General features: G+C 46.8%; 2 pseudogenes; one reads left to right on the plus strand and one right to left on the minus strand.

The window, feature by feature from the left end:
- Positions 1–16910: 16910 nt before the first annotated feature.
- Positions 16911–35368, minus strand: LOC100084087 (annotated as a pseudogene).
- ORNANAV1R-PS3126 (vomeronasal 1 receptor ornAnaV1R-ps3126 pseudogene) lies at positions 53572–54509 on the plus strand (annotated as a pseudogene).

The raw sequence follows: 72089 nt of genomic DNA on the forward strand, positions 1-72089 counted from the left end.
AAAAAAACACTTGTTGAAGTCTTGCAGAATTCCACTCTTCCAAATGATGATTTAGTCACAGTTGTGATTTTCAATTGAACAACTAATTTATGCTCAATAATCCAATGGACTTTCAAATTCCTCCTTTGGTTCTGTTTACAGCGAGTCAAGATCAGGTCTCTCTTTTTTCTCTCCACCAGGACCTCAGGGACTCTCTTCAAGAGGGACCTGGACAGAGAGTCTAGAAAACATAGGCTAAAAAAAGTCCCCCCTTGCTCCAGACTCTAATGCTCAACAGACATTCTTGCTGACTAACTCTGCTTTGAGGTAGAACCTAAGAGGCCCAATCACATTACTCTAGACTGTAAACTCCTTAAGGGTAGAGAACATGTCTACCAACTCTGTCGTACTGTGCTCTCCCAAGCGTTTAGTTCAGGGCCCTGCACACAGTAAGGACTCAATAAATACCATTGATTGATGAATTGATTGATTGGACACAATCCAGTCCCCTACCTGGACTCCAGCACTCCATGGAGCCTCTTCTTGCCATTCCTGCTCTGCAGAAGAAGAAAGTAGAAGGCGAGTCCACAAAGAGTTATTAGAGGAATAATTTTGGAATGTAGAAAGGAAATATCCATGTGAATGGATGGTAAGGGTTGGCAACCACCAGTCTTTGTCTCTAATCATCATGTCGTCACTATCAGAGAGATATTTAAACTCAGTGGACCACTCGTTCTTTATGGTCTTAACTGGCCTCACCCTTTCTGGGGTATATCAATGAATATGTGTTAATATGCCTGTAAAGGCAAGTATTTTCCATTTGCCCACTCATACCATATAGAAAAGTTACTCCTTGTACACCCTTTGACTTTTCATTGATCACATTTCTTTGGTTGTCCCCTTCTCTGGGTGATGTGGGTTTTGATTATTCAAAAATTTTATGAATGCTCAATTCACACCCTTCTTGATTTCTTTGGCCTCAGGCTGCATCTATTTAGGTTGTTTGTTCTATTTTTTTCCTCTAAAGGGGTTGCCCCTTCCCCATGCTTCATCTCCTCCAGCTCTACTCTGTTCTTCTTAAAACTCCATGAAACATTCCAGATGAAGGTGAGGGACGTGGTTTAAAATATTTACATAGCTATGCCTTTTGTGCTTTAATCCTCTAGACTGTAAGCTCGTTGTGGGGAATGAGTCTGTTATATTGTTATTTTGTACTCTCCCAAGGGCTAGTATTATGCTCTGCATGCAGTTATGTGCTCAATAAATTCTATTGCCTGAGTGATTGATTGTGGCATTTTTTAAGTGTTTTCTATGTATCAAGAACCGTATTAAGCACTGGAGAAGATACCACATAATCAGTTCACAGTCATAGTCCCAAATGGGACTCACAGTATCAGAAGGTGAGAGAACAGGCAGCTTATCCTCATTTTCAGATTAGGTAACTGAGGCCCAGAGAAGTTATGAGAGTTGCCCAGAGTCACCCAGCAGATGAGTGGCTGAGCCACCATTAGAATACTGATTTCTCTGACTCTCAGTGCCATGCTCTCTCCCCTAGACCATGCTGCTTCTGATCACTTCCTGATGATGCCCAGGGTGTGGGAAGCTATTTTGATTGCTTCTGCTCAACAAATCCTATTTGGTTTGCTCTCCAAATTCTCTCCAGCTGTTATGGATGAGTGAGGAGTGACAATGTGAGCTTGTCTTTAAGTGTTTGAGAGCACATGCGTGTGAGACTGTGTCTTGCCAGGCATATGAGTTTTTTTGTATGAGTGGGTGAAAGACCATATCTGAAAGTATGAGTATGAGAGAGAATATGGGGCTACAGCTGGATGAGCAAATGAGTGATGGTATGTATGACAGAGAGAGAGGGTAAAAGAAATAAATAGTGTACAGCTGAGAAGAGTAGGTGTATACCTCCAAGTATGTGTCTCAATCATCTGCCTCTTTTCTCTGTGCCTCTACCTTTCCTGCCTTTTTACAGTGCTCTAATCTGAGTAGCCCCAGCCATGCCCCAATGAAGCCCTAACCAGTCAATCAGTCAATAATATGTAATGAGTGCTCACTGTGGGCAGAGCAGTGTACTATGCATTTGAGAGAACATAGGGCAAAAAAGTAGGTGTAAATGATCCCTGACCACCAGAATACAAACCAGATGGGGAGATAGGCATTAAAATAAATTTCATATGGATATTTGCATAGATGGTAAATTGGCCTCTTATGGAAGGGCTGCTACTTGGGGTGGAGTGTTGCCTTCCCTCTCCCTGACTACATATTCACCCACACTGTGTGGACAGGAGAACAGATGGTGGCAATGAAGCCAGCAGCACCAGCCCACTCACCCTCCTTCCCATGTTTATTGACTCTCATCCCACTGCTTATGTCCACTGTTTCAGGCATATTACTCTCTTCTCAAAACACCTGTTCTCTTGCCCCTGCTATCTCTTGTTCCTATCGACCTGGCCACATATTTCATTGATAAAATTGAAACCTTCAGACATGATCTCCCTAAGGTAACACCCACTGCTTTCTAGCCCCTTCCTCCTCCTGCCCACCCTTCAACTCTCCCATCTTTCCCAAACCTATCTCAAGAGGAGAGCTCCTGCCTTCTCTCAAAATTTACCCCTTCCACCTGCACCCATACCTCATCCCTTCACACCTTATCAAAACAGACCTAATCACCCCTCTCTTCTCCCTTCGCTGACCATCATCTTCATCCATTCACTTTCCAGTGGCTACTTCCCCACTCCTGCAAACATCTTGCAAAATGCAAACATTTGGGGTTGACTGTGGATGGATTATCAGCTTCCTGTTCTGCAGGATCAGTAGTGGAGTCACTCTGGGTGGATGGGCTCTATTTCATGATTGTCCAATCCACAGTCTCAGGCAGCAGCACTGACCTTCACCCAGATCCAACAACCCTAGGAATTCTCTTCTCCTTAGCCAGAAGAGGGTTTACCCCTAAAAGCCAGGAGAGGGTCATGGCCGGGGTAGAATAGGAATGCCCACGGGTTAGTGGCAGGGTAGGGCCAGGATGACCCCAGGGATCTGGGCCTAGGTGGTACAGGGCATGGCAGGGTGGGAACAGGATGGGTTGGGGCAGGCTGTGGATAAGAAATGGGCAGAGAAGCAGCATGCTCTTGTGGAAAGGGCATAGGCCTGGGAGTTAGAAGACCGTTGTCTAATTCTAGCTCCACCACCTGTCTTCTGGGTGACCTTGGGCAAGTCACTTCACCTCTCTGTGTCTCATTTTCTGCATCTCTAAAGTTAGATTGAATCTTCCTCCTTCCATCTTAGACCGTGAGCCCTATTTGGGACAGGGGCCATATCCAGCCCTAATTAACTTATGCCTACTCCAGCACTTAGAACAGTGCTGATACAGAGCAAACCCTTAAAAAATACTATATAAATAAAAGATCTTTGTCTGAAACAGGGCTTGTCCACAGCTGCCATCCCCTATTCCATCCCAATCAGACTTCTTCCCTCCAGTCTTGGTAGACTGGTAGACCAAAGGCAGGTAGCTGCAAAGGGGACAGGGTTGGGATTCTGTTCCTACTTTGTCCTTCTCCTTCATGCCCACAAATTTCTCCAGCAGTGGGTGCTCTCTCATTTATATTTATATTGGAATCAATCAATGGTATTTACTGAGCACTTACTGTATGTAGAGCACAGTACTAAGTGCTTGGGAGAGTACAATACAACAGATTTGGCAGACAGGTTCCCTGCCATCAGTGAGCGTATAGTTTAGAGGAGAAAACAGGCATTAATATAAATAAATCATTTATAATTTACAATTTAAAGATATGTAAGTGCTATGAAGTGAAGGATGGGGGGAATATCAAATGCCTAGAGGTCATGAAGTCAAGTCCATAGGGCTGTGTATAGAAGATCTTGTATCGTTATCCACAAATTAGGAGCTGAACCATCTGCAAACAATTTCAAAGAAGCAAAAATTGTTCTTTTTGGTAGGGCCCAAAGACGCAGTGGATTCCACAGTGGAGCATTGTGGTCCAGTGGAAAAAGCCTGGGCCTGGGAGTCAGAGGACCTGGAATCTAAGCCGGGCTCGGCTACATGCCTGTCGTGTGATCCGGGGCAAGTTGCTTAACTTCTCTGTGTCTCAGGTGTGGAAAATCTGTAAAAATCTATAAAATCTTACTTAGATGGTGATCTCTGAGAGGGACAGGAACTGTCTGACCTGATTATCTTGTGTCTTCCTCAGAGTTTAGAACAGTTTTTGATGCACAGTAAGCACTTACCATAGTAATACTATAATTATCATTATTGTTATTGGATTTAAAGTCTATCACCTTAACCACTCAGCCACAATTACATATGTAGTAGGTGAGAAATCTGGGATGGCATCTCTATCCTTCTTTTCATTTCCTTACCATCTTTCTAAAAACTGCCTGAGAAATCACTCCACTCCCGCAACCTGCTGCTTTGCTCACACTCAGGTCTTCCCATTAGTATCCAGGCCCAACTCTGTTTCATTTCTCCTCCCCTGTCCCCTGCACCACAGTCCCGTATCCCAGCAACCCAACTTCAGAAGTTCTGACCTCACAAGGAGGGGGGTCTTCTTCCCCACGCTAATGAGAGTTAGCTTCCTCTCAGGCATGGGAGGGCTTCTGCCTGTTGAATTGCACCACCTCTCTTGCAGAAAACCAACTGATTGGCCCAGATTCCTGAGAGGCAGGTAGCAATTATACAAAGAAAGACATGGAAGGTGGGGTATCTGCATCACTTCATGCAGTTTTGGGTCCCAAGGTCGTTGAGAAGGAGGAGATGTGGGCAGTGGGTGCTGGGGAATGGAGCAGTGAGAGTCGGATGAAACATTTTCCTCTGGACTATGGGCCCAGAACACTTCTGCTGTGTTCCCCTGATGTGCTTCATCTTTGCTGATGTGACATCTCTACTTCAAACAGAAACTCCTTACCATCTTCCTTAAAAGCTCTCAATCACCTTTTCCCTTCCAATCTCACCTCTCTATGGTCCTACTACAACCTGGTCAACACCTTTATCTCCTCTAATGCTAACCCTCGCACTATACCTCAATCTCATATATCTCACTGCTGACCTCTTGCCCACATCCTGCCTCTTGCCTGGAATGCCCTTCCTCTTTTCATTCATTCAATAGTATTTATTGAGCGCTTACTATGTGCAGAGCACTGTACTAAGCGCTTGGAATGAACAAGTCGGCAACAGATAGAGTCAGTCCCCGACCTTTGACGGGCTTACAGTCTAATCGGGGGAGACAGACAGACAAGAACAATGGCAATGAATAGAGTCAAGGGGAAGAACATCTCGTAAAAACAATGGCAACTAAATCGAATCGAGGCGATGTACATTTCATTAACAAAATAAATAGGGTAATGAAAATATATACAGTTAAGCGGACAAGTACAGTGCTGAGGGGATGGGAAGGGAGAGGGGGAGGAGCAGAGGGAAATGGGGGAAAAGAGGGTTAAGCTGCGGAGAGGTGAAGGGGGGGTGGTAGAGGGAGTAGAGGGAGAAGAGGAGCTCAGTATGGGAAGGCCTCTTGGAGGAGGTGAGTTTTAAGTAGGGTTTTGAAGAGGGGAAGAGAATCAGTTTGGCGGAGGTGAGGAGGGAGGGCGTTCCAGGACTGCGGGAGGACGTGGCCTGGGGGTCGACGGCGGGATAGGCGAGACCGAGGGACGGTGAGGAGGTGGGCGGCAGAGGAGCGGAGCATGCGGGGTGGGCAGTAGAAAGACAGAAGGGAGGAGAGGTAGGAAGGGGCAAGGTGATGTAGCGCCTTGAAGCCTAGAGTGAGGAGTTTTTGTTTGGAGCGGTGGTTGATAGGCAACCACTGGAGTTGTTTAAGAAGGGGAGTGACATGCCCAGATTGTTTCTGCAGGAAGATGAGCCGGGCAGCGGAGTGAAGAATAGACCGGAGCGGGGCGAGAGAGGAGGAAGGGAGATCAGAGAGAAGGCTGACACAGTAGTCTAGCCGGGATATAACGAGAGCCCCTAGCAGTAAGGTAGCCGTTTGGGTGGAGAGGAAAGGGCAGATCTTGGCGATATTGTAAAGGTGAAACTGGCAGGTCTTGGTAACGGATAGGATGTGTGGGATGAACGAGAGAGACGAGTCAAGGATGACACCGAGATCGCGGGCCTGAGAGACGGGAAGGATGGTCGTGCCATCCACGGTGATAGGGAAGTCTGGTAGAGGACCAGGTTTGGGAGGGAAGATGAGGAGCTCAGTCTTGCTCATGTTGAGTTTTAGGTGGCGGGCCGACATCCAGGTGGAGACATCCTGAAGGCAGGAGGAGATGCGAGCCTGAAGGGAGGGGGAGAGGACAGGGGTGGAGATATAGATCTACGTGTCATATGCGTAGAGATGGTAGTCAAGCCATGAGAGTGAATGAGTTCACCAAGGGAGTGAGTGTAAATGGAGAACAGAAGAGGGCCAAGAAGTGACCCTTGAGGAACTCCAACAGTTAAAGGATGGGAGGGGGAGGAGGCGCCAGCGAAGGAGACCGATTATGACCGGCCAGAGAGGTAAGAGGAGAACCAGGAGAGGACAGAGTCCGTGAAGCCAAGGTGAGATAAGGTATGGAGGAGGAGGGGATGGTCGACTGTGTCAAAGGCAGCAGAGAGGTCAAGGAGGATTAGAATGGAGTAGGAGCCATTGGATTTGGCAAGAAGGAGGTCATGGGTGACCTTAGAGAGAGCAGTCTTGGTAGACTGGAGGGGATGGAAGCCAGATTGGAGGGGGTCCAGGAGAGAATGGGAGCTAAGGAATTCTAAGCAGCGATTGTAGACGACTCGTTCTAGGATTTTGGAAAGGAAGGGTAGTAGGGAGACAATTACTCTCCCCCTCTTCAAAGCCTTACTAAAGGCACATGTCATTCAAGAGGCTCTTCCTGATTAAGCTCTCTTTCCTCTTCTCCCACTCCCTTCTGCATCGCTTTGACCTGCCCCTTTTATTCACCCTCCCTCATAGCCCCACAGTACTTATGTACACATCTATAATTTTATAATGTCTGTCTCCCCTCTACACTATAAGCTCATTGTGGGCAGGGAATGTGTCTATTATAATGTTATATGTACTCTCCCAAGCATTTAGTACAGTGCTCTGCACACAGTAAGCAGTCAATAAATACGATTGACCGACTGACTGAGTGACCATTGCGGCCTGACTCCACACTGCACTGTCTCCATAAACCATAACCCCAGCCCTGCCCAGTCCCACTCCTCCCCACTAATGACTTCATAAACCAGAACCCCACCTTTCTCCCTGACCCCACTCCACCCCGCTACTAATTCCATAAACCATAACCACACCGCTCACCCTGGCCCTACTCCACTCCAACACTGACTCCATAAACCATAATCCTTCCTCCATCCAGCCCCACTCCACCCTGCCACTGACTTCGCAAACAATAAACCCCACCATGCTCACCCAATGCTACCCTGCCACTGACTCCACAATCCATAACCCCCACCACCCACTCAGCTACTCCATCCCACCACTGACTCCACAAACCATAAGTGCCACTGCCCACTCCAGTTATCCTTCCACTTGACTCAGGCTCCTAAGCCCAATCCTGCCTCAGCCCCTGCCTATACTGTCTCAGTTCAGGAGGGGTTTGTCTCAGTTCAGGAGGGGTTTGATGACAAAGTCAGCTCAGAGCTGTGGCTTGAAATCAGATTATGTTGGAGGAATTCACCTGAGAACAGGATCTCTGATCACACAAATTCACTTGCTTTGGTAAACCATCTCCTAACTTTGCCCTGTACCCTTTTCACAAGGACACACAGTAGTATTTGTTGAGTGCCTACTGCATGCCGAGCATGGTCGGAGACCCATTTTGGGCTACCACTCTTCTTTGAGTAATGGCATTGGTTAAGTGCTTACCAAGTTCCGAGCATTAATTGTATACTCTTAGTTATGCACTATACGAAAGGATTAGGTTAGATGTCAGATGCCTGTATGCTTAACTTACTTATTCAGGAGCAACAGCCCAAGTTGAATTTCAGTGCCATTCCTGCTCCTTTTCAGATACATGATTATTATTAACCTCCCCCTTCTGCCCACTCAGACTCAAAGCTCCCAATCTCAGGAAGCCTGTGCATAGTCTGAGATAGAACTGTCAATCTGGGCCCCTGTGTACAGAAGCTCTTAAAGTCTTATCAACCTAATGATCAATAAAATTTATTGAGCATTTACTATGTGTGGAGCACTGTATTGAGCATCTGGGGGAATAGAATACATCAGAGTGGATAGAAACATTCCCTGCCTACAATGAGCTTACAGTCTTCAGTGAGAAATAAAATATATGAATGAATAAATTGTGTATATACAAATAAAAGTTGGTTGTTGTAGGGGATGTTGTGCCACGGCTCTGACCTGCCAGAGTTTCAAGGCCAAGGCCGTGTTTTTGCAAGTATGGTATGCGCCCTGGACATGCACAGGTCTAGCTGGTAAACACCTTATCTAAACTGTTTTGCTTTTGTAGTGATGTCACGCGGCATATAAAGGGTTGGCTCTGGTTAGGCGGGGTGTGGTGTGTCTCCTGTGCCCTGCCGCCACCCAGGGCTGTCCCGTAAGTAACTTCCCCAAATAAACCACTTTTATATAGATCTCACTAAGCCTGACTGGCATAGTCTGCTTCCTTTTCAGGAATCAGGGCAACTCGACGGCATGTGCCGCTACAATTGGCGTAGTCGGCAGGATTCCGAAAAAGGAAGCATGGGGAAAGGGACATTGCCAGGGGGAATCCCGGAATGGTCGGCCACTTCAATGTGGGTGAAGGCAGCCCAACCGATTGATGGTTGGGGCCCCCCACGGGAGGATGGGGAGGGCCCCAAGATCCCCGTTAGGTTAATAAGTCTCCTGATGGAGGGAGCGGGGATGGCGCCAGTGAAGTAATGGTGCCGAGGGGCCGAGACCGTGGCCTGGCTTCTCTTGTGGGCTGTCAGACTAATTGCAGAGGCACAAATGCGGGCGGAGGCCCGCATTACTGCACTAGAAAGTGAAATAGATCAGGGACCAAACGAATTATCCGGGAACCGGATGTGAGTACGGCTACCCCCCTGCTAAACTCCGAGTCACTGGAAAGGTCGGAGGAGCAGGGGAGAAAACTAGGGAATTTAGCATGTAGGCTTGTGCGGGCGGAGGCCCTGATGATTGCACTAGAAAGTGAAATAGGTCGGAAACGAGACGAAGTAGCACGGTAACGGGATGTGAGTACGGCTACCACCCTGCAAACCTCCCAGTCATCGGAAAGGTTGGAGGAGCAGGAGAGAAAACTAAAGAACTTAGCATGTTGGTTTGTGCGGTTAGGAGGCAGCAGGATGCCCCGCCCGTGGGTGCGCATGATTAATGCGCCCCCGGGGTGGGATGCAAAGGCCTGGAAGCCTTGGGAGGGGGACAGTGAGGACACGGACGAAGAAGACAAAATGAGAGTAACTGGGGAGGGTGGCCGACCCTGCCTTGGTCTGTGCCCGCCAAGGGTAAGCCCCATCGTGATGCGGAGGTTTGAGGGACAGCGCGTTGCTGAAGATGGGGGAAGGGATCGGGATGGCACGGAGGAGAATGTAACCGTTTGGGATTACGCCCCGGCAGAGCTGGTAAAAGTTTGCCTCTCCGTTCCAACAGAAGGGACGAGAGACTCTAGCCGCCTGGCTAGTGAGTGCGCCAACGAGACTGTAGGGCGGATCTAGGCGAGGTGGAGTGGACGAGACGTCCACGTGTTGGACCGGCAGGCCCCAGGACCTACCCCAAAGCAGGAGCGAGCGGGGGGGGGCGTGAGGGTCAGCCCTACGCAGAAGTGGAGCGATCTCCTTCATGCGGGAACCTCGCGAGAAAGGATTGATCAACAACCTAATGTAGTCATAGTAAGCTGGTCGAGACGGCTAGGCCCGCCACAGCAGTGTCGACCCTTAGATTAAGATTGATCAACAACCTAATGTAGTCATAGTGAGCTGGGCACAACGGCTAGGTCCACCACAGCAGTGTCGACCCTTAGATTCGGCCCTGCCCCGGCTCCCTCCCCACCTCCCGCGATGGTAGAAGAGGGGGAGGTGGCGGAGGAGGGCTGGTTCTTAGCCCAGCCCCTCCCCTGGGGGTGGAGGCGGAGGAGGGCTGGTTCTTAGCCCAGCCCTTCCCGTATGGGTGGACCCATGTGCAGGCCCTGGTGGGAGACCTGAGCCTCCCATGCAGAGATGATTTACTGGCCCCGCACCACTAAGCAGCGGGTCCTACCCCTGGTGGACACCGGGACAGAATGTACCTTAATCCATGGTAATGTGTTTTGTTTTCCACTGGACCCAGAACAGCCATACCCTTAGACCCTTAGAAGGCAGGACCAGTTTGCCTTCACGTGGGAAGGGTGATAATGGACTTTCCAAGTTCTCTCCCAAGTATATATCCGTAGCCCCACCATTTGCCATAGGTTGGTGGTCAGAGATTTGAAAAGGTTCTCATTCCATAGTGACACACCCTGGGTGCGTTATACTGTTGACATCATGCTAACTGCGGACAGCACTTCTGTGTTTACAGGATGTATCGGCACATCTGCGAACTCGAGGATGGGAGGTAAAACCTGGACCAAATCCAGGGGCCTGGAAAATCGGTCAAGTTTCTGGGGGTTGTCTGGCCGGGTAAGACGCGGGTGATGCCACGGGTTGTCATTGATAAAATACAGCAATATCTGATCCCTACAACTGTCAAAGAGGTAACCCCCCACGTTGGTCAGCTGTAGCCATACAACCCTGCACTGATATCATGTGGTTGGAAGAGGGGGATGGTAAAAGTAGTCGGTAGGCCGAGTTGTGTGCCGCCAGGCTGGTTCTTATCCACGAGCCATTACCCTTATCTCTTTGTACAGATGGCTGGACAGTGTATCGAGGTCTTACTATGTGGATAGAACAGTGAAAGCGTGAGGCCTGTTGGATTGGGAGTAAGCCCTTGTGGGGAGCGGACATGTGGAGGGACATTTGGGCCCAGATAGCCACTGCCACAGGTGATCTCACGGTGTATCATGTCCCGTCACACTGTAATACAACACCCCCTGGTAATCAGGAGGCAGATGCTATTGCCTGAATGCACACTATAGTGCCCTCTAGCCCAACAGAAATGTCAGACTGGGTCCACCATCATAGTGGACATAGAGGAGCCAGAGTGGGATGGCAGATTGTACAGGCCTCAAGTTTACCGTTCACTCTCGGCACTCTGGAAGAAGCGGTTGCGCAATGTCCTGTGTGCTCTAGCCTGAGACCTAGAGCTGTCCCCAGGGGCATGGGCCATATCTACCGTGGTGATACACCTACTCAGGCCTGGCAAGTTGACTACATTGGGCCCCTCCCAATTAGTGAACGGCAGAAATATGCCTTTACTTGTGTGGACACAGCCACTGGACGTCTACAGGCATTCCCTTGTGGGAAAGCTAAACAAAATGCTACCATTCAGAGCCTCTGCTGGGTCACCCCTCACTCAAGGGGTGGACCAAAGTGTTGCCCGAAGCATTGCAGGCCATCAATATGGCCCCTAAGGGGGATAAGTCAGCATATGCCTTGTTGCACCAGTCAACTCCCCCCGTGGACATGGTAATCAAAGCAATTCTCACAGCAAGTCCTGAGAGACGGGGAAGACTGCCCTAGTCGGGTTCCGTCTAACATGTTATCTTTTTGCCTTTAAGCTTAGCACTCCTTGTGGCTTGGCTTGTGCCAGCTACAGGGAATGTCTTCCTTCACTGGGCAAGCACCATGGCCTTTGCGATAAACCAGTCTGATTGCTGGGTGTCTGCCCACCTGCCAGTGTCCAGTGTGTCAGGTATCCCGTGGTGGGTATCCCTTCTGCATGAGACCAACTGGACTGCGATGCAAGCCTGGGACGGAGTGGAGGCCGCCAGCCTGTAGTCACTGGAGAGCCAAGGACCTGGACACAATCGCACCTTCAGCAGCAGGCAAATCCGTTCCGAGGCCCAGCTGCGAGCCCGAGACCTGCTCAACACCACTCGGAATTTGGACACTTACCAACTCTGGATGGGTTGGATCTGTGTGACAGCGGGGTCTGGGCAATTAGCTGTCTCTGCCTCGCTCTGTTGGGAACAGCAGGAGGACCCGGTATGGTACTTAAGTATAGCAGGTCACCCCGTTGCCCCATGCCTCCCTTATGGGTGGGTTGGACCCCCCAGGCGCTGTGCAACTACACCTGGCAGGTGAATGGTGCACATTGGCCCAGCTCCAAGAACATGTCTGAGTCGACTTTGGTCCACTTGGCCCCAAGTGGGACACAGTGGAGCTGCGGACCATATCTGTGGCCATAGCTATCTGCAGGTTGGGTAGACTGATGCACCATAGGATACGTTTTTTTTCCCAAGGGCAGGTACACAGACATCTGCCAGCCGCAGTTTCAAACCTGCCCCTTGTATGGGCTCGTTGGACCAGGGAGGTATTCCACTGGTATAACCACCTCCTAAACGTATTTACTCCCGGGTTAGGTCTAGAATTAGTAATGATGCAAGTAGAAGCTTTGAACGCTTTTACGCAAGTTGCTATAAATGATAGTTACCACAGTCTGTCCCTCCTTAACATCGAGGTGGCACATATGCAAAAGGTAGTGTTACAGAACCGCATGGCCCTCGACATTCTAACTGCGGCCCAAGGGGGATCTTGTGTTATAGTATGTACCATATGCTGTGTATACATCCCAGATGAAGAGGTAATGTGACTCATTATTTAGAGCACATGCGGCAGGAAATAGAGTACCTTTCTGCCCCCCAGGACAGCACTGACAAATGGTTGCAGGCATGGGGAGTGGGCTGGAGGTGTTACATCTTTTATGTCCTCTGCGCGGGAGGTATGCTGCCCCTCACTTGCATGGGTGCATATGGTTGTTGTGGTATGTACCTCCAGTGTGTCAACTTTTGTGGGGTACACACCGCCTCCCTGATGGTGAAGCCCCTTGTGAACCGCTCAGGGACCTCTGCGGAAGACTATCGGGCTAAGATTGTATGAGTGGGTCAGAAGGGGTGGAGTGTAGGGGATGTTGTGCCCCGGCTCTGAGCCGCCAGAGTTTCAAGGCCAAGGCTATGTTTTCGCAAGTATGGTATGAGCCGTGGACATACGCAGATCTAGCTGGTAAACACCCTATCTAAGCTATTTTGCTTTTGTAGTGATGTCACGCGGCATATAAAGGGGTGGCTCTGGTTAGGCGGGGTGTAGTGTGTCTCCTGTGCCCTGCTGCCACCCAGGGCTGTCCCATAAGTAACTTCCCCAAATAAACCACTTTTATATAGATCTCACTAAGCCTGACTGGCGTGGTCTGCTTCCTTTTCCGGAATCAGGGCAACTGGATGGCATGTGCCATTACAGTTGTGTTCTGGATGGGGTAAATAAAGGTTACAAATCAAAATGCCAAGGTGACACAGAAGGGAGTGGGAAAAGAGGAAATGAAGACCTACTCAGGGAAGGCCTCTTGGAGGAGATCTGCTTGTAATAAGATTTGGAAGGTGGGGAGAGTAATAGAATGTTGGTTATAAAGATGGAGGGCATTCCAGACTGGAGGCAGTATGTGGGCAAGGAGGTCAGTGGTGAGATAGATGAGATCAGTGTACATTTAGTAGGTTGGCATTAGAGGAGCAAAACGTGCAAGTTGGGTTGTATTGGGAAATTGGGGAGCTGAGTTAGGAGGAGGCAAGGTGATTGAGTGATTTAAAGTCCATGCCAGAGAGTTTCTGTTTGATGTGGTAATGGATGGGCAAACACAAGAGGTTCTTGAAGAATGGGAAAACATGCCTTAAATGGTTCTGTAGAAAAACTGTTGAGAAGCAGTGTGGCCTAGTAGATATAACACGGGCCTGGAACTCAGAAGGTCCTGAGTTCTAATCCCCACTCCTCCATTTGTCTGATGTGTGTCCTGGGGCAAAGCCATTTAACTTCCCTGTGGTTTAGTTTCCTCAGTTGTAAAATGGAGATGAAGACAGTGAGCCTGCTGTGGGACAAGGACTATGTCCAACCTGATTAGCTTGTATCTACCCCGGTGCCAAGTATAATGCCTGGAACATAGTAAGTGCTTAACAAATACCTTTTTTTAAAAAATGACCTGGGCAGCAAAGTGAAGTTTGGAATGGATTGGAAGAGACAGGAGGCAAGGGGGTCAGTAAATTGGCTGATGCAGTAGTCAAGTTTGGATTGGAAGAGTTCTTTGATCAACATGGTAGAACTTTGGATAACAGAGGAAAGGGTGGATTTTAACGATGTTTTGAAGGTTGAACATATTGTGTATTTGTGAGCCCCACGTGGGACAACCTGATTCCCCTATGTCTACCCCAGCGCTTAGAACAGTGCTCGGCACATAGTAAGTGCTTAACAAATACCAACATTATTATTATAAAGGAATTGTTGACAGATAAAATATGTGAGTTGAATGAGGGAGATGAGTTGAGGATAACACCAAGATTATGGGCTTGTTAGAGAGGAAGGGTAGTGGTGTTATCTACAGTGATGGGGAAGTCATAAGGAGGACAGTGTTTGGGTGGGAAGATGAGGCGTTCTATTTGGTACATTTTAAGCTTCAGGTCCTGGCTAGACATAATAATAATAATACTGATAATAATAATAGCATTTGTTTAGCGCTTACTATGTGCAGGCACTGTATTAAGCGTTGGGGTGGATACAAGCAAATCGAGTTGGAAACAGTCCCTGTCCTCCCTGGGACTCACAGTCTCAATCCCCATTTTACAGATGAGGTAACTGAGGCCCAGAGAAGTTAAATGCCCAAAGTCACACAGCAGACAAGCAGAGAAGCAGCATGGCTCAGTGGAAAGAGCACGGGCTTGGGAGTCAGAGGTCGTGGGTTCTAATCCCAGCTCCACCACTTATCAGCTGTGTGACTTTGGGCAAGTCACTTAACTTCTCCATGCCTCAGTTTCCTCATCTGGAAAATGGGGATTAAGACTGTGTGTACCAAGTGGGACAACCTAATTACCTTGCATCTGCCCAGTGCTTAGAACAGTGCTTGGCACATAGTAAGCGCTTAACAAATACCAAAATTATTATTATTATTAAGTAGTGCAGCCAGGATTAGAACCCATGACCTTCTGATTCCCAGGCCTAGGTGCTAACCACTAAGCCATGCTGCATCCAAGTACAGCTGTCCGGAGGCAGAAGGAAATGTGAGACCGCAGAGAAGGAGAAAGATCAGGGCTGGAGATGCAGGTTCAGGAATCATCCGCATGTTTAATGGCAATTGAAGCCATGGGATTGAATGAGTTCTTCATGAGAGTGGGTGTAGATGGAGACTAGGAGGGGACCTAGAACTGAACCTTGAGGGACTCCCATAGTCAGGGGTTGGGAGGCAGACCAGGGCGCCATGAAAGAAACCGAGAAGGAGCTACCAGGGTGATAAGAGGAGAATCAGGAGAAGACAGTGTCAATGAAGCCGAGTTTGGATAATGTTTCCAAGCAAAGGGGTAGGTTGACAGTGTTGAAGACAGCTGAATTGGTTGACAGTGTTGAAGACAGCTGATAGGTCGAGAAGGATTAGGATGGAGTACAGCTCATTAGATTTGGTGAAGAGGAGATCATTGGTGACCCATAAGAGGGCAGATTCCATGGAGCACCTGGGGCAGAAGCCAGATTGGATGGGGTGAGGGAAAGAATTGGAGGACAGGAAGTGGAGACAATGGGTGTAGACAACTTGCTCAAGCAATTTGGAGAGGAATGGAAAGAGGGTGATAGGTCGATAACTGGAGGGAATCATGGATTCAAGGGTGGGTTTGTTTAGGATAGGGGAGACAGGAGCAGGTTTGAATGAATTAATTAATAAATGGCACAATCAATTGTATTTATTAAATGTATACTGTGCAGAATACCGTACTAAGCATTTGGTACAATGTACAGAGTTGCCTGAAATGTTCGCTGCCCACAAGGCACATACAATCTGGAAGGCTAGACTGTAGACCTCCCGGTTGAAGTATGGTTAGTGCTGGGATGGTGGGGAGTGAGGGAATCAGAATAACCCTAAACTTCAGGCCAGATCAAGAACCCCTCTCCTTCCCAATTTCGCCCCTATGAGTTAGGGGTTTGTCTGGACTGGCCACAGCATCCTCTGCAGGGAATGGGGGATGGGAGTCGCAAAGTTCCCTGCTCAGTAGTTCTCACCAATATTTTCTGACCTTATAACCTTTCCTGGCCTCCTGCCCGATGAAACCCTTGCCAACCCCATCATCACATATGGGACCGACACTGCTGACAAGGAAAACAACTCCCTCCCCCTCCTGCTCAATGACCTCCTGAGGACACAGAGTCAGCGGAGAAGACTGAGGGGAAGATGCAACTCATTTCCAGCCTGTGTTTTGATCGATGTTGCAGGGACACAGGTGTAGAGATCCAGGCAGGAGTGATCCCCAGAGCTCCTCAGCCCTGGCTGAGACCACGTAGCTCAGGCTGGGGCCCAGAAAGACAGGAAGGAAGGAGAGGGAGTGGCTGGGTCCTTCCTCAGCAAGCAACAAAACTTGGGTTAGTTCTGCTCCAAGCTCAAGGGACCAGTCAGAGGAGGGGGGAACCCTTCAGAAGTGTTTCCCTTGTCACCAGGGTATCTCCTGGCTCTCACAGCAAGATCAGCAGGGTGGTATGAGGCTGGAGACTGGAAGATGTGATAAAGTCATAAAGTGTCAGGGTGTGAGAGTGATGCAGCCAGACTCCGTTTTCCTGGTCCCCACAGAAGAGGCCACTGAGGCTTGGGGGGACAGCCTCCTCTGAGAGGAGGTCACTCTCCACAACCGACCTAAGCTGTGAGGTCACCCCACTTCCCATACTGAGTGACCTTATGCCAACATAGACAGTGGCCCAATGTCGCTGCCTGGGAAAGGGCTCCATCTTGCAATTTCTCTCACAGAGCCCAGAATACAACAGGGGAATTAACCTGACCTTTCCTCCAATAAACTGCCCTTCCAAACTGTACCCCTCAGCTCTGGGCTGCCCTGGCTACAAGCATGAACCTAGCAGTATCCTTGGTGACCGCTAGGAACAGGTGAGGCTGGACCAGTGTCAGGAAAGTTGTGGCCTGGGACAGATTTGCTGCTCAGACACAACCGAGGTGCAAGGCCAGAATGGTTCTCAGGCAGAGTTGGATCCTGGTACCCACCTGTGGCCTGCAGGACCGGATTCATCCTTGAGCCCAGCCTGCCTCTCATCCTGGCTAGCCAAGACCCCTCTCTCCCTGACCAAGCAAGTTCCCTCCTCTCTCTGACCCAAAGCCTTTTCCGTATCCCCAGGCAGGGAGAACTTCTGGCGCCCCGAGGGGAGGGGCCTGGGCAGAGGTTTAGAGCATAGTCTCATTGTGAGCCAAGGTGGAGGCTGCCTGAACTCACAAAGCAAACTTGGCTGTGACATGATCTCTGTGCCCCAAGTCCCAGACCATTGACCCATGCGCAAAATGGATAGAATCATGCAGGACAGGATGGATTGTATCATCTGTGGTTTTTCCTCCCCACTCCACCTGGGGTTTAGGTCTTCCTCATTTGGTGCTAAGGGGAGAACTCTGAGGGCGTGGCCATCCAGAGTTGCTCACATTCTTTCTGAGCCCAGTCAGGCTCTGTCTGGTTTCCCATCCTTCCTGATTTCTCGGACAGTAAAATTTCTTGATGACAGGTGCCAGATCTCTAATTGAGAAACAGTGTGGTCTTTGGACAGAATTCATTCATTCAATAGTATTTATTGAGTGCTTACTATGTGCAGAGCACTGTACTAAGCGCTTGGAATGTACAAATCGGCATCAGATAGAGACAGTCCCTGCTCTTTGACGGGCTTACAGTCAGAATACAGGCCTGGCAGTCAGGGGACCTGGATTCTAATCCCATCTCTGTCCCTTGCTTGTGGCCAGACCTTGGACAAATCACTTAACTTCTCCATTCTTCAGATTCCTAAACTGCAAAGCAGGACCGTGGGTCCTGCACCATGCCTACCATCTGTACTGTCCACTTCCTAAAGCTTAGTACTCTGTTTTGCCCAAATTAAGTGCTCAATACATAGCACTGATTGATTGAAGGTAAATTACCTTCTCTCTCCCACTTAGGCCGTGAGCCCCCGTTTGGGATTGGGGCTGTGCCCCACCCAATTATCTTGTATCTACCCCAGTGCTTGCTATCCTTGACACCACTCTCTCATTCACCCCACACATCCAATTCGTCACCAAAACCTGACAGTCTCCCCTTCATAACATCACCAAGATCTGCCCTTTCCTCTCCATCCAAACTGGTACCTTTCTGGTACAATCTCTCATCATATCCCAAGTGGATTACTGCATCAGCATCCTTTCTGATCTCCCATCATCCTGTCTCTCCCCGCTTCAGTCCGTACTTCACTCTGCTGCCCGGATTATTTTACTACAGAAATGCTCTGAGCATGTCACCCCCCTCCTCAAAAATCTCCAGTGGTTGCCTATCAACCATCACATGAAACAAAAACTCGTCACTATTGGCTTCAAAGCTCTCCATCACCTTGCCCCCTCCTACTTCACCTCCTTTCTCTCCTTCTACAGCCCAGCCCGCACACTCCACTCCTCTGCCGCTAACCTCCTCACTGTACCTCGTTCTCTCCTGTCCCACCACAGACCCCTGGCCCACGACTTAACTCTGGCCTGGAATGTTCTCCTTCACATCCACCAAGCTAGCTCTCTTCCCCCCTTCAAAGCTCTACTGAGAGCCCACCTTCTCCGGGAGGCCTTCCCAAACTGAGCCTCCCTTTTCCTCTGCTCCTTCTCCCCTCTCCATTGCCCCTACTTCCTCCCTCTGTTCTACCCCCTTCCCCACCCCACAGCCCTTGTGCATATTTGTACATATTTATTATTCTCGTTATTTTATACATGATGTATATATATCTATAATTCTATTTATCTATTTTGATGCAATTGATGCCTGCCTACTTTTGTTTTGGTGTCTGTCTCCCCATTCTACACTGTAAGCCCGTTGTTGGGTAGGGATTGTCTCTATCTGTTGCCAAATCATACTTTCCAAGCACTTAGTATAGTGATCTGCACATAGTAAGTGCTCAATAATTACGATTGAATAAATGAATGAATGAATCCTTGGCCTATAGTAAGCAATGATCGAATACCATAATTATTATTACTGGTAATCGACTAAGAAGTGCATTAAACCAGGCTCTTGGGAAGTACATAATAATGAAATGACATGCCCCTGTCCCACAAAGGAGCTGCCACTTTATTGGAAAGTAAAGCTAAGAAATATTTACAACCACTACCAGACCCCGGGGACACAGCCTCTTATCCCTCTTGGGCATGCAGAGTAGCACGACCCCACCTTTACCCCAAACCCTTAACCCTGACTGCTTTTCCCTGAAATCTCCAGGCTGAGCCACTTCCAATGCTCTGCTCAATCTGTTGCTATAGTGATGGTGGTTGGTTCCAGGGTGATGGGCAGGAACCGGAATCTCTCAGACTTGGGGGGAGGGTTGTGACTGGTGGAAAGATGGACGCCTGGACACACAGAACTAGCATGACTTCAGGCAAGGAGTTCTCGCCATAGGCAGGGAATAATAATAATAATCGTATTTGGTAAGCGCTTACTATGTGCCAAACACTGTTCTAAGCACTGAGGTAGATACAAGGTATTCAGGTTGTCCCACGTGGGGCTCACAGTCTTAATCACCATTTTATACATGAGGTAACTGAGGTCCAGAGAAGTTACGTGACTTGCCCAGTCACACAGCTGACAAGTCACAGAGGTGAGATTAGAACCCATGACCTCTATTTCTGAATCCCATGCTCTTTCCACTAAACCAAGCTGATTCTCTAGGGAAGCATATTCTAGGGAATATGTCCGTTATATTGTCATTCTGTACTCTCCCAAGTACTTAGTGCAGTGGCCTGCAGATAGTATTTGCTCAATAAATACAACTGATTGATTGATTGAGTTCAAGATTGTGGTTTTTATAGCCTAACATTTTTCTCAACCCCTATTTTACTGCAATGGAGGGAACAAGGGTGAGAGAAATCCTTTCAGAGACATCCAGCAGGGATTTGGTGGCCAACCTGAATCAGAGTCATGACTGGCTGCTCTGATGGATTACTGAGGTGTTTGTCCCATGGCCTCCTGGGCTCTTGCCTCCGCCATGCTGGACTCCTCTAAAGATTGCTGCAGTCACCTGCCTGATTGCCCTGGAGAACACTCTAGGCTGGGGCCAGATGATCCTCAGTTCAGTGAGTGACTGTTCTAGGCTCATGACTCCAAGGGTCTTGGGCAATTTTTTTTTTCAGGGCAGGGTCTGGTGGAGATGACAGAGAAACTCACATAAGTTCCAGAGCTGAACAGATGCTGACATCTGAAGGGAGAGATGCTCCCTAGCTCGGAGTCTAACTTTCATTCGTTCAATCGTATTTATCTAGCAAGTAAGTGGTACTATAAAAGCAGGCAAAGCCTGCTCCCTATTTCCCCCTCTCGGTAGGTGGGCTCCAAAGGAGGCTCCCTCTCCTCCCCTGCCTCTGAGTCAAGGGCACTTGGGAACAGGGCTGGGGCTCTGCTATTTCTCCAGCTGAAGTCCTGGGAGACAGGATCAGAGACTTTCCCAGGCAGCGCAGACTCATGCTCAAGGAGAGAACTGCAGTCTCCCTGCAGAAGGTCACTTGACTTCATTTGATTTTGGTAGTTGCCCTCAATCTTCTGGACTATGCCCTTTCCTGTGATGCTCCTGTTTCCCAGAGTCCTCAGCTGCAAACTGAACTCACCCACATACCCATTGACTGTATGGCCCTTTGCCACTTCAACAGGTTTGTGCACTCAGTGGCACAGCCTGATGAATTCTTTGCAGGATTTTACAGTGGGCCAGAGATTAATCAAACCTGGGGCAGGGGATTGGGGAAGGAGATGCAGGAGATCAAGGTGTCCAGTATGGGAAGTTGGCAAACATCGCAATGGGACAAGACTCCCATAAGGAGAAAGGAGGCCTCACCCCTCATTTCCCTTCCCAGTTCACAGTACTTTCTGTGTCAGCTATGCACTTGAGTCTGCACCCCTTAAGCCCTTTGATGTGGTTGTCCCTCAAGATTCAGTTCTGAATCTTTCTTCTGTCTTCTTTCTTTTTTCTTCTTCAGTCCTTCTTTTCTTCATCTAAACCCATTCCCTTGGAGAACTCATTTTCTTTCATGGCTTCAATTACCACCTCTTGTGGATGATTCCCAAATCTACATCTCCAGCCTGGATCTTGCTCCCTCTATGCGGTCTCACATTTCCTCTTGCCTTCAGAACATCTCTACTTGGATGCCCACCCTTCAGTACTTTCAACAATATATAGGGGTTTGGAGTTGTACTGTGGATGGGTTGCCTAAATCCACCCTGTGCTGGTAGTGGTACCACCTTCATGTCCTGTAGGATAAATAGTGGAGCTGCTCTGGTAGGACAGACTCTTCCTCATGAGTCACCAATCTGGGCCCTCCATCCTGATTATGTGTCAAGCATCAGGAAGCAGCACTGATGTATACCCAGATCCAACTCCAGTAGGATCTTCCTTTTCCCTGGACAGAAGAGGGTCTTCCTTGAGAATCAGGGAACAATCATGTCCAGGGGTAGGTTGGGGCTGTCCTATGGTTAGGGGCAGAATAGGGCCAGGATGACCCTAGTGATGTGGGCCTATTTGGCACTGGACATGACAAAATGTAGGTGGAGACAGGATGAACTGGGGCAGGCTTTGAGCAGAGAGGCAGCTTGGCCTATTGGAAAGAACATGGGCCCGGGAATCAGAGGACCTGTGTTCATTCATTCAATTGTATTTATTGAGCACTGACTATATGCAGGGCACTGTACTAAGCTCTTGGAAAGTACAATTCGGCAATAGATAAAGACAATCCCTACCCAACAACGGGCTCACTGGCTAGAAGGGGGAGACAGACAACAGAACAAAAGTTCTTGGCTCCACTACTTGTCTGCTGTGTGATCTTAGGCAAGTCATTTCACTTCTCTTTGCCTTAGCTTTCACATCTCTGAAGTGGAGATTGACTCCTCCTCCCTCCATTTTAGACTGTAAGCACTATGTGGACCAGGGACTATATCTGACCCTGATTAACTTATATTCATTCAATCGTATTTATTGAGTCCTTACTATGGGCAGAGCAATGTATTATCTACTCCAGGTCTTAGAACATTGCTTGACACATAATAAACCCTTAAGAAATACTATTTACCTGACACTGGGCTTGTCCACAGCTGCCCTCCCGCATTCTATCCCAATCAGTCTTCTTCCCTCTAGTCTTGGTACACCAGAGGCAGGGAGCTGCAAAAGGGACAGGGTTAGGATTCTATTCCTACCATGTCCTTATCTTTGGTGCCCCAGATTTACTCCAGCAGTGGGTGCTCTCTCAGTTCCATTTTCAGAATGGTATCAATCAGTGGTATTTATCGAGCACTTATTGTGTGTAGAGCATTGTTGTAAGCACTTGGGGGAATACAGTGCAACAGAATTGATATACAGTTTCCCTGCCTACGAAGAGTGTATAGTCTAGAGAGGGAAACAGGCAGTAAGTAACATAAATGATTTATAATATATATTTAAAGCCATGTAGATAGTTACTGTGAGGTGGTGGATGGGCTGGAAGTGCAGGGTGCAGGGAGGCTGGAGGGAAGCATCATGGCCTAGTAAATAGAACATGTCCTGGGAGTCAGAAGGACTTGGGGTCTACTCCAGGGTCTGCCACCTGTCTGCTGTATGACCTTGGGCAAGTCACCCAACTTCTCTGGGCCTAAGCCATCTCATCTGCCAAGTGGGGATTAAGATTGTGAGTTCCATGTAGGAAAGGGACTGTGTTTAAGCTGATTAACCTTTACCCAGGACAGTGCCGGGCCCACAGCAAGCCCCTAAAACCACACTTATCATTATTATCATTAAGTGGTGGAGCTGAGATTAGGACCCAAATCCTTCTGACTTCCAAGCCCGTACTCTATCCACAAGGTCATACTGCTTGTGAATTGACTGGGGTCCAAGCAACTCTACATCAAACCTAAGCTATTTAACAGAGCTAAAACACAAACCAAACCAAGAAAACATCAATCAAGCAATTACATTTACTAAACACGTATTCCTTGCTGAGCTCAGTATTCATTCATTCATTCATTCATTCATTCACATTTATTAAGCATTTACTGTAGGCAGAGCACTGTACTAAGTACTTGGGAAAGTACAATACAGTAATAAAGAGTGACATTCCCTGCCCACAACGAGCTCACAGTCTAAGGTGGGGAGACAGACATCAGTACAAATGAACAGACATCAATAGTAAGCACTACATCATCCCTGCCCTCAAGGTTTCTACAAGACAGACACTGAAATGGATTGTAGCTGGGGAGAAGCAACTGAGTTTAAAGATATGTACATTAAGTGCTGGAGGGATGGTATAGGGGATTAAGTGTTTAGGGGATGAGGACTGAACTGTATAGGCAACATGGAAGTTTAGAAGTCAGTAGACTGGGAGATGAGAGATTAGTCAGGGAAAACTGCCTGGAACAGATGGGATTCAGCATGCTCTCTCCTTCAGAAGATAACAACAGCTCAGGGAAATGTGCTAGTTCAGAGCCCATCCTCATAGACATGCTAATAATAACTGAAGTTAACATTTGTTAATGGATTGACTGAAAGCTGACTATGCACAGAGCACTGTAGTAAGTGCGTGAGAAAGCACAGTTCAACAGAATTAGTAGGCATGTTTGCTGCTCATAACAAAGAACTTATTATCTGCCCAGAATTGTGCTAAGAACTGAGGTAGATTGAAGATTATCAGATCAGACACAGTCCCTATCCAACGTGGGGCTCATAGTCTTAAAGAAGAGTATGAACATGCATTTAATTCTCATTTTATTGATGAGGAAACTGAAGCCCTTAGAAGTTACATAGCAGGCAAGTCCCAGGGTGGGGATTAGAAAGAAGTCCTATGACTCTCCCACCCGTGATCTTGCCGCTAGGCCACACTGCTTCTCAAAAATCCTTTGCTTGGCTTGGCCCTTCAAAATAGCTTCTTTTCTCAGGGTCACTGTGGGGATTCCCCCACCTCTCCCGCCCCCCCGCGGTTGAATGTAAAGGAGTCATTTTGGCTAGCCCTTCTGCTCTGCTCTCTGAACCGAGTAAGATTGAGAGAGCAAAATCGAGACCTCCAGGGTTTTTAAAGTGGGTTTTTAAAATTTAAACTTCTTAAATTTTCTATTCCCTTGAAGAGGAAATGTATTAAGAAGCATCCTTGTGGACAGCATTAATGTACATCCAAAAAATGAGTAATCTACTATCTTCCCACGGGGAGAATCAGGACCAATAATCAAAACCCACTGCTCTGTAGATCCTAGCGACAACCGCTCCAACCCTCATTTCATCATTTGCAATGCCATTTTTAGAACTGCTGGGTATAACTGTAGCCTTGAGCTGTTCTTATTTCTTATTCATGGAGCTTTGGGGTAGAAAACTTTAGCTCACTATTACATTGCAAAAAGGGCAGATAACACTTCAAAGTTTACACCATTTTGGTGACATTAATGAGATCAATATGGTCAGGTTTACTGAGAAGTTCATCCAGAAACCCAAAAATGATAGATTCACATTCCTCAAGCTCAAATAACTACCATCTTCATTTAAATCCTGTACCCAGAATACATTCAAAGAAAGTGGAGCAGACCATCTCAAGAACATTGTGGAGCAACGTAGCCTAATGGAAGAGCCCGGGCCTGGGAGTCCCATTTCTGCTGCTCTTCAAATGCTTTAATACTGTTTACATCTCCTTCCTGCCTACTCAGACCCCAAATCCCCAGTGTCACAAAGCCTATCCAAAGTTTGAGACCCATCTGTCAATTCTGGCCCCTGGAGATTTAAAAGTCTTAACCAATCAATCGATCAATCAGTCAATCAAATTTATTGAATGATCACTGTGTGCAGAGCACTATACTGAGTACTTGGGAGAATACAATACATCAGAGTTGGTAGTCACATTCCCTGCCCACAATGAGCTTACAATTTTCAGGGAGAGACAGACATTAACATATATAAATGAACAAATTGTGGATATGCACATAAATACTGTTGTGTTCAGGAAGGGGCAAATAAAGGTTGCAAATCCAAATTCAAAGGCAACACAGAAGGGAGTGTAAGGGAAGAAATGAAAACCTACTCAGGAAAGGTTTCCTGGAGTACATCTGCTTGTGCTAAGGCTTAGAAGGAAGGTAGAGTAATCGGCTGTCAGATATAAAGGTGGAGGGCATTCCTTGCCAGAGGCAGGATTCATTCATTCATTCAATAATATTTATTGAGCGCTTACTATGTGAAGAGCACTGTACTAAGCGCTTGGAATGTACAAATCGGCAACAGATAGAGACATTCCCTGCCTATTGATGGGCTTACAGTCTATCCGGGGGAGACAGACAGACAAAACCAATAGCAATAAATAGAATCAAGGGGATGTACATCTCATTAACAAAATAAATAAGGTAATAAAAATATATACAAATGAGCGGACAAGCACAGTGCTGAGGGGAGGGGAAGGGAGAGGGGGAGGAGCAGAGGGGAAGGGGGGGAAAGAGGGCTTAGCTGAGGAGAGGTGAAGGGGGGCAGAGAGGGAGCAGAGGGAAAAGGGGAAGCTCAGTCTGGGAAGGCCGCTTGGAGGAGGTGAGCTCTAAGTAGGGCTTTGAAGAGGGGAAGATAAATAGTTTGGTGGAGGTGAGGAGGGAGTGCATTCCAGGACAGCAGGAGGACGTGAGCCAAGGGTTGATGGCGGGATAGGCGAGAAAGGGGGATGGTGAGGAGGTGGGTGACAGAGGAGCGGAGCCTACGAGGTGGGGAATAGAAATCGAGAAGGAAGGAGAGATAGGAGGGGGCAAGGTGATGGAGAGTGTTGAAGCCTAGAGTGAGAAGTTTTTGTTTTGTGCAGAGGTTGATAGGCAACCACTGGAGGTTTTTAAGAAGGGGAGTGACATGCCCAGAGCGTTTCTGCAGGAAGATGACCCGGGCAGTGGAATGAAGAATAGACTGGAGCAGGGAGAGAGAGGAGGAAGGGAGATCAGAGAGAAGGCTGACACAATAATCCAGCCGGGATATTATGATAGCCTGTACCAGTAAGATAGCCGTTTGGGTGGAGAGGAAAGGGCAGATCTTGGCAATATTATAAAGGTGAGACAGGCAGGCTTTGGTGACAGATTGGATGTGTGGGGTGAATGAGAGAGCCGAGTCAAAGATGACACTGAGGTTGCGGGCTTGAGAGACAGGGAGGATGGTCGTACCATCCACAGTGATAGGGAAGTCAGGGAGAGGACAGGGCTTGGGAGGGAAGATAAGGAGCTCAGTTTTGGACATGTGGAGTTTTAGGTGGCGGGCAGACATCCAGGTAGAGACGTCCTGGATGCAGGAGGAGATACAAGCCTGAAGGGAGGGGGAGAGAACAGGGGCAGAGATGTAGATCTTTGTGTCATCTGCATAGAGATGATAGTTGAAGCCATGAGAGCGAATGAGTTCACCAAGAGAGTGAGTGTAGATGGAGAACAGAAGAGGGAAGAGAACTGACCCTTGAGGAACCCAACAGTTAGACGATGGGAAGGGGAGGAGGAGCCTGTGAAGGGGACCGAGAATGACCAGCCAGAGAGATAAGAGGAGAACCAGGAGATGATGGAGTCCATGAAGCCAAGGTGAGATAAGGTGTCGAGGAGAAGGGGATGGTCAACAGTGTCAAAGGCAGCTGAGCGGTCAAGGAGGATTAGGATAGATTAGGAGCCATTGGATTTGGCAAGAAGGAGGTCACAGGTGACCTTAGAGAGAGCAGTCTCGGTAGAGTGGAGTCGACGGAAGCCAGATTGGAGGGGATCCTGGAGAGAATGGGAGTTAAGGAATTCTAGGCAGCAAGTGTAGACAACTCGTTCTAGGAGCTTGGAAAGGAAAGGTAGTAGGGAGATAGGGCGATAAATGGAAGGGGAAGTGGAATAGAGAGAGGGGTTTTTCAGGATGGGGGAGACATGGGCATGTTTGAAGGCAGAGGGGAAGAAGCCATTGGAGAGTGAGCGGTTAAAAATAGAAGTTAAGGAGGGGAGGAGGGAAGGGGCGATGGTTTTTATAAGGTGGGTGGGAATGGGGTCCGAGGCACAAGTGAAGGGGGTGGCACTTGCGAGGAGGGAGATCTACTCTGAGGATACTGCAGGGAAAGATGGGAAAATAGGGGAGAGGGTTGGGAGGTGGGGGGAGGCAGAATGGGGGAGGGGTGACTTTGGGGAGCTCAGATCTGATTGTGTTAATTTTCTACCCCCACCACCTGTACTTTGGACCCCATCCCTTCATAGCATATGAAAACACTCACCCCCTCCCTTCTTCCTTCCTGTACTGCTGTCATCAACCATTCCCTTTCCAATTGCTCCTTCCCCACTACTTTGAAACATGATTATGTGTACACTGTCTTAAAAAAAACAAACCCTCCTTTGACCCCAGGGCTCCCTCCACTTATATCGCCATCTCCCTCCTACAATTCCTCTCCATATTGCTTGAGATAGTCATCTAAACTATCTCTACTACCTCTCCAGGAATTTTCTCCTTGTTTTCCTCCATTCTGGCTTCCATACCCTTTACTTCACAGAAATAGCACTCTCTAAAATAATCAGTGACTTTATTCTTGCCAACTCCAATGGCTTCTACTCCCTCCTATCCTTCTAGACCTCTCTGCTGGTTTTGCCATTATCTGCCACCCTTCTCCTTGAAGCCTTAACCAAGCTTGGCTTCATTGACACTGTGCTCCCTTTATTTCTGCCCTTTCTCTCTCATTCTCAATCTGTCTTGCAGCCTTCTCCTCTGCTTCCCACTCTTGGACAGTAAGGGGGTGCCTCAAGGCTCAGTTTTGGGTTCCCTTCTATTGTCCATCTACACCCACTCCCTTGGAGAACTCACTCGCTCCAATGGCTTCAACTTCCGTCTCTATGTGGCTGATTCCCAAATCTAAATCTCCAGCCCTGACCTTTCTCCTTTTCTGCAGTCTCCCATTTCATCCATCAATCAATCAATGGTATTTATTGAGCACTTATGCACAAAGCACTGTTCTAAGCACTTGGGGAAGTATAGTACAAAAGAATTAGCATACATGTTCCCTTCCCATAATGAGCTGACACGCTAAAGGCACTTGGGTGTCACACCAACACCTCAAACTAAACATGTCCAAAACTGAATGCCTTCTCTTCTCACCCAACTCAGTTCTCTCTAAGTCTTTCTCATCACTGTAGACAACACCACTATCTTCCCCATCTCTCAAGCCCATAACCTTGGCTTTGTCCTTGACTTACTTGTCTCATGCAACCCACATATTCAATCTTAAGAGAGACAGCATGGTGTAGTGGATAGAGCATGGACCTGAGAGTCAAAGGGTGTTGGTTCTAATCCTGGCTCTGCTGTGTCTGCTGTGTGACCTTGGTCAAGTCACTTCACTTATCTTGGCCTCAGTTACCTCACCTGTAAAATGGGGATTGAGAACGTCAATCCCACATGGGAAGGGACTCTGTCCAACTCGATTTGCTTGCATCCACCCCAGCACCTAGTATAGTGCCTGGCACATAGTAAGAATTTAACAAATATCATCATTATTATTATGATGATTATCTGTCTCCAAATCCTGTAGGTTCTACCTTTACACCACTATTAAAATCCACCTTATCTTCTTCAACAAAAGTGCTACCACAATCATCCAACCACTTTTCCTATCTCACCTTGACTACTGCATCTTTCTCCTAACACTATCATTAATTAATTAATTGATCTCCCTGCCTCTTGTCTCTCCCCACTCCAGTAGATACTTCAATCTGCTGTTCTCATCATTTTTCTAAAAAACGTTCAGTCCATGTGTCTCCAGTCCTTAAGAAACCCCAGTTGTTGCCCATCCACCCCCATATCAAACTGAAACTCCTTACCACTGGCTTTAAAGCACTCAGTCAGCTTGCCCCCTCTTAACTTACCTCACTGATCTCCTATAGCCCACACTGTACATTCACCTCTTCTAGCTCCAGTTTACTTACTAGGCCCCTACCTTGTCTATCTCATCATTGACCCATTTCTCATACCCTCCCCCTAGCCTAGAAACCAGTCCCCCAGCCCCATGTACAATAGACCACCATTCCCCCCTACTTTCAAAGGCTTTTTAAGGCCACAACTTCTCCAAGAGGCCTTCCCCAATTAAGCTATCTTTTCCATGGCTCCTTTTCTCTTCTGCATTGCTTATGCACTAAGATCTGTGATCTCTGGTATTTAATATTTGCCCTACCATCAACTCCACAGCATTTATACATATCGATGAATTATATCCCCTCTCAGGGTCACACCTGTAGAGTTTCTAGTACTCTACAAGTCTCGGCTATGGGAATGAGAGTGAAGCAGAGGCCTTCCCATTCCATTCCTAACTTGGGAAGTGGCTAGCGAGGGAAAGGCAATAGGCTACAAGTCACAACTCACCCATGCTGGACAGCAGCCACATAGGAGAGAGTCGAGGGTGGACACTCAAGTTTACTGCATGGAAGGAGGCAATGGGAAAACAATTCCATATTTTTACCAAGAAAACTCTATGGATATACTACCAGAATGATTGCAGATAGTGACCAGGGTGTTCTGGAAGAGATGTGTCAGTGGTGTCACTGTGGGTTGGAAATGACTCGATGGCATAAGACGAGACAAAAACAAATTACATATCATAAATTATTTATATCAATGCCTGTCTCCCCCTCTAGACTGTAAGCTTGTTGTGGGCAGGGAATGTGTCTGCCAATTCTGTCATTTGCTTAGCACAGTGCTCTGCACATAGAAAGTGCTCATAATTACTATTGATGATGACAATGATGATGAGTCATAGATTAGTAAATCACAGACCTATCATGTTCTCAAAGAGATCTTATTAGGGACTACGTAGACCATGAGCTCCAAAGGGAACAGTCACTGTGTCTGCCCTGATTATGCAGCGTGGCTTAGTGCATAAAGCATGGGCCTGGGAGTCAGAAGGACCTGAGTTCTAATCCCAGCTCTGTCACATGTTTGCTGTGTGTCCTTGGAGAGGTCACTTCACTTCTCTGTGCCTCAGTTACCTCCTCTGTAAAATGGGGGTAAAAGTGTGAGCCCCATATGGAGTAGGGACCTTGTCCAACCTAATTTGTATCTACAGAAATTAGAACAGTGCTGGCATAGAGTAAGCTCTTCATAGGTACCATAATTATTGTTTTGTGCTTATCCCAGCACTTAGTACAGTGCTTGGCATATGATATGTGCTTAGCAAATACCATAATAATCAGTTAAAAAAAAATTCCTCTTCCATCTCTCAGTGAAAGGCTGAGTTATCTTGATTAAGGATGTGTATCTGGGAAGCAGAATTGATCTAGGTCAAAAATCATCCTTCTAGGAAGCCCTGGACCGTAGCAAAAGAATCAGGAGAAAGCTAAGAATCAGTTAGCTCTTTGGGAGGTATGTATTTGGTTCACTGTCCCTCATTCTTGTCTTTCCCACTGTTGACTTCTTGCTCACACCCTCCCTTAAGCCTGGAACTCTCTGCTTCACATCCAGTAGATTACTCTCTGTATCTTCAAATTTCTTATAAGGCACATCTCCCTCAGAATCCTTCCCTGATTAATTGCTCATCTTTCCATCCTAAGTCCCCCATAAAGCTGCTACTTTAAAACTCGTGCAGCCCCTATGTACTAGGATACTCACACACCCCATGCTGTACTTATGTGCATACTTTTATTCTCTATTACTTCCTCCTAATTGTAATTAATTTTAGTATCTGTCTCATTAGATTTTAAGTTCTTTGAGGTCAGTGATTATGTTCACTAACTATTTTACTCTCTTAAGTGTTTAGTACAGTGTTTTGCAGAGTAGGTGCTTGATAAATACTTCTGGTTAAATACTTCTGGATAAATACTTCTGGTTGATGAATTTTTAGAGTAAAGTAGAAGGGGTAAGAGGGTTTGGATTCTAGAAGTGACATCATTGAGAAGGGTTTGGATTCCAGAAGCGACATCACTGAGAAGTCTGACACCTAGCACTAGAGCAGGGGGAAAGAGGAGTTACCACTGACTCTCTGGAGATGGTGGTTTGAGGACAACTGGTGGAAAGATCACCACTGGGTTAGGAGAGAGAAGTGAGCGGCAGGCTGGTCAGAGTTTAAATACCAGGAACAAAGGAAAGTCAGGATTTGTCTCAGGTATCATGGGAAGAAGAGTCAGAGTGATTTAGTGGCAAAAATATAGCACAGGGATGCAAGGGACAAGTGTTTGAATCCCACCTCTCTCAATGTTCTATTCTGTGACCCTTGAGCAAGTCATTTAACATCTCAGAGCCACAGTTCCTCTTCTCTAAGATGGGAATAAAATAGATTACAAGCTCTGTATAGGATATGCACAATGTCCAAGATCATAACTGAGTGCGTAATACATAGTAAGTGCTTAATAGATGCTATAATTATTCATTCTTATTGGCTACTCCATCCACTGAAAGTGCCTCAATGTGGCAAGTGGATGCAATGGCATCTAGGAGAAATTGGTTTAATTGAGATGTTCCTGGGATAGGGGCCATGTAGGTGATTATCTGTGTCTATGGGACTCTTTTTTAACATCGGCCTTAGGTCGTTCCATACTACCCTATCCAAGAACTGCATAGATTAAAAAACAGTGGACAGAAATTCAATGGGACCAAATGCAAAAAGAGCATAGTTTGGGGTTTCTTGAGGGTCCAAGTTTAATAGTCACAACTGCAGCCTTCTCAGTATGCTGCATTTTATGCAGGCAGAAGCCTGCCACTGCTTCTGTGGTTCCTGCCAAGATGGAGCAAGATGGGTCAGGATCAAGGCCCTGGAATGATATAAAGAGGAGCAGTAAAGGTGACTTGCCTATTGGTGGATTGGCAATCCAAAGCACATGGTGCCACTCCTTCTGTTTTCCTGTTTAGATTCTACCTCATACTTGAACCACCTTTCTTTAGTTTGGGTAAATTATATTTCATTTATTTACTAAGAAAAGAGAAAGCCCTTTGTGTTTCATGTGCATTCACCTTTGCCCATGTTATGAATGCACATATTCCATATAACCATCTGTACTCAGAAAAAAATCGGTGCATATATGCCTATGAAAAGGTTAGTTAATCAATCCATCAATCAATTGCTTTTATTGAGCACTTACTCTGAGCAGAGCACTAAACTAAGTGCTTGAAAGAGCAAGATAGAGTGATCCCTGCCTTCAAGGAACTCACAGGAAGAGGAAGCAGACACTAAAATAAATTACAGGAAAAGGAGACACAATAGGGTAAAAATGAATGAACATCAATGTAATGCAGGTACAGAGAAGCAGCATGGCCTAGTGGAAAGAGCACGGACCTGGGAGTCAAAGGTCATGGGTTCTCATCCTGGCTCTGCCACATGTCTGCTGTGTGACCCTGGGAATGTCATTTAAATTCCACGTCTCTGTTACCTCACCTGTAAAATGAGGATCAAGACTGTGAGCCCCATGAGGGACATGGACTGTGTCCGAATTGATTACCTTGTATCTACTCTAGCATTTAGAATAGTGCTTGTCACATAGTAATAATATTGGAATTTGTTAAGCGCTTACTATGTGTCGAGCACTGTTCTAAGCACTGGAAGCACTTAACAAATAGCGAGTCCTTCTTATTATTTGAGAATGCAAGTGCATAGGTGATGCAGAAGTGCTTTAATGACACTAGGAGAGGGAATAGGATGGAAAGCTAAGAGCTAGTTCAGAGAAGTTCTCCTGAAGGAGATATTATTTCAGAAAGAACTTGAAGGGAGTCAGAAGGACCTGGGCTCTACTTCCAGCTCCACCATTTGTCTGCCATGTGACCTTCAGCAATTCACTTAACTTCTCTATGACTCAGTTATTTCATCTGTAAAATGGGAATTAAGACTGTGAGCTCCATGTGGAACAGGACTGTGCCAAACACAATTATCTTCTATCTACTCCAGGACTTACTACAGTGTCTAGAACAAAGTCAGTGCTAACAAATATCATTTAATAAAATGACATCTGACATTTCTTCAGTGCTTAATACCTTATAATAATAACACTAATTGTGGTATTTGTGCCTTATGAAAGAGTTTTGCATGTTTGTGCAAATGATCCCATCTTAGCTTGAAGAATTCTGCAATAATGACATCAAATTCAGGTTTTTTCCTCACAGAATGGAGCTGGGAGTCTTATCTTTACAGTTGATTTCTTTCCTATTTCTGGAATAACCCAGGTCCTTGCTCTACCCATGCTGATTCTCATTGTCTCAATCATTCTCATCATTTTCTAGAAGAAACTCAGCATCGCTTCTGAGTAGTCAGTTAACCTGATAACAACTCCCTTCTGAAAAAGTCCACAAGCATGAACCTAATCTACATGACAATCACTGCCATCAGTGGTATCTATTGTGCGCTTACTATGTGAAGAGCACTGTACTGAGTACTTGGGAGAGTAAAATGCAACAGAGTTGGAAGGCACATTCCCTACCCACATCATGCTTTCTGTATAGAGAAGCAGCATGGCCTAGTGGAAAGAGCACGGACCTTTCATTCATTCATTCATTCATTCAATAGTATTTATTGAGCGCTTACTATGTGCAGAGCACTGTACTAAGCGCTTGGGATGAACAAGTCGGCAAAAGATAGAGACAGTCCCTGCCGTTTGACGGGCTTACAGTCTAATCGGGGGAGATGGACAGACAAGAACAATGGCAATAAATAGAGTCAAGGGGAAGAACATCTCGTAAAAACAATGGCAACTAAATAGAATCAAGGCGATGTACAATTCATTAACAAAATAAATAGGGTAATGAAAATATATACAGTTGAGCGGACGAGTACAGTGCTGAGGGGATGGGAAGGGAAAGAGGGAGGAGCAGAGGGAAAAGGGGAAAAAGAGGGTTTAACTGCGGAGAGGTAAAGGGGGGTGGCAGAGGGAGTAGAGGGAGAGGAGGAGCTCAGTCTGGGAGAAGAGGAGCTCAGTCTGGACTCAAAGGTCATGGGTTCTCATCCTGGCTCTACCTCATGTCTGCTGTGTGACCTTGGGAAAATCATTTCTTGTAGCTGTCAACTACAGCCCTCCTGGTCATTCATTCATCCATTCATTCAATAGTATTTATTGAGTGCTTACTATGTGCAGAGCACTAAACTAAGCACTTGGAATGTACAAATCGGCAACAGATAGATGGCCCATTGACAGGCTTACAGTCTAATCAGGGGAGACAGATGGACAAAAACAATACTAATAGTATTAACACGTGTGAAGCTAATGATAATGATAATAGTGTTAGCAGCTAATGATGATAATAATAATGATAATAATAACGATAATAGAATGGTTCCTTGGGGAGCCGTTGAGAAGAAGAAGGTCGGCTCTCCGAAGCTGAGAAGACAGATAAGCGTGGCCCATCCGTTGGATACCTCCTCTCTGCAAAGCCCCATCCCGAGGGCCGGGCCGGAGGGGGGCCAGACAGTCAGGTCCCCGTCGTACGGAGGGGGGGACCAAGGCACGGGCCCCGAGGCCACCATGCCTGGGGCGCCTGTCGGGGCGGGGACGGGGTCTGGACCGAAGGCCGGCCACGGGCCGGGACCGGCAAATCTCTCGTGGTGCTATCCCCTCCCGGGTGGTCGGTATGGCTCTCCGCGCACAGGAAGCGCTGGGGAAATCCGACCGAAGGGCTGATGGAGGTCCCCCCTGCCCGGCAGACCCTGCCGCTCCTGCCTCGGGGGCTCCGTGGAGGAGAGGGGAGGGGCGGGGTGGTCGAGTGGGCGCTACCTGCCCGGGTGAGGCTGGGCCCCCTGAACCCCAGGTATCTCTGGAGCCACTTGATGTGCTTGTCCTCCAGATAGGCTTTGTATCACTTGGCGATGGTCCCGTCGTCCTCCCACTTGCGCTTAGTGTTGAGGGCCCTAGCGTCCACTGCCGTCCAGCTCAGCATGGCCTTGTCCAGTGCGATGTAGTCCTGCCCGTTGTAGCCATACTGCATGAACCCTTCGCCTGTGGTGGTGTCCTCCAGAAGCTGGCAGCCATACATCCCCTGAACGGTGTGAGACCCCTCCTCGCTCTGGTTGTAGTAGCTCATGATGTTCTGCAGGCCCACACGGAAATTCTGCACCCCGCTCCTGAGGATCTCTGTCTCCTGGTCCCAGTATTCCTGTCCCTCGTTGTCCTGGATCCACGGGGTCCGCGGCTCCGCCCGGCCCTGTCCCCCGTTGTTGTCGAAACTAATGAACTACACGTCGTCCACATAGCCCACGGACGTGAACTCGGACACCCCGGGGCCGGACCAGATCACTCCGGTGGTGAAATAGTACAGCGAGTGCCATCTAGTCTGGCCCTCTGGCAGGAGGGCAGCCCCCAGACCCAGCAGCAGCAGGAGCAGCGGGAGGAGCGGGGCGGACTGGGCCGGGGTCTCCATCCCCGCCACCCTTGTGCCCAGCCCCGACACATTCCACCTCCAACTTCTTAAACCACCTTGACCCCTCTCTTACCTTCCTTCTCTCCTTCTCTCTGCCCACTCTGATCCTCAGAGACTTCAACATCCACATGGATGTACCCGGTGACTCCTCTGCCCCCCACCTATCACTCCTTGAATCTGCCAACTTCCTGCTCCACCACACCTCGCCCACTCACCAACTTGGTCACACCCTTGATCTCATAATCTCTTACCTCTGCACTATCTCCACCCTCACCAACTCTGAAATACCTCTCTCAGACCATAACCTTCTCACCTGCCTCCTCTCTCACACTCTCTCCCCCTGCAAATCTGTAATACTCCCCCAGAGACCTCTGCTCTCTTGAACCCATACCTCTCTCCTAAAGCATTTCACCCCACCTTGCCTCCCTATCCTCTTTTCCCACACTGGATGATCAGGTTACCGCTCTACACTCCACCCTCTCTACTGATCTCAACTCACTTGCCCCCCCTTCCCTCCACCACTCTCTCTCCACTAACCTGCAGCCCTGGATCCCTGTTTTGTCCACCTCCTTCGCTCTTATGCTTGAGCTGCTGAGCACTGCTGGCGAAGGTCCAAGCACCAAGCCAATCTTATCCATTTGAAATTTATCCTTTCCTGTCTTAACTCTGCCCTCTCCTCTGCCAGGCAAAACTACTCTTCTTTCCTCATTGATGCCCATGCCCGTCACCCCCGCCAATTGTTCTGGACTTTTAAGTCTCTCCTCAGGCCCTTGTTCCTCCCCCTCCCCCATCCTTCACCCCCAACGATTTGGCCAACCTATTTCATCACGAAAATTAACACAATCAGGAGTGAGCTCCCCAAAGTCACCCCTCCCCCTTCTGTTTCCCCCCTGCTCCCAATCTTTTCCCCTATTTTCCCATCCTTCCCTGCAGTATCATCAGAGGAGATATCCTCCCTCCTCGCAAGTGCCATCCCCTCCATCTGTGCTTTGGACCCCATTCCCGCTCACCTTATTAAAACTATCGCCCCTTTCCTCCTCCCTTCCTCAACTTCTATCTTTAACCACTCACTCTCCAATGGATTCTTCCCCTCTGCCTTCAAAATGCCTATGTCTCCCCCATCCTAAGAAAACCCTCTCTTGACCCCACTTCCCCTTCCAGTTATCGCCCTATCTCCCTCGTACCTTTCCTTTCCAAACTCCTAGAACAAGTCGTCTACAGTCGCTGCCTTGAATTCCTCAACTCCAACTCTCTTCTGGACCCCCTCCAATCTGGCTTCCGTCCTCTCCACTCTACCAAGACTGCTCTCTCCAAGGTCACCCATGACCTCCTTCTTGACAAATCCAATGGCTCCTACTCTATCCTAATCCTCCTTGACCTCTCAGCTGCCTTTGACACTGTCGACCACCCCCTTCTCCTCCACACCTTATCTCACCTTGTCTTCACGGACACTGTCCTCTCCTGGTTCTCCTCTTATCTTTCTGGACGTTCATTCTCGGTCTCCTTCATGGGCTCCCTCTCCCCCTCCCATGTACTAACTATAGAGGTTCCTCAAGGGTCTGTTCTTGGCCCTCTTCTGTTCTCCATCTATACTGACTCCCTTGGTGAACTCATTTGCTCTCATGGCTTCAACTATCATCTCTAAGCAGATGACACCCAAATCTACATCTTCTCCCCTGTTCTCTACCCCTCCCTTCAGGCTCGTATCTCTTCCTGCCTCCAGGACGTCTTCACCTGGATGTCTGCCTGCCACCTAAAACTCAACATGTCCAAAACTGAGCTCCTTATCTTCCCTCCCAAACCCTGTCCTCTTCCTGACTTCCCTGTCACTGTGGACAGCACAACCATCCTTCCCAGCTCACAAGTGCACAACCTTGGTGTCGTCCTTGACTCAGCTCTCTCATTCACCCCACACATCCAATCCGTCACCAAGCCTGGAGTCTCACCTTCACAATATCTCCAAGATCTGTCCTTTCCTCTCCATCCAAAGGCTATCGTGCTGGTACAAGCTCTCATAATATCCTGGCTGGATTATTTTGTCAGCCTTCTCTCTGATCTCCCTTCCTCCTGTCTCTCTCTACTCCAGTCTATTCTTCATTCCACTGCCTGGATCATCTTCCTACAGAAATGCTCTGGACATGTCACTCCCCTCCTTAAAAACCTCCATTCATTCATTCATTCATTCAGTAGTATTTATTGAGCTCTTACTATGTGCAGAGCACTGTACTAAGTGCTTGGAATGTACAATTCAGCAACAGATAGAGATAATCCCTGCCCAGTGATGGGTTTACAGTCTAATCCAGTGGTTGCCTATCAACCTCCGCTTGAAACAAAAACTCCTCACTCTTGGCTTCAAGGCTTTCCATCACTTTGCCCCCTCCTACCTCACCTCCCTTCTCTCTTTCTACTGCCCACCCCATATACTCCATTCCTCTGCTGCTCATCTCCTCACTGTCCCCCATTCATGCCTATCCCACCGTCGACCACTGGCCCATGTCCTACTGCCGTCCTGAAATGCCCTCCCTCCTTACCTCTGTCAAACTAACTCTCTTCCCCTCTTCAAAGCCCTATTGAGAGCTCACCTCCTCCAAGAGGCCTTCCCAGACTGAGCTACCCCCTATTCCCTCTGCTCCCTCTGCTCCCCCTGTGCTCCCCCTCTGCCCTCTGCTCCTCCCCCTTCCCTCTTCACCTCCCCTCAGCTAAACCCCCTTTCCTTCTGCTCCTCCCTCTCCCCCAGCCCTCCCCTCAGCACTGTGCTCATTTGTATATATTTTTTATTACCCTATTTATTTTGTTAATGAGGTGTACATCCCCTTGATTCTATTTATCGTTATAATGTTGTCTTGCTTTTGGTTTCGTTCTGTTTTGCTCTGCAGTCTGTCTCCCCCAATTAGATTGTGAGCCTATCACTGGGAAGGGATTGTCCCTATCTGTTGCTAAATTGTACATTTCAAGCACTTAGTACAGTGCTCTGCACATAGTAAGCACTTAATAAATAGTATTGAAGGAAGGAATGAATTTAAATTCTATTCCTCTGTTACCTCACCTGTAAAATGGGGATCAAGATTGTGAGCCCCATGAGGGACATGGACTGTGTCCAATTTGATTATCTTCACTTGAAATTGTGGGAGCAACTGAGTTCACCAAGGGAGAGAGTATAGATGGAGAATAGAAGTGAACCAAGAAGCTACCCTTGAGTAACCCCTACAGTTAGTGGATGGGAGGGGGAAGAAAGATGTTTGCCATTACCTATATTATTATTATCTAGGTCAAGAAGGGTGTTATACAGTGAGGGGTAGACAGACATTAACACAAATAAGCAATTTCTATTATATGATTTCAAAATACATTTCTAAGTGCTGTGGGGTTAGGGGATGAATATCAAATGCTCAAAGTCTCTGATACAAGTGCTCCTCCATCTGCTCAGAATGGAAATGGGGACAAGCGATGAGCCAAGATACAGCAGGCATGGTGACCTACTGGCTACTCCCTAGTCCACGGTTTCAGACATGAGCTTCAGTTGGCCTTGATGGAACAAGGCAGTTTTCCAAAGGCAGCTTGGTTCCCCCACTGATCATCTAGGAATGTGCATGGGTCTGGGAGACAGGGCACCTGGGTTCTAATCCCAGTTATACCACTTGTCTGATGTTTAAATTTAGGCAAGTCACATGATTTCCGTGTGCCTCAGTTTCCTCAAATTTATAATGAGAATTAAATTTCTGTTCTCCCTACCTGTTCAGTGCCATTTTCTCTCTCTTGTCCCTATCTGTCATGTTCCCACTGGGGCCTGGAGGGCAACAAGCAAGTACGTAAGACAGGGTTGAGCCTCATCTGGAACAGTAACTTTCTGATCTGACTGACTTGTTTCCTAACCCAGTGCTCAATACAGTGCTTGGCACACAGTCAGTGCCTAACAAGTATTATTATTATTGTTATTATTCTGCTACATTCTCATGTTATTGTCCTGCTGTGTTCCTAATTCTTGATCATAACCCTGTAGTCTTGGAATTTGTGCCAAAGTTGGTGCCCAAGTTTAATACACATTGTCATAGAGTGGGAAGAGGTGGATTCCCTCTGGTTCCCATTTCTTCTCTCATTTTCCCTTACCTAAATGAAAACAAAACCAAAAATAACTATATGTCATTGCCATGGTGGCCCCTTAATCATGCCTCACTGTATAATACCCTTCTTGACCTAGATAATAATAATACAGGTAATGGCAAACATCTTTCTTCCCCCTTCCATCCACTAACTGTAGGGGTTACTCAAGGGTAGGTTCTTGGTCCCCTTCTATTCTCCATCTATACTCTCTCCCTTGGTGAACTCAGTTGCTCCAACAACTTCAATTATCATCTCTATGTGGATGATATCCAAATATCTTCTCCCCTGTTCTCTCTCCCTCCTTCCAGTCTCACATCTCCTCCTGCCTTCAGGACATCTCCACTTGGATGTCCTCCCACTACCTAAAATCCAACATGCCCAAGACTGAGCTCCTTATCTTCCCTCCCAAACCTTGTCCTCTTCCTGACTTTCCCATCACTGTGGATGGCACTACCATCATTCCGGTCTCATAAGCCTGCCACCCTGTTGTCATCCTTGACTCTGCTCTCTCATTTACCCCACATAATCAATCCATCACCAAAACCTGCTGGTCTCACCTTCACAATGTGGCCAAGATCAGCCCTTTCCTCTCCAATCAAACCACTACCACATTAGTACAATCTTTCATCGTGTTCCAACTGGAGTACTGCTTCAGCATCCCTTTAGATCTCACAACCTGCTGTCTCTCCCCACTTCAGTCTATACTTCATTCTGCTGCCCGGATTATTTTAGCAAAGAAACATTCTGGACATGTCACCTCCCCCCCTTCAAAAACCTCCAGTGGTTGCCTATCAACCTCCAGATCAAGCAAAAACTTCTCACTATTGGCTTCTTGCCTCCTCCTACCTCACCTCCCTTCTCTCCTTCTACAACTCAGCTCACACATTCCACTCCTCTGGTGCTAACCATCTCACTGTGCCTCATTCTCGCCTCTCCCACCATCGACCCCTGGCCCACGTTCTACCTCTGGCCTGGAATGCCCTCCCTCTTCAAATCTGCCAGACCACAGTTTCCCCCTTCAAAGCCCTACTGAAGGCTCACCTGATCCAGTAGGCCTTCCCAGACTAAGCCCCCCTTTTCCTCTGCTACCCTTCCCATCCTCCATCACACTGACTCACTCCCTTTGCTCCTCCCTCCCTCCCTACCCCACTGCACTTTTGTATATATGTACATATCTATAATACTATTCATTTATATTAATGCCTGTTTATACTTGTTTTGAAGTGTATATATCTATAATTCTATTTATTTATATTAATGCTATTGATGCCTGTTTACTTGTTTTGATGTATGTCTCCCCCCTCTAGACTGTGAGCCCGTGGTGGTCAGGGATTGTTTCTCTTTGTAGCTGAATTGTACTTTCCAAGTGCTTAGTACAGTGCTCTGTACATGGTAAGGACTCAATAGATACGATTGAATAAATGAAGGAATGAATATATCTTTCCCGAATGATTTAGTGATTTGCCAGTTTAGAGGCGAATGATGGGACCTTTTGAAATCTAATGTTAGAATTTGGTGGCAATCATGACTCCAGTTGACTTCTTCTATTGAGACCCAAATTATTCTTTCAAACTATTTTCATTGTATTATTGACTTGATTAAATACTCTAGTATTTAATTCAACCACCAGTGTGATTTGGAGGAGAATTTCTAATAAGATGAGACATACCACCAAGCCTTGGTGATGTCACGGATTCCCACTTCCCTTCCCCCCCTCCTCCCCTTGCACCCACAGCTACTTTCAAGTGTGGCCTCTGGAACCCCCGCTCTGTTACAGGCAAGCTACCTTTCATCCATGACCTTTTCCTCTCCCGCTCTCTCCTCCTCCTCGCCCTTTCGGAAACGTGGCTCTCTCCCGAAGACACGGTCTCCGCCGCCGCTCTCTCCAGCGGAGGCCTCTCCTTCTCCCACTCCCCCAGACTCACCGGTAAGGGAGGAGGCGTCGGCTTCCTCCTCTCGCCCCGATGCCGCTTCCGCACTATCCCTCCTCCCCCCTCCCTCTCCTTCCCCTCCTTCGAAGCCCATATCATTCGCCTCTACCACCCACTCCAGTTACTTGTTGCCGTCATCTACCGCCCTCCCGGTCCCACCTCCGACTTCTTCAACCACCTTGACCCCTTTCTCACCTTCCTTCTCTCCTTCTCTCTGCCCACTCTGATCCTTGGAGACTTCAACATCCATACGGATGTACCCGATGACTCCTCTGCCGCCCGCCTGCTATCCCTCCTCGACTCTGCCGACCTCCTCCTCCACCATACCGCGCCCACTCACCGACTCGGTCACACCCTCGATCTTGTCATCTCCTACCGCTGCACTATCTCCTCACTCACCAACTCTGAAATCCCTCTCTCGGACCATAACCTTCTCACCTGCCTCATCTCTCACACTCCCTCCCCCTGCAAATCTTCGCTACTGCCCCACAGAGACCTCCGCTCTCTCGATCCCATCCGTCTTTCCAATAGCATCTCGCCTCACCTTGCCGCCCTGTCCTCTCTTCCCACTCTCGACGATCAGGTCTCCGCTCTCAACTCCACCCTCTCTACTCATCTCGACTCTCTCGCCCCCCTTTCCCTCCGCCGCTCTCGCGCCACTAACCCACAGCCCTGGATCACCTCCTCCGTCCGCCTCCTACACTCCTATGCTCGAGCTGCTGAGCGCTGCTGGCGAAAGTCCAAGCACCAAGCCGACCTCACACACTTCAAATTTATCCTTTCCTGCCTTAACTCTGCCCTCTCCTCCGCCAGGCAAAGCTTCTTCTCCTCCCTCATCGACACCCATGCCCGTCACCCCCGCCGATTGTTCCGGACCTTTAACTCCCTCCTTAGGCCCCCTGTTCCTCCCCCTCCCCCATCTCTCACCCCTAATGATCTGGCCACCTATTTCCTCACGAAAATCAACACGATCAGGTCTGAGCTCCCCAAAGTCACCCCTCCGCCTCTCCCCTCCCCCCTAACAACCCCCTCCCCTACTTTCCCATCCTTCCCTGCAGTATCCTCAGAGGAGATCTCCTCCCTCCTCGCAAGTGCCACCCCCTCCACCTGCGCCTCGGACCCCATTCCCTCTCACCTTCTTAAAACCATCGCCCCTGCCCTCCTCCCTTCCTTAACTTCTATTTTTAACCACGCAATCTCCAAGGGCTCCTTCCCCTCTGCCTTCAAACACGCCCACGTCTCCCCCATCCTAAAAAAACCCGCTCTTGACCCCACTTCCCCCTCCAGTTATCGTCCTATCTCCCTACTACCCTTCCTTTCCAAAATCTTAGAACGAGTCGTCTACAATCGATGCCTAGAATTCCTTAACTCCCATTCTCTCCTAGACCCCCTCCAATCTGGCTTCCGTCCCCTCCACTCTACCGAGACTGCTCTCTCTAAGGTCACCCATGACCTCCTTCTTGCCAAATCCAATGGCTCCTACTCCATTCTGATCCTCCTTGACCTCTCTGCTGCCTTTGACACTGTCGACCATCCCCTCCTCCTCCATACCTTATCTCACCTTGGCTTCACGGACTCTGTCCTCTCCTGGTTCTCCTCTTACCTCTCTGGCCGATCATTCTCGGTCTCCTACGCTGGAGCCTCCTCCCCCTCCCATCCTTTAACTGTTGGAGTTCCTCAAGGGTCAGTTCTTGGCCCTCTTCTGTTCTCCATTTACACTCACTCCCTCGGTGAACTCATCCGCTCTCACGGCTTTGACTACCATCTCTACGCAGATGACACGCAGATCTACATCTCCGCCCCTGTCCTCTCCCCCTCCCTTCAGGCTCGCATCTCCTCCTGCCTCCGGGACGTCTCCACCTGGATGTCGGCCCGCCACCTAAAACTCAACATGAGCAAGACTGAGCTCCTCATCTTCCCTCCCAAGCCCGGTCCGCTCCCAGACTTCTCCATCACCGTGGATGGCACGACCATCCTTCCCGTCCCGCAGGCCCGCAATCTCGGTGTCATCCTTGACTCGTCCCTCTCGTTCACCCCACACATCCTATCCGTTACCAAGACCTGCCGGTTTCACCTCTACAATATCGCCAAGATCCGCCCTTTCCTCTCCACCCAAACGGCTACCTCACTATTACGGGCTCTCGTTATATCCCGGCTAGACTACTGTGTCAGCCTTCTCTCTGACCTCCCTTCCTCCTCTCTCGCCCCGCTCCGGTCTATTCTTCACTCCGCTGCCCGGCTCATCTTCCTGCAGAAACGATCTGGGCATGTCACTCCCCTTCTTAAACAACTCCAGTGGTTGCCTATCGACCTCCGCTCCAAACAAAAACTCCTCACTCTAGGCTTCAAGGCTCTCCATCACCTTGCCCCTTCCTACCTCTCCTCCCTTCTCTCTTTCTACCGCCCACCCCGCACGCTCCGCTCCTCTGCCGCCCACCTCCTCGCCGTCCCTCGGTCTCGCCTATCCCGCCGTCGACCCCTGGGTCACGTCCTCCCGCAGTCCTGGAACGCCCTCCCTCCTCACCTCCGCCAAACTGATTCTCTTTCCCTCTTCAAATCCTTACTTAAAAATCACCTCCTCCAAGAGGCCTTCCCAGACTGAGCTCCTCTTCCCCCTCTACTCCCTCTGCCATCCCCCCTTTACCTCTCCGCAGCTAAAGCCTCATTTTCCCCTTTTCCCTCTGCTCCTCCACCTCTCCCTTCCCATCCCCACAGCACTGTACCCGTCCGCTCAACTGTATATATTTTCGTTACCCTATTTATTTTGTTAATGAATTGTACATCGCCTTGATTCTATTTAGTTGCCATTGTTTTTACGAGGTGTTCTTCCCCTTGACGCTGTTTAGTGCCATTGTTCTTGTCTGTCCGTCTCCCCCGATTAGACTGTAAGCCCGTCAAACGGCAGGGACTGTCTCTATCTGTTGCCGACTTGTTCATCCCAAGCGCTTAGTACAGTGCTCTGCACATAGTAAGCGCTCAATAAATACTATTGAATGAATGAATGAATGAACACTTCAGGCAGTGTCATAACAATGGCAAGTGAGTGACCCAGAAATCACAGCCCAGGAGGGAGATGAGCTCACACCTCTTCATCCCTATAACTGCTGCCTTGGTTGGGTCTCTCCAGACCCAGGCAAATCAAGCCCAACCCTGCACAGCACAGCCCAGCACGGTGAGAGGACAATCCAGGTAAGACATTAAGTGTCAGATTCTGATATTGGAAAGGAAGGAAATACCAGAGAGTGAGTTCAGTCTGGGTTGCAGGATTCTGGGAGCAGGAAATGTGATGGTATAACAGAAAGCTATTCAGTGGAGTCTCTGGGAGCAGTCAAGTTCTCTGCATCTCTCCATGACCCTCTCTCTCCCCTGCTGCATGGAGCTGGTTCAGTCAGTACTGCCTGCATTTATTCATTCATTCAATCACATTTATTGAGTGCTGACTGGGTGCAGAGCACTATACTAAGCGCTTGGGAAACTACAATACAGAAATAAAGAGAGACAATCCCTGCCCACGGAGAGCTCATAGTCTGGAAAGGGGAAGACAGGCATCAGTACAAGTAAAAAGGCATCAATATGAATAAATAAAATTATAGCTATATACATAAGTGCTGTGGAGTGGGGATGGGGGAAGAGCAAAGAGAGTGAGTCAGGGTGACATGGAAGGATGTGAGAAATGCGGAAAAGTGGGGCTTAGTCTGGGAAGGCCTCTTGGAGGAGATATGCCTTCAGCAGGTCTTTGAAGAGGGAGAGAGTGACTGTTCAATGGATTTGAGGAGAGACGGCATTCCAAGACAGAGGTAGCATGCAGGCCAGGCGCTGGCAGTGAGACAGGTGAGATCCAGGCACAGTGAGAAGGTAAGCAGCAGAGGAGCAAACTGTACGAGCTGGGTTGTAGAAGGAGAGAAGGGAGTTGAAGTAGGAGGAGACAAGGTGATGGAGAGCTTCAAAGCCAATAGTGAGGAGTTTTTGTTTGATATGGAGGTGAATAGACAATCACAGGAGATTTTTGAGGAGGGGGGTGACATTCCCTGAGCGTTTCTTTAAAAAGATAATCTGGGCAGTGGAGTTGAAGTATGGACTGGAGTGGAGAGAGGCAGGAGGTTGCGAGGTCAGAAAGGAAGCTGCTGCAGTAATCCAGTCGGGTTAGGATGAGTGATTGAACTAATGGGGTAGCAGTTTGGATGAAGAGGTAAGGGTATATTTTAGCGATGTTGTGAAGGTGAGACCAACAGGATTAGGTGATGGATTGGATATGTGGGTTGAATGAGAGAGCAGAGTCAAGGATGACACCAAGGTTAAGGGCTTGTGAGATGAGAAGAATGATTGTGCCTTCAACAGTGATGGGAAAATTTGGAAGAGGACAGGGTTTGGGAGGGAAGATAAGGAGCTCTGTTTCCCCACTTCTACACGGTGTTCCCCCTTCTAGACTGTGAGCCTGTTGTTTGGGAGGGAATATCTCTGTTGTTGAAGTGTACTTTTCAAGCACTTAGTACAGTGCTCCGCACACAATAAGTGCTCAATAAATATGGTTGAATGAATGAATGAATGAATGAATGACATGTTAAGTTAGAGGTGGCAGGCAGACGACCAAGTAGACATGTCCTCAAGGCGGGGGGAGATATGAGCCTGGAGAAAGGGAAAGAGATCAGGGGAGGAGTTGTAGATATGGGTATCTTCTGCATAGAGATGGAAGTTGAAGCCGTAGGCGCGAATGACTTCCCCAAGGGAATGAGTGTTGATGAAGAATAGAAGGGGACTGCGAACTGACTCTGAGGGAACCCCATAGTTAGGGGATCGGAGCGGGAGGAGGAGCCCACAAAGACCTAAAGGAACTTAGAAGGATACTTAGAATGACAGACCAGAGAGATAAGAGGAGAAACAGTGAAGACAAGGTTGAATAACGTGTTGAGGAGAAGGGGATGGTCCACAGTGTCAAAGGCAGCTGAGTGGTCAAGGAGGATTAAGATGGAGTAGGAACCATTGGATTTGGCAAGAAGGAGATCAGTGGCGATCTCCAGTAGGGCGAATGTCAGAAATAGTATGTGTGAGGACTAATCCCTCTATTGAGACCTATTGTGTAATTCCCAATCCAATGGCTTCCCTCTTTCCTATGCTCCCTGTCATCCTTCCACACTCCCTGTTTCTGCAGTGGCACCAAAATGAAATAATAAGCCATTCCATATTTCAGTCATTTAATTGTAATTATTACTGAGCTCTTACTTTGAGCAGAGCACTGTACTGAGCACTTGGGAGAGTATGATATAACAATATAATATGTCTGCCCCTTGGGCTTTTAATCCTTGAAGTTATAATTTTTAAAGTTCTTTTCACATTTTTCTCCAAGTTATAAGGGCATCCCTACTAATGTATCACTGGCAATAAATGTCTCTTCAATTCAAAGTTATAGTTGGTGTATAAAGAGTCAGTATCTTTAAATTAATTTATAATATTTATATTATCTCTTTCTGGCAACTTTCACTCATTTATTTAAACCATTGCTGTTTTTTTTAAATGGAATTTGTTAATCTCTTACTATGTGCCAGGCACTGTACTGAACATTGGGGTAGATATAAGCTAATCTGATTGGACACAGTCCATATTCCATGTGAAGCTCACAGTTTTAATCCTCACTTTTATAGATGAGGTAATTGAGGTACAGATAAATCAAATGAATTGCCCAAGGGCACACAACAGACAAGTGGTGGAGTTGTTATTAGTACTCGGGTATTTTGATTCCCAGGCCCATGCTCTTTCCACTAGCCCACACTGCTTTGTAATCCAAAAATTGCCTCACTCATTCTTGTTATTCCAATATTTTGTACAATTTGGCTCACATTTTTACATCGAACTGACATAATAAATGTACCCATGACTGGAGAATTATTTGTATTGCCTGAAGTGAGTAGTAAGTACCATCAATGAATTGTTTGTTTTTGTTGTGAGCAGGGAACATATCTGCTACCTCCGTTGCATTGTAGTTTCCCACATGCTTAGTACAGTGCTCTGCACATAGTAAACACTAAGCAAATACCATTGTTTGATTAATTGGGATCTTTTACCAAGTGTCAAACTGTTACAACAAATATTTTCTTCAACACCCATGTCTAGGAAAGGCCTCTATTTCAGTTACCCACCCCCATAAACTGTAAGCTCATTGTGGGCAGGGAATGTCACTGTTAATTGCTGTATTGTACTTTCCCAAGCACTTAGCACAGTGCTCTGCACACAGTAAACTCTCAATAAATACGATTGAATAAATGACTGAATTTAAGTTCCATCTAGTTTTGGCTTCATTCTTCACTCTAGCCAGTTTTAGGAATCTATTCGGGAAACCTAGGTTCTACCCTGGTTCTGCCTAAAGCTGGGTAACTCGGGTGAACCCTGCACATGCCCTTTGCAATGCATCCACTCCTCACTGCCTACTTGCTTGTTGTCCTCTAGGCCCCAATGGGAACGAGACGGTGATAGTGGTGCTGAACAAGCAATTATCACAATAATCAATTCCTTCATAAAGGTTCTGAAGTGTCATGTCCAGGGTTTGTCTCTTATTCCAGATAGAAAATTCCTTCAATTAATTTCCCATATAGTATGTTTTAATTACTTTTTACATTTACTTTTATCACAACCTTAATAGGAATCCACAGTTGGTTTCTGTCTTGTTCACTTTAAGTCAATCAAATATGGGGCTGTCATTTTTAAATTGAGTGGCTGGGCAAATTATTTTGCTTCTTGCATTCCTTTTCCTACAAACTAATAGAAAATGCTTAAGGAGTCTTCATATTCTCCACTCTGTTATCAAGTTTCTTGACTGAGCCACCATTACAAATTCTAGTTAAGTTCTGCCACATAACCTCGTGTACTTGTGTTTCACCTGTTGATTATTTATGTAATGAATTAAATTCTACATGGTGACATATTTAAAGTTTGTTTAAATCCCATTCATCAACTTCATATGGAGATTCAATATTTCTTGTCATCAATTTTGATCTCTATGAAGGAATCCTATTGTAATTCTATTGTATGGTAAAATGTCACCTTAAATGTCACCTAAATTGCTGTTAAGTTGGAAAAATTGCTGAAGAACTTGAGAAGGATTTCTTTCCCTCCATATTTTTGAATGGGGTAAAGTGCCTTAAGTATAGGATGGTGACAAAAAGACACATGTGAAATGTCTTAACTGAGTCGGTACAATGACCCATCCAAGCCAGTTTTAACATTGCTTTTTATTTTTGGTTTTGTTTTTATGATATTTATTAATCATTTACTATGTCCCAGGTATTATACTAAGGCCTGGGGTAGAAACAAGATGATCAGAATGGACAGAGTCTCTATCACACATAGAGCTAACAGTCTTAATCCCCATTATACAGATGGGGTAACTGAGGCACAGATAAATTCAGTGATTTGCCCAAGGTCACAGAGTAAACAAGTGGTGGAGTTGAGATCAGTACTCAACTCCTCTAGCTCCCAAACCTATTCTCTTTCCACTAGGCCACACTGCTTCTTGCAATATCCTTCCTATTATTTAAAGATGTATTGTATTATATCCCTAATATTTCCCAATACTCCTCTTACTCAATATAATTTATAAGTGCTTACTATGTCCCAAGCACTGTGCTAAGTGCTAGAATTAAAGCAAGATAATCGTATCAGCCATAGTCCCCATCCCACAGTGTGGCTTAGTGAAAGCGTCATGGCCCCATGGGGGACAGGAACTGTGTTCAACTTAATTAGCTTGTATCTACCCTAGGACTTAGAAAATGCTTGGCACATAGGTAAGTGTTTAACAAATACCATAATTATTATTATTGGCTCACAACCAATGGGTGGAGAGAGCAGGAGCCTTAGTCCTATTTTACAAGTGAGAAAACTAAAGTTCAGAGAGGTTCAAACTGAGGTTCAATTGCCCAGGGTCAAACCCCAGGCCAATGGCAGAGCTAGGATTAGAACTCTAATCTCCTGACTCCCAATTCTTGGAACTTCCAGTAAGTCATGCTTAATTTCCTTCCTACAACTAAAACGGGTGCCTGTTTTCTCATTAATGCAATTATCACTCATGTGCTGACATTTCTGGTCTGTATTTCTTCAAAAGGCAACACATTTCTTGTACTAACCACTTGCAGTGTGAGGAAATTAGCTCTTTGGTTTGGGTCCTACCACAGAGGAATCCACCTTGTCCACTTGTGTTTGGAAAATGGTGAAAAATCACATATTTCCTGTGATGTTAAGTGACTTGCCCAAGATCACAAAGAGTTTTCTTGGTAAATATATAGAAGTGGTTTACCATTGCCTTCTTCCATGCACAAAACGGGAATCTTCACCCCTGATTCTCTCCCTTGCCACTGCTGCCCCACACAGATGAGTTTTGACTAATAGCAGATTGCCTGCCACTTGCTAGCAACTGCCTAAGATAGGAATGGAATGGCCATGCCTCTGCCTGACTTTCCCTCCTGTAGTCGAGACTGGTAAAGTACTGGAAAATCTCCAGGTGTGATCCTGAGAGGGGTCCATCCAAACAGCTACTATGTTAATCCAAGCACTTATTGCTCCTTGACTACTGCATCAGCCTTCTTGCTGACTTCCTTGCCTTAGTCTCTCCCCACTGCAGCCCAAACTTCCCTATGCTTCCCAGATCATTTTTCTACAAAAACGTTGAGTCCACGTTTCCATACTCCTCAAAAATCTCGTTGCCCATCAGTCTCCACATCAAACAGAAACTCCTTATAATCAGTTTTAAAGTACTCACTCACCTTGACTCCTACCTTCTCCTACCTGAAAAGCAGCATAGCACAGTGGATAGAATATGGGTCTGGAAATCGGGTCATGGGTTCTAATTCCAGCTCCACCGCTTGTCTGTTATGTGACCTTAGGCAAGTCACTTCACTTCTCTGTGCCTCAATTACCTCATCTGTAAAATGGAGATTGAGGCTGTGAGCCTCACATGGGACAGGTCCTGTGTCCAACTCTATTTGCTTGTATTCACCCTAGCTCTTAGTAGAGTGCTTGGCACATAGTAAGTGCTTGACAAGTACCATTACCTCACTGCTTTCCTACTACAACCCAGGTTGCACACTTTGCTCCTCTAATGCCAACCTACTCACTATACCTCTTTCTCATGTATCTCATCACCCACCTCTCACTTACACCTTGCCTCTGGCTTGGAATGCCTAACCTCTTCATATCTAACTGATGTTCAGACTCCTCATCTTCAAAGGCTTATTAAAGGCACATCCCCTTCAAATGGCCTTTTTCAACTAGGCCCTCATTTCCCCCTCTCCCACTCTTTTCCGCTTCACCCTTTGTTACATACCAATAAAGCCAACTAGGGATGGTGGGGTTCATGACTCACCTTTACAGACAGAACAAACCATGATAATCAGTATTACAGTAAGGAAGCATTTATTAGCATGCAGAAAACATCAATCACAATGTATCCTGCTTCTGTTAAACCCTTCAATCCATGGACAATGAGATCTCTGACACCATTTAGGCCCTCAAGCCAAGGGCATTGAGAATTTCCTACCATGGGATGATTAATCTGCATCGGTCTTTGGTCCGAGTATGAGCCGAGAATAGTGTGAGTGTCCCTGGTGACAAGGTTTCCTCCTGCCTGGGTTGTCTCTCTCATCCTTTCATGTAACAGTTAGCAACAGTGACAGGTTTCCCCCCCAGCCATTACACTATACTTGTTGGCTGTTACGTTAAGCTTCTTCCACACAATGTCCCCTAATCTATCATTTGCAGTTCCATTATCTTCTGTTCTTAGAAGACATCTTGCTCAGTCCCCTCTAGGTGTGTCAACATTTGGTCTTCACTCGGAGCCTATCTGTCCAATTATCTGTGGTTGCAGGAAACAATAAGCTGAAGGGCATTAGGTTTAATGCTTACGTGAGGTGCAAACTGCACACTTGACCCGTGTACTTGGATTTGCACCCTTTATTCACCCCTCACGTACCCCCACAGCACTTATGACCATATCTATAATTTATTTATATTAACTTCTGTCTCTCCCTCTAGATTGAAAACTCATCGTGGCCAAGGAACATATCTACCAACTGTCTTATAATGTACTGTCTCAAGAGCTTAATATAGTACTCTGAACACAGTAAGTGCTCAATAAATGCAACTGATTGATTGAAAGTGGCAGATCCAGGATTAAAACCCAGGTCCTCTGACTCTCAATCTGTGCTCTTTCAACTAGGCCATGCTGCTTTTTTGCTGAGTTTTGTCTGAGACTGCAGACAATCATCAGTGAATAATAATAATAGTAATAATTACTAGAATTATAGTATTTGGTAAGCCTTTACAATGCCAAGCACTGTTCTAAGCACTAGGGTAGATAGAAGGTAATCAGGTTGTCCCACGTGGGGCTCACAGTCTTAATCCCCATTTTACAAATGAGGTAACTGAGGCACAGAGAAGTTAAGGGACTTGCCCAAAGTCACATAGTTGACAAGTGGTGGAGGAAGGATTAGAACCCACAACCTCTGACTCCCAAGTTCATGCTCTTGCTATTAGGCCATGTTGTTTCTCTAGGCCATGCTGCTTCTCTAAATGTAGTTTGGATTATTTTTCCCTATGGAATTACCTTGCATTTGCTCACATGAAAGCTCATCTATTGTTTTCTTATCTATTGTGACATTTATGGAGAAGGAAGATGAGATAAACAAAAGTTAGACCAATCTGCCCCACACAAGACTCATAATCTAAGAGAGAGGGACAACAGATATTTCCATTTTACAGATAAGGAACCTGAGACCCTGACAAGCTGACTTGTCCAAGATCACAGTGAAGGACAGTGCCCAAGGAGACTCTCAAACTCCTGTGACCCATTCTTTCCACTAAGCCACACTGCCTCCAAGTCTCTTCTTAGTTCCTCCAGTAGCATTCACACAATTGGTACTTTTCAACTCGGTTAGCTTAATGCCACCCAGAGACCTGCCAGTTTCAGTATGTGCTCTCTCTTTTAGGTTATTTGGGACCCTTTCATGTATCAGGTACTTTAAGAGCAAATGCAAGGATGGATTGTTACAGGATGCATATTGTTGTTATTTTTTGCCTTGAAAGTTTGACTGAAAATCTGCATCTAACCTCATCTGCACATCACAATTGTCATCACCAATCCTTAGGAATCATTTTATTATAATATTCACTTGGGGGCTGGCATTAGGAATCCAATAAATCAGTTAATCATTCAGTGACATTTACTTTGTGGAAAGCATTGTTTTGAGCACTTATGAGAATGCAATATAGTTGGTAGACATGGCCCCTGCCCTTAAGGAACTTGCAGGGACAGACAGATCTTAAAATAAATATATAGGAAAAAGAAGCAACCAAATGTATATATAAAGATGTAAGTAAGTGTAGTGTGGGTGGGGGTTGGAGTGAGTACCTAAATGTCACTAACTCTCTTCCCTCCTTCAGAGCCCTACTGAGAGCTCAGCTCCTCCAGAAGGCCTTCCCAGACTGAGTCCCCCTTTTCCTCTGCTCCTCCTCCCCATCGCCCCTACTCCCTCCCTCTGCCCTATCCCCTTTCCTGCCCCACAGCACTTGTGCATATTTGTACATATTTATTATTCTATTCATTTTATTAGTGAAGTATAAATATCTATAATTCCATTTATCTATTTTGATGCTATTGATGCCTGTCTACTTATTTTGTTTTGCTGTCTCCCCCTTCTAGACTGTAAACCCATTGTTGGGTAGTGATTGTCTCTATCTGTTGCCGAATTGTACTTTTCAAGGGCTTAGTACAGTGCTCTGCACACAGTAAGTGCTCAATAAATACAATTTAATGAATGAAGAAATGAATGAAGATAGGATATATGACAAGTGCTTGAACCATTGTGGCAGCAATTTGAATGGAGAGGAGAAGAAGCAAATTCCAGATAGGAGGTGGAGATTGAACATGTTGCTGGAGGAAAGAAATGAGTCAAGGATAGTGCTAAGGTTGCAGACTTTTGACACTAGAAGGGTGTCAACTGCGATAGCTGGGGAATGTTTGAGATGTCCTGAAGGCAGAAGAAAATCATATGGGACAGAGAAAATGTGGACACAGTGCTATATTTCTCCAATAATTTTCTCTAAGGATTTGGCAGTGACATGTCCCTTTGATTTTTATTTTCAATTTTAAGGTTCCCTGAATAAGGCAGTTGTGAAGAAACTTAGAAGATGATGTTGAGTGACTTAGTCTTCTTCATGTTTTTCATCGCTCAAGCTGGGATTGGACTCCTGGGGAATTCAGCGCTATTCATGCTGTATGTCAGTATCTTTATTTGCCATCCTCATCAAAGTCAAAAGACCTCATCCTTGCCCATCTGACTGTGGCCAACACAGTGATGCTTCTCAGCCAGACTGCCCCAGGGATGGTTATTGCCTTCAGGTGGGAATACATTCTAGACGCTGTAGGGTGCCAGATTGTCATGTACATCAGGAGAGTAGCCAGGGGCCTTTCCATCTGTTCCACCTGCCTCCTGAGTGTGTTCCAGGCTGTCACCATCAGTCCCAACACCTCCTTTTGGGCCCAGTTCAAACATCATGCCCTCAGATCTATCCTCCACACCTTTCTCTTATTCTGGATCCTCAACCTAGTTTTAGAAATGGATATACTAAGACCCATTGTAGCCAGCAAAAATGCCACTGTCAGAGTCAATAGATACAGCAGGAAATGTATTAGTATACATTATTTAAATAATGTAAACAATTCATTTCTGATTGCCAAGACTCTCCGAGATATCTTCTTTGTGCTCCTCATGAGCTGGGCCAGTGGCTATATGGTACTTGTGCTACATCAACACCGTAAGCAAGTCCAGCATATTCACAACAATAGTCAAACCCACAAATCCTCACCAGAGTCCAGAGCTACCCAGACCATCTTGCTCCTGGTCTCCTGCTTTGTTTGCTTTTATTGCATCAACAGCAGCATTACACTATCTTTGAATTTTTTACAAAAAGGTGATTTCACACTTTATAATCCTGCATTATTTCTGGGGGCATGCTATGCCTTTCTTTGTCCTTTAGCAGTGATCCCCGAGTTTCCAAACTCAAATGGGTTCTCTCAGATGGTGAAAGACTCTTTTCTTCTGAATCCTTCTCCTCTGGATGAATAAAAGATCACCTCCATCTCTAATTCACTGCCTTCAAATATGTATGAAGAGACTCCAGGTCAGAAGGAAGAACCAGATTCTGAATCAGGCCAGGCCAGTGTGCCTGATACTCCCAGCTCTGGAGAGCCAGGATGATTGGAACATACACTGAGAGAAGTGATTCAAGTGTTTCCACTCTCTCCCTTTCTTTTCCAACAATCGGTGGTTTTCTTTCTTAATCTCATGTGCAAACTGTGTGTCCAGACCCCTTTTCCTCATAATCTGTCTGGATGTCATACCTGGTAATCAGGCTGTCCCTTTTGGGGGCTGGACATCCGGGGCCTATATTGTCTGCCTGAGAGACTGGGTGGGAGCTAGTGGAAAGAAGGAGTGACCAGAAGTTTTGTTCTGTTTCGTTCTGCTTTGCTGTCTGTCTCCCCGTTTAGACTGTGAGCCCATTATTGGGCAAGGATTGTCTCTCTCTGTTGACGAATTGTACATCCAAGCACTTAGTACAGTGCTCTGGACATAGTAAGTGCTCAATAAATACTATTGAATGCTCATTTATTCATTGAATAAATGAATGAATTTATTCATTGTTGTAGAAGTATTTTGGGAAATAAATGGCTGGAGTAATTCCAAGAGTCATTATTATTGAAGGAGAGGGAGAAGCCAGAGTCTTACAAGCAATTTTCCAGAAGCCTCTGGCTATAAATATTTATAGAATTCCCTACCTAGGTTTCCATCTATCCCTTACCCCTCTCTAGTTATACAAATCTAATTTTTCTCATTTCCCTCTCACTTGGGTCAGTGAACACAGACTTTTCTGCCATGAGAAAACCACTTATCACCTCCACTTTCCCCACTGTTCCAGAAGCAAAGTTTTATATACCCAAGATAAAAGAAATACAAGTTGGAAAAGGAATTCCTTTTCTTCTCATCTGATCCCATGGATTTATTCAGGTTCACTGCCTGACTTCTTTAGAACTGTTGCACTCTAGACCCGTGACTATTTTCAGGGCTTTGGCTTGTGGAAACTCATAAGAACATCTTAGTCAAAGTACCTTTTTTATCCCCTCAAAAGTCCAGATCACCAGGTATTAGGTTAAAGAAATAAAGTGTTTGTACCCATTCTGGGCAACGTATTCTGAAATACAGAAAGACTTTCTTTACCCTTTCTCCCCTTTCTCAAATCCAGATCTCTGCTGCCCTCATAGACAAGCATAATGCCTCTTGGGCATGACTTGCACTCATCTTCACCTTTTATGCATATATATTTATTAAATTGGGCATTCAATTATTTATTTGGATTATTGTTTGTTAATGCTTTTACATCTGTCTTCCTTATTAGAGTTTAAGCTCCTGATGGCCAGAGAATGTTCCTGACTTGTTTTTGTTTTGTTTTTTACTTCCCAAGAACTTAGTATAATGCACTGTACCCAGAAAGTGCTCAGTATGTACTATAACTACTACTAGTACTACTATTATAGACATGCAATGACTAGTTTTGTCTTGTTTTTTGCTGTTGTCATCTCTGACCCATAGCACCACTTTTTAAAAAATCTTTTTTATTCATATATGTTAAGTACTTACTATGTGCCAGGTGCTATACTAAGCACTGGGTTAGCTGCAAGATAATCACATTGAATACAGTCCTGTCTTACATGGAGCTCACAATCCTAAACCCCATTTTACAGATGGGATAACTGAGGCAAAAAGAAGGTAAGTGACTTGCCCAAGATCACAAAGCAGACAAGCAGCATAGCAGCAAGGTCACATAGCGACTGTGAGCCCGTCATTGGGCAGGGATTGCCTTGTACATTCCAAGCTCTTAGTAGAGTGTTCTGCACATATTAAGTGCTCAATAAATACTACTGAATGAATAGCGCCCTTTCCTCTCCATCCAAACTTGCCTTACATCGTCGAGTTGTCTTCGACCATAGTGATGCCATGGACACATCTCTCCCAGAATGCCCCACCTTCATCTGCAATCGTTCTGGTAGTGTATCCATAGAGTTTTCTTGGTAAAAATACAGAAGTGGTTTACCATTGCCTCTTTTCACACAGTAAACTTGAGTCTTCACCCTCGACTCTCCAAGCTTCTGCTGCCCAGCACTGTTGAGTTTTGATTTGCAGCAGATTGACTTCCACTCACTAGCCACTGCCCAATAATGATAAAAATTATGGTATTTGTTAAGTGCTTACTATGTGGCAAGCACTGTTCTAAGAGCTAAGGTAGATAAAGGTAATCCGGTTGTCCCATTGTCTCACTTGGGGCTCACAGTCTTAATCCCCATTTTACAGATGAGGTAACTGAGGCATAGAGAAGTTAAGTGGCTTGCCTAAGGTCACACAGCAGATAAGTGGCAGAGCCAAGATTAGAACCCATGTCCTCTGACTCCCAAGCCCCCTGCTTTTGACACTAAATGACGCTGCCAAAGCCAGGAATGGAATAGGTATGCTTCTGCTTGACTCTCCCTCCCATTGACGAATAATAATAATAATAATAATGTTGGTATTTGTTAAGCGCTTACTATGTGCCGAGCACTGTTCTAAGTGCTGGGGTGGACATAGGGGAATCAGGTTGTCCCACGTGGGGCTCACAGTCTTAATCCCCATTTTACAGATGAGGGAACTGAGGCGCAGAGAAGTGAAGTGACTTGCCCACAGTCACACAGCCGACAAGTGGCAGAGCTGGGATTCGAACTCATGAGCCCTGACTCCAAAGCCCGTGCTCTTTCCACTGAGCCACGCTGCTTCTCCGCGCTGCTTCTCCGAGCTACGAGACTGGTAGCGTACTGGAAACTCTCCAGGTGCGACCCTAAGGGGGGAATGACTGGTTTACTTTTCAGTGAAAGAAGACCTCAAGGTAGCAGGAGTGAACTCATGTTCCAGATGAAATTTTTAGGACCTGCCTGAAGGATTGGTGTGGTAAATATTTTCTAAATGGCTAAACATTAATCAGATACTCTATGATTGTTTAAAGGTAATAGAAATTGCATTGAATCATCGAGTCTTTTAATTAAAAATAAAAATAAAAACTGTGAAACTCTGTGTGGTTTATGGGCTAAAATTTGGAGATGTTGTTTTGCATGGGTAAACTCCACTGAACTGAACTGAACTCCATATTCAATTCCAAAAATCCCACCTTCTTCAAGAAGCTTTCTATGATTAACTTCCCAGAACCCTGAGGCATATTTCATCCCTTCTGCCAATTCCAGCACTTATCAACTTATTTACACCTTCCTTAGTGCCCATGTATGCGATAATATTAACCATAATAATCATAATCATAATGATTATCATTATTGCATTTATTAACTGACTGCTATGTGTTGAGGCACTGTTTTAAGCACTGGGTAGATTCAAGTTCATCAGAGAAGCAGTATTGCCTAGTGGATACAGTATGGGCCTGGGAGTCTGAAGGACCTGTGTTCTATTTCTGGCTCTGTCACTTGTCTGCTGTGTGGCCTTGGACAAGTCACTTCACTTCTCTGTGCCTCAGATACCTCATCTGTAAAATTGAGATTGAGACAGTGAGCCCCACATGGGACAGGGCCTGTGTACAACTCATTAACTTGTATTTAGCCCAGCGCTTAGTACAGTGCCTGGCACATAATAAGCACTTAACAAATACTATTTAAAAAAAAAATTCAGGCCGACAAGGTTCCTATCTCACATGGGGTTTACAGTCTAAATAGGATTCATCCATTTATTTTTAACCTCTCTTTATATCCTTACCTCATTCCAGCTACACCCACATCCATATACACAATCTCTTGGTAGGCATCCACTCAAATCTTTACTCTTGGGTGTTCCGTTCCCAAAACATCCTCAGTAACCATTTCACACACACACTCACGCACACACGGAGACCTTAATCCCAACAAACTCACACAGTCTTTTCAACGCTTAAAGCAGAACACTCTACACACTTCCACTCTTACACAAACATGAGAGTGCACCCAATCCCAAGACAGTCACACAATTTTTTGGTACTTAATACAGAACAAAAGTGTTCCCAGGTCATCACCAGGAACTTTTCTTCATCAGGGACATAAGTATCAGCTTACAGTACAAACGTTCTGTCTCAGACACTGATCTCTTATGTGAGACTGGTTTGGTGCATTACCATTCATACTTGGTAACTTGGTTAGTGCTAGTTTTTCATATATTTCAATCCTGGGAGAGTCCCTGATGGGAATGGGATCCCATTCTACAGCTTTCATTACTTGGACTCTGGAAGGACAGGAGACCAGGTGGGGTAGATGCAAAGGAAGATTCCCCATCAAGTTTGGTTCCTTGGGGGTTTCACTGGGTCCCATAATGAGTGCGTCACCGGGAATTGCTCCCCTCTTGGTTTCAGGCGCTCTTACCTATGGGCCCTTCACTAAGGATTTGATTCCCTCTAAATTCTGACACTCAATTTATGAGCCCCTTCCTGGGGATTGTTCCCTGCCTTTAAATTCAGGTGCTTAATGAGAAGTTCCAAAAGTGAAACCAAACCACCACTGTGTACAATGGAAAGCTTTATTTCATTCTTAACCTACAAAAAAAGGGGGTAGACATACACACACACACACACACACACACACACACATGAACAGAATTACTACCCATCCAATTAGTTTTCCCCAAGCTTTTTGTGATGTTGGAGGAGTGCAGCTCATCGTCCTGGTTGAAGATTTAAGTGCTCTAACCACAGCCATAGTAGGTGTCCCAGTGCATGGCTTAGGTGATTTTTGCGGCAGCCATGCCATAGGTGCATTGACTTAGGTGGCTTCACAGAGCAGGGGGGTTGGTACCAGTTCTCTCACCCTTTTATCTGTTGTTTCAGGGAGGTTTGCAGAGGATGCTGCTCAGAATTGCCTTCTGTCTTCAGCTCATTCTGCCCATTACCAGGAGAAGCCAGGGAGCACAGCAACCCCTCCCCACACCCTTGGCCCCACCCCTGCCCCGGTCTTAATCCCATGGATAGTCTTTCTCCTGCCCAGTGGAGCAATTTAGCCCCTCCTGAAAGCCCCCTGCAAAACAATTCATTTCTCTTCAGCCATTCAAGCCGTCTTCAAAACTTTTAGCAAGACAATTCAGTTTCTCCTCCATTTCCTCCTTTGTCCATGTTGTTCATAGGGGTCAAAGAATAGTTTCAGAAAATAGCTTCTGCATTACAAGATGGAGTCACTCTTGTTCACCACAGGTCCCTTTCTTCCTGATGCCTAACACTCACCTAAATCACCTGGAAGGCTCAATATTGAGCACTGAGTATCTGTCAGACACAAATGCAGTTCAAATGAGAAAGAAATTCAGGGCAGAGTCCTTGCATTGGCCCTACAGGCCGCTTTACAGGACTGAGAAGAAGTAGCAGAAGGAGTAGCGAGACCTCGAGGTGAACCTAGAGGAGAGTGAGAAGAAATACCTGATAGTGCTGACAGCAACTGAGATAAAAAACAAAACAGGTGGCCCTGTTAGAGCAAAGTCAGTGTCTTGGGTAGCTAAGGAGGTTGTTAGCCAGCAGAGGAAACTCTAGGTGAAAGAACAGGAGATAAGACCATAAGACTTGCAGCTGTGGTATCAGAACAACCTTCTGCTGTTGATTACCCAAGCCTCAAGGTCTGAACGCAAAAAGGTTCCCATGGTGAGTAGCAGCCAGATGGGTGAATGGTATCCAGAGCAGTATGAGTCCTGAAGACATGGATATTTGACCCCGCCTTGCTTGTTGTGCTAAAGCATAAAAGGGGGGAATATGGAAGTACCATGGTCAGAGTCTTGCATTTGTCATCTGTCCCCCCCCTTCTCTCTCTGCGACTTTACCCTCTGAGCTGTTTCAACTCTAGGCCTGCTTGACCATCTCTAAGCCTGCTTGATTGCTTGATTATCTCATAACAAGGAACCAAGTACTGCTGAGTCTTGTTACTCAAGACAGGCACATCACATATCGTCTTCCCTTTGTTTCATTTTACCTGTCTTATCAGGGAGGTTAGCAAATCTACACAATACAGGATGAAGCTGTTCTTCTCTTACAAAGGTGAGGAACCCTGGCCTTGCTTATCAGTAGTAATTCATCATCTGAAGAACAAAGTAGGCCTTGGGGAGTGAAATCGCCAGGGGGAATTATTGCTGCCTGTCTTAAAGTATGTATGCCATACTGTGCTCTTCTGATTAAGTCTGGATGCTCTAGCACCTCTGTATAAAGAAACTTGATATTGCTTGAGGTTGAGCTGGCCTTGACTAACAAAGAAAACTCTATCTGTCAACCACTACTCCCTACTAGTGCTAGAAGAAGTCCTAGTAGTAATAAACCTGTCTCTGACATATCCCTTTGAACATAACACAGAGTCTGCAAAGTTTTTCTTCCACAGTAATTTGGTGCCATGATTAGGATGAAAACCCTTGACAGTGGTTTGGAGCAGTCCATCTCTCAGTGACCCCAGGTACAACCCAAAAGGTAAGAGGCCTTTTGAAATCTTTTACTAGGGCTCAGAGAGAGAAGGACTGTGGCCGTTTGTACAGATGAGCTTATGTATATCGACCCTTGGTCGAAGGTATGTTAGACACAAGTGAATAATTTGGTCCTTTTAACAATATAGCTAAACTAAATGGAATTTTGTACCCGGGATAACCCTGCTAAACACTTCCCCACTGAAGGAAACTTTCATCTAGATAAAATAGTTCATCTCCAGGAGAACTGGAGCATGCTTGTTTACTTGTTTTGATGTCTGTCTCCCCCATTCTAGACTGTGAGCCCATTGTGCACAGGAATTTTCTGTCTTTTTTCTGAATTGTACTTTTCAAGTGCTTAGTACAGTGCTCTGCACACAGTAAGCACTCAATAAATATGATTAAATGAATGAATTAGGATCTAAAGGAAGTAAGATTGACCAGGATCAGTGGGATTTAGGATTTATTAGTCAGGAAAGTATTTTTTGTTTGTTTGTTTCTTTGTGCCTTGTCTGCTTTTGTATCTCTGTCCTTCTGATTGGCAAGTCATCCATTTCAGATGGCCTTGTGCAGCACTCTCTGTGTCCAAACTGCAAAAAAACCTTGGGTGGTATATTCTATTTGTAAGTCTGATTTTTCCATCTGACTCTACCCAAGGAGGGTAGATTTTCCCAGTCCCTACTTGGTCCTGGGGTCTCCCACCAATCACAGACTTCTCAGGTGTTGGTCTCCACAGAAGGTTAACAGCCCCCCAAGCTTTCCATTGTCATCACTGATCCCATCCTCATCACCATTTATATCACCCGTCGTGCAGGGACGGGTTCAAGGATTGGTTTGGCGAGAGTATGAAAGTGGATTCAGAATGGTTAAGCCATGTAAAATTTATTCCGTGGGTCTAATTGAATTTCCCTATTGGGAGGAATATGTTTATTTAGTTACTTGCATGTGGCAAAGCACCTAACTCTCCCCCAACAAGTGCTTCCCACTCAGGAGGAATACACTTATGAGGACAGCAATGTCTTTCCTATCTCCTTTCCCTTATCCCATGGGCTGTTATCCACCAAGCCAGCTGAGTCACTCCAATGTGAGTCGACCTAGTTGGCATCTCACCTAGGGGAGTCCCACCCCTGGTCCTCCAGGAAAAGAGACAGGGAATCCATTCCAGTCACCTGCAATCCCACTTCTGACACCAAATTTATGTCACCAGAAGGAACCATCCATCAGGTAACTCGTGAGCATAAGGATCAGAAGAAATTGATTCAAAGTATCGAGGGTTATGGATAATAGGAGGAGGTTTATTAAGATTATAATACCAGGAATTATGCAAGGTAATCTACAGAGAGCAAAGCTATTCTTAGACTAATAAGAAATAAGTACAAGGTCAGCATGATACCCAACTTCTAGCAGCAAGTAAAACTGGGAAGGAGACACCCATTGTCTCCTTGGGTTACCTTTCAAGTCACCACAACGGGTTACCTATCAAATCACCCCAACACAGATTACCTTTCAAATCACTCAAGGCTACTAGAGCTACAGAAGCAGCGTGGTCTAATGGATAGAGCACAGGCCTAGAAATCAAAAGGACCTGGGTTATAATCCCAGCCTTGCCACATTTTTGCTGTGTCACCTTGGGAAAGTCACTTTACTTCTCTGGACCTCAGTTACCTCATCTGCAAATTGGGGATTAAGAGTGAGAGCCTTGTGAATGTCAGGGACTGTGTCCAACCTGATTAACTTGAATCTAGTCCATCACTTAGAACAGTACATGGCACATAGTAAGTGCTTAACAAGTATTATTATTATTACTATTTTTATCATTAGTATTAACTTTCAAACCACCACAACAGGGCTACCTTTCAAATCACCCCAACACAGTTACTCTTAACCAGCCTTTACTCCATTTTTGTTTTCAGTCTCCATTTTGCATTAATCTACCTTGTTTTCCTAATTCATTCTTCAGCCACACCCTTTCACACTCTCCCTCTCAATTTCATCCATACTGGTGGTCAATTTCAACCACACCCTGTCATCAGCCTTACCAAAGATTTGGTGTTTCTAAATGGAATCATCTTGAAGGACGATTATCCACAGCACATATCTGTAATTTATCTATTTATTTACTTATTTACATTAATGTCTGTTTTTCCCTCTAGACTGTGTGCTTGTTGTGGGCAGGAATGTTTCTGTTGTATATGGTACTCTCCCAAGCGCTTAGTAGAGTGCTTTGCACACAGAAAGTGCTCAATAATGTGATTCAGAGAATGATCATGCTTCACTAAAATATCCTAGAACAAAGTGCGGAAGACATCACTCTCCCAGTCTGTACAGTGGAGCTTATATGTGAATTTTATATTCTTGTGAACAAGGCATAACTGCTGAAAATGAGAGGTGAGTTTGCATCCTTGGCTGTACGTGTGGCTTTGAGACTACTGGAAGACTCTTCTCAGAGACTGGTAGCTGGTATAGGTGTGACTTTGGAGAGGGGATCCCCTTGCAGGGAGAGTCATGTTAAGTCCATCCCATTTGACAGGGGAGAGTACAAGCAGGGATATGGGTTCTAATTCCAGCTCCACCACTTGCCTGCTTAGTGACCTTTGGCAAGTCATTTTACTTCTCTGTGCCTCAGTTACCTCATCTGTGAAATGGGGATTGAGACTATGAGCATCGATTGGGACCGGGAATATGTCCAACCCAATTTGCCTGTATCCACCTGTACTAAGGTGAACATGAGGTCCCTACCATCTAAAGGTCAAATGCTATCTTGAATGAAAGAATCCTGTGACTGCCCAAGCCAGCATGGGGGAACTCAGAAGTGTGGGTGGGATACTGCACCCACAACAAAAACCGCTAGATTGACAGCCCAAACTAGAAATACAGAAGTTGTCCCTCACCCCCATGCCAATCAAATTAGGTAAGGAGGAGAGGGGAGGTTGGATAAACTGAAGCCAGAAGCTTGAATGGACTAGGAGCACAGGTAATGAATAGCGTCAATCTCTGACCTCTGTGCGGCGGATCGAGATTCACAGGAGCCAGTTGCGCATCACCTCTGCCCAGAGCGTGGGTTGCCCACTCTGCCTGTGCCAAGTAAGGAGCCGTGGGATGGGCCGCCCATCCCTTATTCCCGGCCAGCTCTTTGGCTGATGGTTGCCGACACATTTGCGCCGGGACCTCCTCTCCTTTGGAGCCGCGCCTTGGACCGCCGGTCCCTATTCCCGACTGAATCTTTCTCCTCCACTCATCGCCTCCACGTGGACTCGGGACCTCCGCTCCCCTGGTGCTGCGCTATCAGACTTCATTGACCTGCCCCCAGGCTTAGGGTCAGCTCCCCAACCCGGACTTCTGCACCCCCACTCAAGGACTCCGACACTGAGGATCCCCTCCCCCCTCCCTCGACGCCACCGCAGGCCCCACAGCCACCAAATCCACAAGTAGCTCCCAGACCTCCCCCCAACTTTCCCTGACCCTCGTAGTCCACTCTGGTAGCAAACCTGAACTGCAGGACTCTGTTCTCCACAGCACCGCCCTCGCCCCCCACGCAAGGGTCGTGGGGCACTGTGGTCCCCTGCTCTTTCCACCCCTGGGCCTTGGGACATTGTCCTCCCCAGCCGCACTCCCCTGGCCCGTGGGACATTACATCCCCAACCGCCCTCCCCTCCCTCCGCCCAGAAGAGGCCATTCTTTGGGAAGCCCTCACTCCTTCCTCCCCTATGAGGTGACAGATTCCCCCCTCGCCCTTCCCCACCCTCATCCCCGGGCAAAAATGCCCTTGTTCTCACTGCGCCTGCAACCCACATCGGACATCCTCAGGGCTGACTCTGCCGCCTCAGAGACATTTGGACCATGAGCCCCAGGACTCTCCTTGAGCCCCAGGACTCTCCTTGCCGCTAGCCTTTTGATATTGATCAGATCGATCATTAGTCAACACCCCACCCTGGTTGTATCATGTTACTATATTACCAGTTTTGCATATTATTGTTAATTGTTCTCAGTGCTGCCACCTACCTCTCTGACCTCACCATGTCCTTCCATCCCCCCTCCTCCCATCTGCCCCTCCCCATCCTCACCTTCCTCTTCCCCTCTCCCGCTCAACTCTTTCCCGCTCTCTTCTCTGCCTCCGGACCTCCTCCCCTCCCCCGCCCTAGAACCCCACTTTACCAGCGCCACCCCTCATCCCCCCTCCCCGCCCAGGCCCCTGCCATCTCATTTCCATCCAAACCCTCCCCTCCCCCAGATCCCTCCCACCTCCCTCCCCTGCACCCACAGCTACTGTCAAGTGTGGCCTCTGTAATCCCCGCTCCTCCAAGGTAAACTACCTTTCATTCTTGACCTTTTCCTTTCCCGCTCTCTCCTCCTCCTCGCCCTTACGGAAACTTGGCTCACTCCTGAAGACACGGTCTCCACCGCTGTTCTCTCCAGCGGAAGCCTCTCCTTCTCCCACTCTCCCAGACTCACCGGAAAGGGAGGAGGCATCGGCTTCCTTCTCTTACCCCGATGCCGCTTCCGCATTATCCCCCCTCCCCCTTCCCTCTCCTTCCCCTCTTATGAAGCCCATATCATTCGCCTCTACCACCTCCTCCAGATACTTGTAGCCGTCATCTACCGCCCTCCTGGTCCCACCACTGACTTCTTCAACCACCTTGACCCCTTTCTCACCTTCCTTCTCTCCTTCTCTCGGCACACTTAATCCTCGGAGACTTCAACATCCACATGGATGCTCCCGGTGACTCCTCTGCCGCCCGCTTGCTATCGCTCCTCGACTCTGCCAACCTCATGCTCCACCACACCTCACCCACTCACCAACTTGGTCACACCCGCAATCTCATTATCTCCTACCTCTGCACTATCTCCTCCCTCACCAAATCTGAAATCCCTCTCTTAGCCCATAACCTTCTCACCTGCCTCCTCTCTTACACTCTCCCCTTGCAAATCTGTACTACTCCCCCACAGAGACCTCCGTTTTCTTGATCCCATCCATCTCTCCAAAAGCATTTCTCCCCACCTTGCCTCCTTATCCTCTCTTCCCACTCTCGACGATGAGGTTACCGCTCTCAACTCCACCCTCCCTACTCATCTAAACTCACTCGCCCCCCTTTCCCTCCACCGTTCTCGCCCCACTAACCCACAGCCTTGGGTCTCTGCCTCTGTCCACCTCCTTCGCTCTTATGCTCGAGCTGCTGCGCGCTGCTGGCGAAGGTCCAAACACCAAGCCAACCTTATCCATTTCAACTTTATCCTTTCCTGCCTTAACTTTGCCCTCTCCTCCGCCAGGCAAAACTACTTTTCTTCCCTCATTGACGCCCATACCTGTCACCCCCGCCAATTGTTCCAGACTTTTAATTCTCTTCTCAGGCCCCCGTCCCTCCCCCTCCCCCATCCCTCACCCCCAACGATCTGTCCACCTACTTCATCACGAAAATTGACACAATCAGATCTGAGCTCCCCTTCCCCGCGTGCCTCCCTCCCCCATCCCTCTCCCCTACTTTCCCATCCTTCCCTGCAGTATCCTCAGAAGAGAGCTCCTCCCTCCTCGCAAGTGCCACCCCCTCCACCTGTGCTTCGGACCCCATTCCCACTCACCTTATAAAAACCATGGCTCCTTTCCTCCTCCCCTCCTTAACTTCTATCTTTAACCACTCACTTTCCAATGACTTCTTCCCCTCTGCCTTTAAACATGCCCATGTCTCCCCCATCCTAAAAAAACCCTCTCTTGACCCCACTTCTCCTTCCAGTTATCGCCCTATCTCCCTCCTACCCTTCCTTTCTAAACTCCTAGAATGAGTCGTCTAGAATTCCTTAACACCAAATCTCTCCTGGACCCCCTCCAATCTGGCTTCCGTCCCCTCCACTCTACCGAGACTGCTCTCTCAAAGGTCACCCATGACCTCCTTCTTGCCCAATCCAATGGCTCCTACTCTATCCTAATCCTCCTCGACCTCTCAGCTGCCTTTGACACTGTAGACCATCCCCTTCTCCTCCACACCTTATCTCACCTTGGCTTCATGGACTCTGTCCTCTCCTGGTTCTCCTACTATCTTTCTGGCCGTTCATTCTCAGTCTCCTTCACGGGCTCCTCCTCCCCCTCCCATTCTCTAACTGTTGGGGTTCCTCAAGGGTCAGTTATTGGGCCTCTTCTGTTCTCCATCTACACTCACTCCCTTGGTGAACTCATTCACTCTCACGGCTTCAACTATCATCTCTATGCAGATGACACACAAATCTACATCTCCTCCCCTGTTCTCTCCCCCTCCCTTCAGGCTCGTATCTCCTCCTGCCTCCAGAACGTCTCTACCTGGATGTCTGCCCGCCACCTAAAACTCAACATGTCCAAAACTGAGCTCCTTATCATCCCTCCCAAGCCCTGTCCTCTTCCTGACTTCCCTGTCACTGTGGATGGTACGACCATCCTTCCCGTCTCTCAAGCCCGCAACCTTGGTGTCATCCTTGACTCAACTCCCTCATTCACCCCACACATCCAATCTGTCACCAATGCCTGCCGGTCTCACATTTACAATATCGCCAAGATTCGCCCCTTCCTCTCCATCCAAATGGCAATCTTACTGGTACAGGCTCTCATAATATCTCGGCTGGATTATTTTGTCAGCCTTCTCTCTGATCTCCCTTCCTCCTGTCTCTCCCCGCTGCAGACTATTCTTCATTCTGCTGCCCGGAACATCTTCCTACAGAAACGCTCTGGGCATGTCACTCCCTTCCTTAAAATCCTCCAGTGGTTGCTTATCAACCTCGGCACAAAACAAAAACTTCTCACTCTGGGCTTCAAGGCTCTCCATTACCTTGCCCCCTCCTACCTCTCCTCCCTTCTCTCTTTCTACTGCCCACCCCCATGCTCTGCTCCTCTGCTACTCACCTTCTCACCATCCCCTGTTCACGCCTATCCCGCCGTCGAGCCCTGGCCCACGTCTTCGCGCTGTTCTGCAGTGCCCTCCCTCCTAACCTCCGCCAAACTAACTCTCTTCCCCTCTTCAAAGCCCTACTGAGAGCTCACCTCCTCCACGAGGCCTTCCCAGACTGAGCTTCCCCCTTTGCCTCTGCTCCCTCTGCTGCCTCTCTGGCCCCCTTCACCTCCCCTCAGCACTGTGCTCATTTGTATATATTTTAATTACCCTATTTATTTTATTACCCTATTTATTTTGTTAATGAGGTGTACATCCCCTTGATTCTATTTATTGTGATTCCGTTGTCTTGTTTTTGTCCATCTGTCTCCCCTGATTAGACTGTAAACCCATCGATGGGCAGGGATTGTCTCTATCTGTTGCCGAATTGTGCATTCCAAGTGCTTAGTACAGTGCTCTGCACATAGTAAGCGCTCAAAATAGTATTGAATGAATGAATAAATGAGTGTCCCGTCATTCATCCATTCATTCAATAGTATTTATTGAGTGCTTACTATGTGCACAGCACTGTACTAAGCACTTGGAATGTACTATTCGGCAACAGATAGAGACAATCCTTGCCCAGTTACAGGCTCCCAGTCTAAATGGGGGAGACAGCAAAGCAAAGCTAAACAGAACAAAACAAGACAACATCATCAAGATAAGTAGAATCAAGGAGATATAAACCTCATGAATAAAATAAATGGGTAATAAATAGTATATACAAATGAGCACAGTGCTGAGGGGAGGGGATGGGGGAAGAACAGAGGGGGAAGGGGAGGGCGCAGGGAAAGGGGGTGCTCAGTCTGGGAAGGCTGCCTGCAGGAGGCGAGCTCTCAGTAGGGCTGGAAGCTGGGTGCTTTACCACGGGTGGGAAATGCAGAAATGGATTCCTCCCAAATGGGAAGCATTCGTGGGTGGTAGCTAGCCACTTCACTACGTGCAAGCAAAGCATAAGTGAATTTCTCCTGGGTGGGACTTGAGTGTTTTGCCATGCACAAGTAATAGGTAAGTGTATTCTGCCCGATAGGGAAGCTCTAGTATCATTAATCATATTCCTCCCAAAAAGGAGGTTCAATTTGCTGTGTCCAAAATAATCAAATAATTCAATTCGCCTGGCAGAATAAATTTTGTATAAAACTCAGGCTTTCTGTCCCCAGTCTCCCTGTCCCTTGCCACAGCAATTCCCAAACGAACCCATCCCTCAGCTACGGGTGACATAAATGGCGATGGGGATGAGATTGGCGATAGAAGACAGAAAGCCGAAGAGGCTGTTTGCCTTCACTATGGATCAGAAATGGAAAACCCCACGGTGGGCCAGCTGCTGGGTGGCAACTCACTGGGATTAACCGGCCAATATGGTGAGGGAGCTGTGAGTGGTGGTAGGCCACCTGGGCCAGGAAAGGCATATGACTGTCACAGGGAATGTGACTGCTAGGGAAACTCCTTCCTGGTAGATATTGGCGCTTTTATGAGATTTTAGTATATGTTTAAACCAACACTCACTAAGTTATTAAGTTTTTAAGTTGCAGGCAGCAAACCATCCTCACATGAGAAATTAGTGTCTTTAGAGCCTGATTTCTTAACACCTCCTATGAAGAAAAGCTCCTGATGATGATCTGAAAACATCTCTATTCTGTTTTTAAGTACCGAAAGGATTGTGTGAATGTGGGATTAGGGTCCCCCTTGTCTTTGTGTGCATAGAATGTAGGATGTTCTTGGTACACCAAAGAGTTGAGATTTGAGGTAATGCCTATAGAATGTATGTGGATGTGGGTGGAGCAGGAATGAGGAAAGGTTGTAAAGATGGAAAAGAGTGAGAGGCTTGAAGGGAACAAGTAAATGGCCAGAAGGGTTATCTCTAAAGAAGCAGTGGGGGAGTGAATGTAGATGAGAGGGAATCCCTATGTCTCAGACGAAATGAGAATGTTGAAGAAAGATTCAGGCATTTGCCCTGGGGGGTGGAAAATTGACACCTTGTTTGATATCGAGGGGACTGGCTGTACCCTTGTGTCTATGTGATAGTGCATTTAGGATGAATTATGTTTGAATGAATTGGCCAGTGTTGTGAAAATATATATTGTGCACTGCAAAGAAAAATTCCTAGCAGAATTTAGGTAGCTCTGCAGGTTGAGATTCATCTTATTGGCCTGGTGTTTTTTATGCTTTTCCCTTCTCTCAGCTATTCATGAAATTGCCCAGTTATTTGCAGGAAATCTTGCAAATAACTTTGCAGGCTTGGGGATAGGAAACAATCAACTTGCCTTTAGGGCTGGAGCTATCAGACCAAAATGAAATTCATTTGGGATGACACCTCCCTCTAGCAAAGGGTTGCCTCCCTCAGTAAATGGTGCCTCTAGTTAAGTGTTAAACTGCAATAGAGGTAATTGGGAGAGAATTTACAATTGCTCTCCCAAGCTAGGAATGCCTGTAGGGGTGGTGATTTAATCACTATTTCTGAAATTCTACTGCATTAGATTTTGCTAAATTAGCAAATGAAATAATTTAAATTAAATTATCAAATTAATAAGCTTGTCTCTGACATACCCTTTTAAACACAATGCAGAGTTTGTGAAGTTTTTCTTCCGCATTAGATTTTGCTAAATTAGCAAATGAAATAATTTAAATTAAATTATCAAATTAATAAGCTTGTTTCTGACATACCCTTTTAAACACAATGCAGAGTTTGTGAAGTTTTTCTTCCACATTAGATAACAAATGAGTGGGGAGGCAGAGAAGGTGAGACAGCTCTGAGAGAATGGCATGATTACTTGAACTATGAGTGTCTTTGGGAGACACAAAGTGACACTTCGAGTCAGAGTTCACTAAATCCTATCTGTCCCACCTTCATAACATTCCTAACTCCACCTTTTCCTTTCCATCCAAACTGCTACCAAGTTAATGCAATCATTCATTAATTAATTCATTCAGTCATATTTATTGAGTGCTTACTGTGTGCAGAGCACTGTACTAAACCCCTGAACAGTACAATTTGGCAAGAGATAGAGACAATCCCTACCCAACAACGGGCTCACAGTCTAGAATGGGGAGGCAGGCAACAAAACAAAACAAGTAGACAGACATCAATAACATCAGAATAGATGAATACAATTATAGATATATACACATCATTAGTAAAAATAAATAGAATAATAAATATGTACAAATATAGACAAGTGCTGTGGGGCAGGAAGGGGAGTAGAGCAGAGAGACACAGTAGGGGTGAGGGGGAGGGGAGGAAAAGCAGACGAAAAGGGGGGCTTAGTCTGGGAAGGCCTCCTGGAAGAGGTGGTCTCTCAATAAGACTTTGAAGGGGGGAAGAGAAGTAGTTTGGCGTGAGGAGGGAGGGCATTCCAGGTCAGAGGTAAGACGAGGTCCAGGGGTTGGCAGTGGGACAGGCCAGAAAGAGGCACAGTGAGGAGGTTAGCGGCAGAGGATCAGAGTGTGTGGACTGGGCTGTAGAAGGAGAAAAGAGAGGTGAGGTAGGAGGGGGCAAGGTGATGGAGAGCTTTGAAGCCAATAGTGACGAGTTTTTGTTTCATGTGAAGGTTGATAGGCAACCACTGGAGATTTTTGAGGAGGGGGGTGACATGCTCAGAGCATTTCTGTAGTAAAATAATCCGGGCAGCAGAGTGAAGTACGGACTGAAGCGGGGAGAGACAGGATGATGGGAGATCAGAAAGGATGCTGATGCAGTAATCCACTTGGGATATGATGAGAGATTGTACCAAGGTAGCAGTTTGCATGGAGAGGAAAGGGAGGATCTTGGAGATGTTGTGAAGGTGAGACCGACAGGATTTGGTTACAGTTTGGATATGTGGGGTGAATGAGAGAGCAGAGTCAAGGATGACACCAAGGTTGCGGGTTTGTGAGACGGGAAGGTTGGTAGTGCCGTCCACAGTGATGGGAAAGTCAGGGAGAGGACAGGGTTTGGGAGGGAAGATAAGGAGCTCGGTCTTGGACATGTTGAGTTTTAGGTGGCAGGCAGACATCCAGGTGGAGATGTCCTGAAGGTAGGAGAAGATACGAGCCTGGAGGGAGGGAGAGAGAACAGGGGAGGAGATGTAGATTTGGTTGTCTTCTGCGTAGAAATGATAGTTGAACCCATGGGAGCGAATGAATTCACCAAGGGAGTGAGTGTAGATGGGGAACAGAAGGGGACCAAGAACTGATCCTTGAGGAGTTAGGGGATGTGAGAGGGAGGAGGAGGAGGAGGAGACTAAGAATGAATAGCATCCTGTCTGAATTACCACATCAGCCTCCTTACTGCCCTCCC

This window comes from Ornithorhynchus anatinus, chromosome X4 (genome assembly GCF_004115215.2).
Source record: "Ornithorhynchus anatinus isolate Pmale09 chromosome X4, mOrnAna1.pri.v4, whole genome shotgun sequence".
Lineage (NCBI taxonomy): Eukaryota > Metazoa > Chordata > Mammalia > Monotremata > Ornithorhynchidae > Ornithorhynchus > Ornithorhynchus anatinus.